Genomic DNA, 72,089 nt, shown 5'->3' with positions numbered 1-72,089 from the left:
GGATCGAGACGTGGCTGCACGATCCGTTACAGCCATGCGGATAAGATGCCTGTCATCTCGACTGCTAGTGATATGAGGCCGTTGGGATCCAGCACGGCGTATCGTATTACGCTCCTGAACCCACCGATTCCATATTCTGCTAACAGTCATTCGATCTCGACCAACTGGAGCAGCAATGTCGCGACCGCAATCGCGATAGGCTACAATCCGAGCTTTATCAAAGTCGGAAACGTGATGGTACGCATTTCTCCTCCTTACACGAGGCATCAGAACAACATTTCACCAGGCAACGCCGGCCAACTGCTGTTTGTGTGTGAGAAATCGGTTGGAAACTTTCATCATGTCAGCACGTTGTAGGTGTCGCCAGCGGCGCCAACCTCGTGTGAATGCTCTGAAAAGCTAATCGTTTGCATATCACAGCGTCTTCTTCCTGTCGGTTAAATTTCGCTTCTGTAGCACGTTATCCTCGTGGTGTAGCAATTTTAATGGCCAGTACTGTATTTATTACATACCGTAACTCTAAAGAAAATCGGTGATGACGAGTAGGCGGGGCGTCCTTGTTAGCAGAAGTACCGACGAACGGGGAGGAGTACGTGGCGCAGTATTAACGACCCTGTTGAAGTTCCGATGAACGTACACTCGGTGGTTGTGGCGGTTTATCCGAGGACACGCTGTGGCGGGCGAGGCTAGGACGCAGCGCACAGCTGCGCCGCTACCGCCGCAGCCTGCGGTGTCGGCGTCTGCCGACGCGGGGAATCCCCACAAGCGCGCTGCACGCACCCAGAGCCGGCCAGGCACCTGCACCCGCGCCTGTGACGCCGCCGCCCCCGCCGCCCACGCCTGCACTTACAGAGCTGCGCCACTTTTACGCGCCGCTGCCCGCTGCGTGCCGGAAGGGGCAGGAAAGGCAGGGAGGGGGATGTGAGCCGTTTCCGGCCGTGCTACTGTTCCCAGCACAAATATGCACCGCGACAAACGGCTTCCACTGAATATACGAGGGTTGCTTAGAAAGTAATGTCTTTGTCAGCCGAAAACAATGCTGCGAATGCGAAACGTTTATGTATGTATTATCTGAAGTCTCCTGAGTGAGCGAGCCAAGTTTCCGTCACTTCCGACATATAGCGTAGCTACAGGACAGTTTCAAAATGGCGTCTGTAGGTGATGCACGTTACAAGCAACGTGCCGGCATTGAATTTCTCACTGTATAGAAAGAAATTGTGGGAAATATTCACGAACGCTTGTTCAAAGCCTATAGACCATCTGCTGACGACAGAAGTACAGTTGGTCCATGGGCACGGAGGGTGCGGTCATCAAAAGGCGTTTCCGCGGAGCTCCACGATTTGCACCGAGCCGCGCGGGATTAGCCGAGCGGTCCGAGGCGCTGCAGTCATGGACTGTGCGGCTGGTCCCGGCGGAGGTTCGAGTCCTCCCTCGGGCATGGGTGTGTGTGTTTGTCCTTAGGATAATTTAGGTTAAGTAGTGTGTAAGCTCAGGGACTGATGACCTTAGCGGTTAAGTCCCATAAGTTTTCACATACATTTCAACATTTGCAGCGATTGTGGAGACAATCCGCGGCTGATCAAATGGTTCAAATGGCTCTGAGCACTATGGGACTTAGCATCTGAGGTCGTCAGTCTCCTAGAACTCAGAACTACTTAAACTTAACTAACCTAAGGACATCACACACATCCATGCCCGAGGCAGGATTCGAACCTGTGACCGTAGCGGTCGCGTGGTTCCGGACTGAAGCGCCCAGAACCACTCGGTCACACCGGCCGGCAATCCACGGCCGTCACGTCTGACATGTTGCAGCAAGCTGATATTGTCACTCGTGAGGACATTCGCATTACGACTCGGCAGTTGGAGCTGTATCTGTCAATCAGCAAAGGAAGTGTGGATGCAACCATCCGCACTCTTGGGTGTTCAAAAGTGTCTGCAAGATAAGTACCTGGACGCAGTTATCCGCACTCTTGGGTATTCAAAAGTGTCTGGAAGGTAGGTCCCGCGGTGTCTAACGGTGGATCACAAAAAAAAAAAAAAATGGTTCAAATGGCTCAGAGCACTATGGGACTTAACATCTGAGGTCACCAGTCCCCTAGGACTTAGAACTACTTAAACCTAACTAAACTAAGGACATCACACACATCCATGCCCGAGGCAGGATTCGAACCTGCGACCGTAGCGGTCCGCGGTTCCAGACTGAAGCGCCTAGAACCACTCGGCCACTCCGGCCGGCGGTGGATCACAAATCGCACGGAAAAAACATCTGTCTTGACTTGTTGCAACGTTTTGAAGCTGAGTGGCAGGCCTTCTTCTCCCGGATTGCGACAGGTGATGAAACGTGGGTTCACCATTTTGAGCCCGAAACAAAACGACAGTCGATGGAATGGCGCCATTCCCACTTCCCACAAAAGAAAAAAAATCAAAGCAACTGCTTCCGCCGGTAAGGTAATGATCACCGTGTTCTGGGACTGTGAAGGTGTGATTCTCACTGATGTGGTGTCAAAGAGGCGATACCATTCATTCAGAAGCCTATGTCAAAACATTAACAAAACTCAGGACGCGCTTCCGGCGACTTCGGTGCAACAGCAACCCAGGAGATATTTTGCTGCAACATGATAACGCGCGGCCCCACGCAAGTCTGAGGATAGCCGAACACATCGCAAAATAGGGTTGGACAGTGTTATCCCATCTACCCTACAGCCTTGACCTAGCACCCTCGGACTTCCACTTGGGCCATTAAAGGATGCCATTCGTGGAAGACATTTTGAGGACAATGAGGAGAAGCCAGCCGGAGTGACCGAGCGGTTCTAGGCGCTTCAGTCTGGACCGCGCGACCGCTACTGTCGCAGGTTCGAATCCTGCCTCGGGCATGGATGTGTGTGATGTCCTTAGGTTAGTTAGGGTTAAGTAGTTCTAAGTTCTAGTGGACTGATGACTTTAGAAGTTAAGTCCCATAGTGCTCAGAACCATTTGAACGATGACGAGGTGATTAAAAGAGTGAAGCAATGGCTCCGCCACCAAGACAAGGAATGGTACGGACAGGGCATACACGCCTTGTTTCGTGCTGGAAGGAGGCCATAGAACGGGATGAAGATTACGTGGAAGAGTAGGGTGTGTGGATCAAACACCATTCTTTCGTATGTGTAATTCTCATTACGTTCAATAAAGAATCGTTGAAGAAAAAAATGCGGTGCGTTAGTTTCTGGACAATCCTCGTAGCATGATGTGCGACAGTAAACTGGATCGTAGTTCATTAAAGTAGTAGTAGTAGTAGTAGTTAGTGTTTAACGTCTCTTCGACAATGAGGTCATTAGAGACGGAGCGCAAGCTCGGGTTAGGGAAGGATTGGGAAGGAAATCGGCCGTGCCCTTTCAAAGGAACCATCCCGGCATTTGCCTGAAACGATTTTAGGGAAATCACGGAAAACCTAAATCAGGATGGCCGGAGACGGGATTGAACCGTCGTCCTCCCGAAGGCGAGTCCAGTGTGCTAACCACGTAGTTCATTAAAGAGAACAGTGTAGAGATTCGTTTACACCATTACTTGTATACAGAGGATGAACAAAAATATTGGAACCCCAATAGCACATTACCATTTCTAATACGATGTTGGAAACCAGTTGGGCATTCAAAATAGCTACCAGTCGTCTCGGAATGGACCAGTACATCTACTGTGTGTTTTCAAGTAAAATACTGGCGAGTTCAGCTACTGATGATGCAGATGAACAGCGGTCACGTACATTGTCTCCAAAGTAGACCACAAAGGCCTAATAATATTGAGATCTGCAGACTCTAGTGGCCAGTGGAATGCGAGAATTCACCCTCGTGCTCACAGAACCAATTCTCCAAGCTGTGTGAACAGGGGCCCTATCGTCTTGGAACAAAACATTACGATTGGGGAACAAACATTGTACCTCGGATGGATCTGACAACGAAAATGGTCACGTAACCATTCGCAGTAAAGTGACCCTGCGAAGTACCCATGAGGCCCTTGGAATACCGATATGGCTGACCAAATCCCCACCATGTTTCACTCTTTGGACGTAAACTCGGCTCGAAGTTGGAAACGTGAAACAAGACTCGACGCACCATATGGCTTTCTTCCGTTCCTCCATAATCTGTCAGACACTGGACTCGCGTTCGGGAGGACGACGGTTCAATCCCATGTCCGGCCATCCTGATTTAAGTTTTCCGTGATTTTCCCTAAATCGCTCCAGGCAAATGCCGGGATGGTTCCTTTGAAAGGGCACGGCCGACTTCCTTCCCCGTCCTTCCCTAATCCTATGAGACCGATGACCTCGCTGTCTGGTCTCCTTCCCCAAAGAACCCAACCCAAACCATAAACACTTAAGACTTCGATACCACGATTTCTTATTACTGGCATTTGCATCACTGATGAGTGTTTTTTGAATTCCAGCTCTCCCTGCCAATTCCTTGCTTCTGGAATTTCCTTCGTATTATTCCTGACAGAATTCACGAGTGCGACGTTCAGTTCTGCAGTGATTTTTGCAGCCGTCGGCCTCTTATTTTTCGCCACAGTCCTCTTCAGCGACCGTCTGTCACGATCACTTAACACACAGTTTCATCCGCGTTGTGACTTAGCTTCCGCTTTCTCTGTATGCTGTATTAATCTTCGATGCGGTATCTCTTGAAACACCGAACACTTAGGCTACCTTGGCTACAGAAACGCTCACCACACGAACGCCAACAATTTTCCCACATTCAGATTCACTTAGCTGCGACATAATGCTCTCACAACTACACAGAACACTGTTGCTATCAGGACTGACACTTCCAAGGTATCGAGGACACTGCACAGGTGCCGCTCGTGGTCAAACACAACACCGCAACCAGCAGATTATCCTAGCAGCTGCACATATGTTCAAGCATGAATTTCACGCGGTGTTTCCACATTATTGTCGGACCCCTGTATTTTCCAAGAAGCAGAATTCATTCACTCTCTCCATTTTCTGGTCCTTTATTACAGTTTTTTTTGGGACCGGTTCTTGGCCTTTAAAAGTCACTTTTTTTGTTTTTCGGTCGACATTGTTGAGTTACAGTTCTTGTCACTTATATTTAATTTATGAATGGTTTTTAGAAGGGTTTTCTGTGTTAACAACGACAAGTTGGTCTTCAACACAGAATGCTGCTATTAGATAATTTTACGATTTAAAGTTTTGGATAGTTTTTCGACGGTATGGGAGGCAAACTTCATCCTTGTCGTAACCTAAAATTTATCGTTACTTAACCATACTTTTTCCGGCAATGGTAGTTTCGGCGATTGTACTTTGTTCGAACACGTTGTGAAGATGTCGCGAACGGAATGATTATGCTGCAGTTATCTTCGGTAAATAAACATTTAGTTTCCTTGTAACTGAGTACAGAATAGTATAGACTTCGAGCAGTGTCTTTCTCACATAAGCCAGAACGAGTGAGATAACGTATTTTGTTGCTCAGTCAGGCAGCGAGACACGAAATCTTGTTCCGGTGGTTGGTGGTTCAGATCCGCGTGATTTCCGTAAGTCGCTTAAGCTGAATGCCGGGATGGTTCCTTTGAAAAAGCATGGTCGATTACCTCCCCCATCCTTCCCCAACCTGAGCTTGAGCTTCAACCCTAATAAGTTCAGCGTCGACAGTACATTAAACCCTAAACTACCTTCTTCCTTTGGTAGTCGTGTCACGTGTGTATCATTTTTGTAAATGATTTATAACGAAGTTAGGTACATTTTACAATATTTACACCTTCAATACAGCATGTTCTTGTACTAATTTACCAGATGTGTCGTTCTATCTGCCTGAGCACCTTCAAAAATCTTTCCCAAAAATTTTGGCGTGCAAACATATTTGTACTTCTTTTTAAAAAGGGCAACTCTTCTCAGACTCCCACAAGTTACTAGTAACTACTTACTGCCCGACATCCATGTGGAGTACGTGTTGATATCACCGCGGACTAGACTGAGCTCCACACAACTGATTTCAGCGAAGTGTGCGGGCCTGAAGATGGCGTTGACGCAACGCCGAAACTAGTAACGAAGTAAAAAAAAATCTTAAGCTGGAGGAATTGCATTTCTAAAAAAAATTATACCAGCTGTGTCCCACCTTCATCCAGTTTAAATATGGATGTACGAACACATTGTCATTATGTTTCTGTGTCATTGTGTCTTATGTCACAGCCACAATTCCTTTCGTTCTGTCCTACTACTACAGTTGCTTCTAACTGTAAATGTCTCCCTCTTAATGCTAATATCTCATTTCTTTCTTCTCACTGCTGCTGTCACTCCTCACTGTCAGTATTTCTCTCTGGCGCGTTAGCCTTGCCATATACTCGGTCTCCAATTATCACTGGCGCTCACACACTTCCACTTTCTGCTTGTCTTTATTCCTCTCCCACTGGCACTGTTCTGTCAGTGTCAACTATGTTCCACCGCCACTGTGTCCCTCTCTTTCTCTCACATTGCCATTGTCTACTTGCTCTTTCTATAACATGACCACTGTCTACTATCTTCCAGTATTTATTACTTTTCCGTCTCTTCGCCACTGCCACTGTCTTCCTGTCTCTCAGCATAAAAAAGGAGGAAAATGTTCGCATGCAAAATTTTTGGGAAAAATTTCTAAGGTGCTGAGGAAGGTAGAATGAGGCAGCTGGTGCCACACTTCTCAATCAGAGTCTGTTGAATAAACAGGAACATATTCGCACTTTTTGTGATCCCATAGGAGCATTTTTCCGTTGGTTCCCTTCTTTTCTTTGCTGCAGCATGGCATGTAGCTCGTATGAAAACATGTATTGGAAGCAAAAATTTACATAGTTTATTTACGTGAAATTGAAACAGCGTAAAACTAATTTTAGTGCAAAAAAATTTGCATGTGCTTCAGTACAACAACACTTTGTAAACTACGTTTTCCGCTCACACTGGATTTTACATGCGTTTTTACGTGTACAATTAGGGTAACTTCGAACCGCGGTATATTGGAAATGGATAAATCTATTAAGAAAATTGTAGAGCTCGTTATAAACCGGGATCATAGGAATAATCGTAAACATTTCGGCCATATGCCGTGCGCAGCTGTCTTGGAATCCTCGGCTTAGTTTTTGTCGAGTGATGACGGTTTTTGTTTGGTTTTCCGAGGAACAGCCCATGAAATAAAGGTGTCTGCATAAGTCCCATCAAGCCCACCATAGACGACTTCAAAAGCAAAACGAATCAACTAATATGCTCCATTTACCTTAGCATTCATACTTTGACCCTGTACTGTAGGATAGTGACACTAAGGCGATCATTCTGTTGGGTATACAAATGGTTCCTATCACCAATAAAACCCGAGGTATGAGCACTGGAATATACCGTTTTTATTCGCAGCGTTATGGAACATAATAGGTACACATGATGTTGTTTGTATACCGATGTACGCTGCCCCTTCTTTTCGTTAGCGTTTGTCCCCTGTGGTACGAGCTGCACTGCACTTACGTTTTGGAATTTTTTTTTTTAACTTTGTGACCCGATGCCCTTCCTGTCACCCCTGCCGTCATTTACCTAAGGGAGACAAGGCGTGACTGCCATCTGTCTCTGATTTGTGCGAATTTCTGCTCAGTGAGTGGTCTCTTTGTAAATATTTGTATTTTGTATTTTACGAGGTGCGAATTGGGGACCAGTCCAGCATTTGCCTAAACGTACGTGGGAAACCGCTTAAAAACTACAGTCAGGCTGGCCGGTGGTCGGTAATCTGCCGCGCGGATATCGTCAGGATTGGCTCACCTTGTCTCGAAAGGTAGCACAATGAGCGTTACGATAAAAAAATTATTTAAATGTGTGTGAAATCTTATGGGACTTAACTGCTAAGGTCATCAGTCCCTAAGCTTACACACTACTCAACCTAAATTATCCTAAGGACAAACACACACACACACACACACACACACACACACACACACACACACACACGCCCGAGGGAGGACTCGAACCTCCGCCGGGACCAGCCGCACAGTCCATGACTGCAGCGCCTTCAGACCGCTCGGCTAATCCCGCGCGGCGAGCGTTACGATAGACGAGCGGTTGGTTGCATTATTATTCCTAAGTTGTTATAGTTATTCAGAAATTTTGATGAAATTTGTATTTACCGCTTATGCCAATACCCATAGCAGAAATTTTTACGTTCTTTTGATAATGCACTGTTGCGGAATTTGTCCAGTTTTTTTACGGCTGTTATGCCGATGGTATTCCGTGGCGTCTTCGGAATACACGAACAATTTACTAACGATCATCTACCAAAAACAATAGTGAGCGGAAAGTGGATGATGAAATAAAGAAGCACTCATCCTAATGTTCTTAACAACCGTAGTTGGTAAAATGGTATTTAACCCTCAAAACGTTTACTGTGTCTGCGGGCCAAAACACAAAGAAACTAATGAAAAGTACCCTCTGCCAAGCACTCTACCACATACTTTGAGACAATTGGCATATATCTGTTCATACTTGGGTGACAACGGTAAACTGCAGCGCCTAAACTAAGGATCATGAAGCTGCGTTCTCGCCGACGACTGCAGTGATAACAAAACAAATCGCCGGTGCACTCTGGAACAATAGGGGAGCGTCGTGTGGTGTGCAGGTTCGTATTACAGACGGTTCAGACAGATGCACGTGTCTGGGCTTGGAAAAGTGTCAGCGCTGTTTACTGCAAGCACTACGAAATACAGCTGAAGTGTCAAATCGTTTGCGCCTGTTTTTTCATTGCATTTTGTGGTGCTCCTGATTTTAAGAGGCAGCACTGTTCTTAGGTTCCGCTAGAGCGAAGTAAGATAAGTAAAAAGAATTAACCCTTCGTCTGTGTGTATTGTATGTAATGTGTGTATTAAAAATGTCTTCCTTTTTGTCGGTTTCGTGTCGAAGGAGGAAGTTCCTGGTAAGGTGATCCAGTGGTGTTCTACGGGTCACTGAACGAAGGGCGCTCAAGATTCGCGTCGGAGAGAACAGCTGGGTCTCATTGCCATGTGCTGCAATACTCTCTGTTAATAACAAAATGTTCGGAAAAAATTGAGTTATGTATAAATATTACTTCAGTCTTGAGGAAGGACTTCCATATGTAATGATATATGAACACGTATCAACGAATCATTAACAAAAGTGTGTCTTTGCGTCTACAATGGCAATAAAAGAAATTTCTTTTTGTTTTAAATTTACTGGAAGCTGTTTAATAGGCCACAAGTCTATTAGTGAGTAATTTTGAAAGCAATTTCTCCATTTAGAAACTTACTCTAAAAAGGCAATCAACATTCAAAAGCTATTAGTGAGAAAATATTAAGCTGGGAACTAATACGAACTTGAAATAATATTGATGAGTGTTTGTGCCTGTAATACTGAAACACTTGCATGCTTTCGCTCTAAAATCTAACCCAACTTCTGAACTTTTTTACTTCTTTCGTTGTTTCTTCAGTTTACATGACGAGCCCTTTCTGGCTAACAAACCATCTCGCTGCGCCTTGAGCTGCACGAGTAAGTGCGGGACCCAACATTATGGTACAGGGTGAACCCCTACTCTACTGACAAAATTTTATAGATTTTTCAGGATATTTTACTAGTATTTTACGAGGTGCATTCAAGTTCTAAGGCCTCCGATTTTTTTTCTAATTAACTACTCACCCGAAATCGATGAAACTGGCGTTACTTCCCGACGTAATCGCCCTGCAGACGTACACATTTTTCACAACGCTGATGCCATGATTCCATGGCAGCGGCGAAGGCTTCTTTAGGAGTCTGTTTTGACCACTGGAAAATCGCTGAGGCAGTAGCAGCACGGCTGGTAATATGAAATGTCGTGTGGCTAGGGCCTCCCGTCGGGTAGACCGTTCGCCTGGTGCAGGTCTTTCGATTTGACGCCACTTCGGCGACCTGCGCGTCGATGAGGATGAAATGATGATGATTAGGACAATACAACACCCAGTCCCTGAGCGGAGAAAATCTCCGACCCAGCCGGGAATCGAACCCGAGCCCTTTGGATTGACAGTCTGTCACGCTGACCACTCAGCTACCTGGGGCGGACAGCACGGCTGGTGAATGTGCGGCCACGGAGAGTGTCTTTCATTGTTGGAAAAAGCCAAAAGTCACTAGGAGCCAGGTCAGGTGAGTAGGGAGCATGAGGAATCACTTCAAAGTTGTTATCACGAAGAAACTGTTGCGTAACGTTAGCTCGATGTGCGGGTGCGTAGTCTTGGTGAAACAGCACACGCGCAGCCCTTCCCGGACGTTTTTGTTGCAGTGCAGGAAGGAATTTGTTCTTCAAAACATTTTCGTAGGATGCACCTGTTACCGTAGTGCCCTTTGGAACGCAATGGGTAAGGATTACGCCCTCGCTGTCCCAGTACATGGACACCATCAGTTTTTCAGCACTGGCGGTTACCCGAAATTTTTTTGGTCGCGGTGAATCTGTGTGCTTCCATTGAGCTGACTGACGCTTTGTTTCTGGATTGAAAAATGGCATCCACGTCTCATCCATTGTCACAACCGACGAAAAGAAAGTCCCATTCATGCTGTCGTTGCGCGTCAACATTGCTTGGCAACATTCCACACAGGCAGCCATGTGGTCGTCCGCCAACATTCGTGGCACCCACCTGGATGACACTTTTCGCATTTTCAGGTCGTCATGCAGGATTGTGTGCACAGAACCCACAGAAATGCCAACTCTGGAGGCGATCTGTTCAACAGTCATTCGGCGATCCCCCAAAACAATTCTTTCCACTTTCTCGATCATGTCGTCAGACTGGCTTGTGCGAGCCCGAGGTTGTTTCGGTTTGTTGTCACACTATGTTTTGCATTCATTAAACTGTCGCACCCACGAACGCACTTTCGACACATCCATAACTCCATCACCACATGTCTCCTTCAACTGTCGATGAATTTCAATTGGTTTCACACCACGCAAATTCAGAAAACGAATGATTGCACGCTCTTCAAGAAAGGAAAATGTCGCCATTTTAAGTATTTAAAACAGTTCTCATTCTCGCCGCTGGCGGTAAAATTCCATCTGCCGTACGGTGCTGCCATCTCTGGGACGTATTGACAATGAATGCAGACTCATTTTAAAACAATGCGCATGTTTCTATCTCTTTCCAGTCCGGAGAAAAAAAATCGGAGGCCTTAGAACTTGAAAGCACCTCGTAGTACAAGGGGTACGTGGTCTACAGGGTATTTCCTTTTCGTTTGATTTTTTAGCCCCCCCCCCCTTCGCCCCCTTTTATCATTGTATGTGTATTGCTGTAAAAGCATCTGCGCAAAAATAAAAATGTTGACTGTGTGTCTTGTCTGGAAACAAACCTGTTCCACTAAGTTCCATTATCTCAGTGTACTTGCTTTAATCTTTACACTCGAATTTGCGGTCAAGACTGCTCCTTTGTCTCTCAGGTTTGTTTCTCCTGCAGTACGAGCGGTATTGATTGCACGTTAAGTCACTGTGCACTCTGCTGTGGTCGTGGTAGTCGACATTTCGAACAATACCTGTGAGGGAACAGTTCTGTATTTGTTAAGAACTGTGCCGTTCACTGACTGAAAGGCGGAAGAAACTGTGACGAAGTGTTCACGTTTTGTCCGAGGCTTGTTTCATTAATCAATGTTTTGAATTGTACGTCTTAGCGAGTCCATATTACACAGAAAGAAAGACAATTAGGGTTAGAAACGGAATAAACCACAATTAAATTAGTAATCTATAGCGGTACATCGGAGATCATAGGTTCCTTTTGCCAAAATACTCAGAAATAATCGGAGAACAACCTCCGGAATTCCGTCAGTGGCGGTGTATACTCGACCACCAGCTACGTAAATGCATCACTAAGCAGAGTTGCGAACTCACAACTAGACATAGACATCAGGTAGGGATGAAGTTTGTGGAGTATATGCCTTGCGTATCGGTGACACACAAGCTGGTGGGTGCATCGGTGGAACGGGATCTGCGCCCCTGTGGGCAGGCAACCCACAACGTCACCCCCCGTGGCAGGTGTCATCTTGTGTCGTGCGCATCTTCTCTTTATGTCGCCTGCCAAACGTCAGTGTCAGCAGTGCCGCGTCAACAGCTCCATTCACAGTCAGGGAGATGCGGAAATCCCACACCGCCCAGACCAGCTCGGGACACCACACTTCTGCATCAACACCGTGCTGCCGGTGGTCGGGCTCGTCGTATCTTCCACAGGTCTCTGTGCAGCACCCTGATGGTAAAGGGAAAATAGGCCATATTTTTCTGGTGTGGAGTTAAGGTAAGATGATGGGAAATTTTGGAATACTAACGCTTATGGTGATGCTGCGCCTAGAGTGATCCGAGTGAATCCGAACTCGATGGATGTGTAGAGTGGAATATCACGAATAAGTGATTCTGGACAAAGAGTGAGGAAGATGGCCTACACGAAGACCCAGCAGCGCATCCTGTTATGTGACACGAGAAGCTCACTGAATAGCCGTGAAACGTGAAAGGAAGAACCAGTACACTTCGCACACAGCGAAGGGGCGAAACGCAACGAGGTGAAGACAGCTGGAAATTTACCCATCAATATGTGACTACATACATTAAAGATGATTACGTCCTATTTAGAAAAGGGCCATTACAGCATTGCAGATATCAGCACATCTAAAAAAAAAAAAAGTTCAAATATGTGTGAAATCTTATGGAACTTAACTGCTAAGGTCATCAGTCCCTAAGCTTACACACTACTTAACCTAAATTATCCTAAGGACAAACACACACACCCACGCCCGAGGGAGGACTCGAAACTCCGCCGGGACCAGCCGCACAGTCCATGATTGCAGCGCCTTAGACCGCTCGGCGAATCCCGCGCGGCAGCACATCTAATATGCGGTTGTTTTTAACATATGATTAAAATTAATTGTGTCGACAAAAATCTCATAATCATGAAAGAAACACAAATGTGATGTGGCCACAAACGTGTTTCAACACAGTTACCAACAACCGGTAGGCAATACCACTCCGCCTTCTTCAGTTCACCAAATCTACACGAGAAGACAAAGCCACCAGGTCACTGGCAGAAGTGCACTTTACCACGTCTCACTCGGAAGTGAGATAACCTTGGGTTAGATGGCACTTTCTGCTAGGGCAGCTCTTGTTCAGAAACGGCAGCCGATCACAGAGAGGCCATACCCACAATCCATCCTCTAGGTTTGCTATTGTTTTTAATATTTTCTTATATTAATTACGGATTTTATTGTCTCAGTCAGACTAGGATCTACCTTAAACTGCTATTTATCTCTTGCAAACGTTAAATCATTTGTACAAAGCTATTGTATCGTTACAGTTCAGTGGTGTACAAAACTTAAGAACGTAGGTAAGTTTCGCATGATGTGTCACCGGCAAGTAACATAGCACGATGAAACTTCGACCATACGTAGAAGGAACTACTATAGTACAGGAGGTAGCGAAAGAAAAACGTAATGCTACGGACCGAAATGACACTTTTGTTCAAAGACAATATTTCTGCACAGCGGATTGTTATATCACACACCCTACTAAGAACCAGCCTTTCCTAATGTCCAGGGAACTATCATAAATCGTGGTGACTTCAGTGTAATTATTTTCTTTGAAAAAACTGTCATTTCGGTCCGTCTCATTGCGTATTTCTTGCAATTAACTTGTATACTATGCTGTGGCAGTTCTTTCCATGTAGGTCCAAGTTTCATCAAGCCGTGTTACCTGGTGGCGACCCATCATGTAACAGTTACTTTCAACCTTAAGTTTTGCACGCCAGTGCACGTAAGTAGTTGATAGAAGTAACGAATTGTTGTTATAGGGTCACACAAATGACTACAGGATGTAGTCCTTGATGTATAGTGCGCACAACCGTAGCAGAAGGCACCTTTCACAATGTCGGATCGACGCTCTGGAACGGTTGTGGGCCCATTTGTGTCGAGAGTACTCCGGATAATGGTCTGGTGAGGCAAGTGACATTACATCGCTTTCCATCGCCCGGGAACAATTAATATGATAATCCGCAATTCAGACGGAACACCATTGCGGGCGTGGTGAGTGGTAAAATGATAATTTAACGTGGCCTCCTTTCTGCCCTTATTCCATGTCTCCAGGGGGTCGGCGTGTTATGTCGGGTTTGGTAGTGTGTGGTAGTGGGCAGTCGGATGCCCTCCCTGACGCCCCCTCTTCCCCCCCCCCCCTTCTCCTCGATTCGGAATTTTTGTCCCCATCTGTGTGTGTCTCATGTTATCTCATGTCCAAAATGTTAGAATGTTTTCTGAGTGTTCGGGAATCTTGTAACTAACGCGGGAAGTGAGTACCAGCCGGGCATTCATCTATTCGGATGTGACAAATCACCTAAAAGCCACATCAACACTGGCCGGTTCACTGCCCTAGCCGGGAGGATTAGATGGCTGTCAACCTGCCATCCTGGAGTGTTGAGTTGCATTCTGAACAGACGCCATGTGTGATGCTTTCAGACACGCGTGATTATGTAACGTGCAACCTCGACTGTTAGGTATTGACAGCGGTCTTACCAGCAACTGTTGCATCAGACAACTCCACATTCCATATTTGAGCGGCTCGGTGCCTAGCCACATGTGGCGAGGAGCGTGTATAGCTTCTTCAAAGTAAAGCTGCTTTCTTAGTCTGAACGTTGAACCGCCGCTCGCCCATTGAATATGTATGAGACGTGACTGGACGACAGCTTGTGCGACGCCTGAAATGATCGCTACAATGATTAAATATCCTGTCACGTCGTGCCACAGCTTTGGACGAAGGTGTGTCCTTCGTGGGGCAGCCAGAACGTTGACGACAATGTGGGCCGAGGTCTGCTAAACTGCCTTTAACAGAGTAAGATGGAGAAAGTCTCCTACGATGCTTAGAACAGGTGATTTTGGAATGGAGATGACAAGTTGTTGCCTTCGTAAGAAGTAACGAAGAGTGGAAATACGCAAGGATTCAGTTTACGAACAGTTTATTTCCAGTAGTTCAATCTTATACGGAGAGGCGTCTTAAAGCGGCGTTTTATCTACATCATACTCTGAAAACCACCTAATGGTGTGTGGGGGAGGGTACTTTCATACAACCAACTGATCCCCCTTACCTTGTTCCATTTACGAATGGCGCAGGGGAAGATTGATTGTAAGCCTATACATGGGCTCTTATTTCTCATCGTGGACACTACGCGATATGTATGTGGGAGAAAGTGATATGTTGTTAGACTCTGCCCGGAAAGTACTCTCGAAATTTCATTAGTAAACTTTCGGTGATGCGCAATAACTTGTAACTACCGCAGGACAACTGCCAATGGATTTCGTTGAGCATCTCTGATCCCAGATTGATGAACAATACTCGAGAACCGGCCGAACAAGCGCCTTGCAACGCATCCACAAATGGCTGTTTTCAGCTCAGCAATGGTTTTGGGGTTATTGCTGTACACCTTGTCTTATAGCCCCACAAAAAGGAGTCGCATGTGCTCACATCCGGAGAATATAGCGGCCAATTGAGGCCCGTGCCAGTGGCCTCTGGGTTCCCCAGAGCCAGAATGCCGTCCCCAGAGCTACTCAAGGACATCAAACAATCTTCTGCTTCTGTGGGGTCGACCTCCGTCACACAGTCACCCGTTGAGGGAGAAGAGACTTCTAGATCGCGAAATGCGGATTCTCAGTCTCCCAAATGTGCCAGTTTTGCTTACTGACGAATCCATCCGAACGAAAGTGGGCTTGGGTGCTAAACTAAACCATACGCATGCGAATACTAAATGCCATCATGCCCCACAGCCAACCGTGCAGTTTGTGAACGTCCTAATGCAAACCGTTCAGAAGTTATGACGATTTTATTTCACATAGTTATATACTGAATGTGCGATCTTACATGAATGAAACTAGTGTGTGTGAGAAAGCATACAGCGACGCACACAAAGAATAACGCATAAATAACGTGCCGACAGACTCTTTACACATTGATAAAAATTGTGAAAATGATCTATAGGATATCTAACTAGCGAACTAGCTAGGTAACTAGCTGATACGTAAGCGTAATTTATTTCTTTCCTGCTCCACTCGTCGTACAAGATCTTTCTCTCTATTTCAGAATTCACACAGAATGGTAGAGAACATCTAAAACGTGCCGTCATGCACTGTTTTTGAGACTATAGGTTGTTAGTAATGTCTATATTTAAGTGAAAAGCTGTAACGTCGACTGAAGATTCGTCTACTGATTTTAAAAATTTTACTAGTCATCGTTCAGACGTTGAGCGTGAGGAAGTTTAAGAAACGCTTGATATTGCCTTCCAACGCTTTTTCTGTTTTTATTATTCCGCCTGTTTTGTACCCATTTAGTCTAGCACCATGAAATTCTAGCACCATGAAATCAGCTTGTACATCAGAGCGGCGCACTACAAAGGCGTTTCGGATTGTGCAATTTGACGTGGTAGACGCGTGCTGCCCGAACTGTTTCGAATTTTTGATTATTTGCTCTGACATGTACTCTGCTATTCAGACGCAATGACTCATCTGTTTTTTACATTTTTTTCATCGTGACTAGGCGCTAGTAGGCCGACCTTCGACAAACTCGCACGAAAACCATGTCCTCTTCCATGAAGACGTATCGCGCAACTCGACGGCTCTAGAGTTCATCTCTTGATAATCCCAGACTGGGTCGCGTGTGTACAGTCGAACTCCAGAACGATGGGGTTATTGTCACACAGCGTATTTTCAACAAACTTCATTGTCACCCATGCGCCCTTTGATTTTATTAATTACGGTTCATTACGAATTTTAACTGTTTAAATTTTCCTGCCAAATTAAAGCAGCGCATGAAAAACTGGTATACGAACCGAGAACGGTATGTTCGCGGACAGTACTTCTATGGGAAATAAGTGGGTGAGAGAGAGAGGGGGGAGAGAGAGAGAGAGAGAGAGAGAGAGAGAGAGAGAGAGAGAGAGAGAGAGAGTTACCCTAAGAATAGCGTAGCCGTTAAAAGCACTACTCGCGAAACCTAAGATTCCGAGTTGAAGTTCATTTGCTGGATGTTCTGGTTGCACGGAGGAATGATGGTTTTCTGGGGCATTCAGTTTATGGTAAGCCCACTCAAGCAGGTTTATATTTACAGTCGTCGAGCAGCCATCATCTCTGCAAACTATGAGTGTGGCACACACGGTGTCAGATCCAGATATTTTGCCTAGAGAGTTCGCTCACCTGAAGGCAGTGTTGAGGAAATTGGACTTTCTACCTAGCAGATTAACAGAGCACCATCAGTTGAAAGAAAAAAAAACCAGGAGAGAACAAGATGCCGCCAAAATCTATAGCTTTCCGTTCTTGTATTGATGATATTCCGGTCTCGTAGGTGACATAGGCCGGGAGAGCGGTGTGCTGACCACATGCCCCTCCATATCCGCATCCAGTGATGCCTGCGGCTGAGATGACACGGCGGCCGGTCGGTACCGTTGCGCCTTCATAGCCTAATCTGGCGTTTAGTTTTTTTATTGTCAATATTTCGTTTAAAATAGCACGAATCCTCCGTAATTTTCAGGTAAAAATGGTTTTCCGCCCTCCATCTAAGACTGCAGACTTGCTGGAATCAGTGAGTGACAATTTATTATTGCGGAAGGCCGAAATTTACAAAATACCTTGCCATTGTGGTACCGCTTATACAGGCCAGGTCACGGGCGCCGTGGAAGAAAGCTGCAGTGAACGTCAAAAGTTGCACTCGCCTTTAGCATCCTAGCAGGTCCTTCGTGTCTCCACCAGGCATTCAGTGGAGTATGATAAAAAATTTGTTTCGTCGCAGCAACATCTTTTTGAGGCTCCATTATCAAAGAATCTGTGGACATACGACTGGTGGAAAACATGATGAGCCGTAAAAGCGGGAACCAATTCGATAATGCGTGAAACCCACGTCATTTCCTCCACGATCTTCTCTACTGAGGTACAGTTACCAGAATTCATTCACTTCGCTTGATCGTGGACTCCAGTTTCGTTGTGGAGCTTGTAGTTAATCTCATTTCTTAGGATGGCCCTTCTTTCGGGCACTCCTACCGATCGCTAGTTTATCTATTTCGGCCCGCTGTCTCTCCATACCACACCGTCACGTTCGCCTGGTCCAAGGTACAGTCTGCTGGTGTCTACAGCATGCGACCACTTCACAGCTGATTACCTGAGTTCCTCTTTCTGGTATTCGATTTTAGTGCTTTCGACTTTTGCTCGGTTCTTCATAGTTCGAGCCTCTGTCTGTTCATTTCCCATTCCGTGCTTCCTGTTTTCTAAAGTGACTAAACCGATCGCACTTTCTCGATGATTCTTATAGTGAATTACCATTTGCAGTTACTTTTTCACAATTCCATGTGTATTATACGGACTTTCCTCTCACGTTTCAATAAATTTGTGCATCTAAAGATCGGAGTATTATTTTCCCGAAACTGGTCGTTTTACAATAAAGAAAAGTCACCACTAAAGCGGATATTTTCAATCTCACAATCTCATTTCTGTTACTCATTATATTCGCTTTACTTCTCCCAAACAGGTCATCATCGTTATCATCTTGTTGAGCTTCCCACCAATGACAAGGTCTGCCTGAAACCAAGTCTCTTCCTCTTATCCGGACTTCCCTCCACTTCCCTGTCGCTACTCTAACCCAGCCTTCCCCTGTCTTCCTTAGGCATCCGACCACTCCTTTTAACTACTTGACCCCTTATTCTCTTGTCTTCCATTTCCATATTTCCATCTTTCTATGCGTCATCGTCTCATGCGTCCTCTTCATATGCCGTAACATTTTAATATTACTTCTTCAGTCATCTCTTGTAATATGTTGTCTCCGTAACACTTCAACCCCCCCCCCCCCCCCCCCCGGTCCAAGTCGTGGGATACTGCCTATATAGGGGCGACATACAGTGGAAACCTGTGACCGACGACCGCTGCGGCAGCTGTCAAGGCTCTACCAAAGCCTTGAGGAAATGTCGGAAAATAGACGGTCTGGACCAGCAAGCCAACAGTGGATAAATGAGGAATTTTCCCAAATGGAATATCATTTTGGAAAGAACGACGTTTGTGTCACAGTGTCTGTCTTTAGAATAATTTATCTATCCGATACAATCAAATTTGTTTCTAAAGAAATAACCGGTTTCAGCCGACGTCGGCCATCCTCAGTCCATAAAATACAGGCCTTGATTCAGTCCCACCGCGTTGTCTGCTTGCTTGTTGACAACGTAGTTTCTACGTTGGTAGGACTGGACGACAGAATGTATTTTATGAACTGAGGATGCCGATATCGGCCGAAACCGGTTATTTCGTTAGAAATAAATTTGATTATGCTGGATAATTAAAGATACAGGACTCGTACGTTCTTCCATACAATAATTCAGATACTGTCTCCCCCACGCCCCATCTCCTCGACCTCCCGTCTGCCTTTTCAAATAACAGCGTTATTAATTTTATTTGGAAGTGGGTTGGTACCACTGTTCCTTCGACATAATATGGCCTCCACTGACGTCAGACTTGGAGGTCATTGTCAAAAGCCGCTATAAGCTGTCTTTTATATGAGACAGGAAAAGTTCTCGCTGGTGATATATAGTGACCAGCAAGTGTAGAATGCCACACGCACTGGCGTCTGTGTGCGGAGCGTGTCCTTGGAGCGTTGCTACTTACCTCCTGGACCCCGGTGGCCTCGGTCAGGTGGCAGGCAGACTGCAGCCGTCGGCCATTGGCAGCATAGCGCAGCGCGGCGGGACAAAGAGGAAGCAGACCTAAACCCAGACCAGAGAGAGAGAGAGAGAGAGAGAGAGAGAGAGAGCGCCGTGGCTTTCTTGCTCGCGTCATACTGCAGCGAGCACGCGACGCACTTTGCCCATTGCGTAACCGACGCGCCGTCGGTGAAGTTCCTCGCGGGATAGTCGTTGTAGCTTGGCGGCTCACTTGTCTACTCGCGTGGTGTACTACTGCTGAAGTTCTCTTGCCCTGCATTTACGTTCGTCCTAATAATGCAATGCTTCCCAACCTTTCTAACACCATTGCCCCCGAATACAATCAGATATTAGGTGTAGCCCCCTCCCCAACATGTCTACCACTAGCGCCTAACTAAATTTCAGAATAAAAAAAAAGATCGTCTTTGAACACTTTCATGATACTTCCTGGCAGATTAAAACTGTGTACCGGACCGAGACGCGAACTCGGGACCTTTGCCGTTCGCAGGCAAGTGCTCTACCGTCTGAGCTACCCAAGCACGACTCACGCCTCGTCCCCACAGCTTTACTTCTCCCAGTACCCCGTCTCCTACCTTCCAAACTTTACAGAAGCTCTCCTGCGAACCTTGCAGAACTGGCACTCCTGAAAGAAAGGACTTTGCGGAAACATGGTTTTGCCACAGCCTGGGGTATGTTTCCAGAATGAGATTTTCACTCTGCAGCGGAGTGTGCGCTGGTATGAAACTTCCTGGCAGATTAAAACTGTGTGCCGGACCGAGACGCGAACTCGGGACCTTTGCCGTTCGCAGGCAAGTGCTCTACCGTCTGAGCTACCCAAGCACGACTCACGCCTCGTCCCCACAGCTTTACTTCTCCCAGTACCCCGTCTCCTACCTTCCAAACTTTACAGAAGCTCTCCTGCGAGTTCGAGTCTCGGTCCGGCACACAATTTTAATCTGCCAGGAAGTTTCATATCAGCGCACACTGCGCTGCAGAGTGAAAATCTCATTCTGGACTTTCATGATACCTGGTCTTTGTAGGTATTTTATCAAACGACGAGCTACTGAGTCAGTGAGACAATTGGCACTGCTTATTTCTAAACTTTTTTTAAATAGTGTGTTGAACCAATTCTCAGTGCACCATGAATACTACCTACAAATTCTCAGAAAAGAAAGCTAACTATCCACTTTGAGGGCAGACACTTGTTACAAAACATGCTTCCCCGACCACTCCTCTCCCTAGTGACACTTGCTTGAGCCACACCTTGGATACGTGTTTAAAATCAATTTAAAATGTTTGCTCTATACTTAGGCCTATTGTTTGTAAGTCACTTTATTGCTGGGCTCTTACTCAGAAGTGAGAGAATACTCAGAAGTGAGAGAAACTGGAAGACTTCAGACAGCCATTGCTTTTTGCCTCACCATTGCCACTAATAATGATGTGTCGACAGAAGTGCCGACACAGTGTGATTTGAGGGGACCGCAATGCACGCTATAAACACACTAAGGATGGCGTGAGGTCTGAAACAGGATACGTAATGAATGCTATAAAGAAAAGTACGTAGCTTTTGGAATACTTAACTTTAATCCATCCTTGTTGTATACATCGTTCTTGATGAGACATGCTTTATACGATTAGTATCAATTGCTATGTAAGGCTAATGGTGCCTTTCTAGGTCGTAGCCATGGACTTAGCTGAAGGCTATTCTAACTATCTGCTCGGCAAAGGAGCGAGGCTTCGTCAGTGTAGTCGCTAGCAAAGTCGTCCGTACAACTGGGGCGAGTGCTAGTCCGTCTCTCGAGACCTGCCGTGTGGTGGCGCTCGGTCTGCGATCACTAACAGTGGCGACATGCGGGTCCGACATGTACTAATGGACCGCGGCCGATTTAAAGCTACCACCTAGCAAGTGTGGTGTCTGGCGGTGACACCACAAATAATAATAATAATAATACAGTGTAGGCCATACAGCAGGGTAGGAACCATTACATAATTACTGTCATGCTGAACTGTCAGTTAGTTCTTCTATTGTTATGAAGTGATTACTGAAACAATTTGTGGTCTAATACAAGAACTGCCTTCAACTCCGAGGACGCATTTTTAAGAGATAATTAAGAATAAGTGATGTACATGTCTCATTGTTGCTATGATAGATGCGTGGTGCAAAGTGTGTGTGTGTGTGTGTGTGTGTGTGTGTGTGTGTGTGTGTGTAGTTGGTGGACTATGTGAGAATGGCGATCATACACTCGCTTGACAAGCTGTAATCTCCAACGCATTGTTTCTCTCTTTAATGGCAGTATCTGAAAAAAATTAACTATTGGTAGCTTATGTAATCAGTATAACTAAAACTAAACTCCGTTCGAACAGGTTTCGGAAGGCCCAGCGGGACCGACCGCCGCCGCGACGGCAAAATGACCACTTTAGGCGGCCAAAAATCGATTTTAACACTTATAGATTAGGTCTAAACGTCCTTGTATTCTTCACCTCAGGTAACTGGTCCATCGCACTGCCGTAAAATATCCTTAGTTATGTTGATAATAAAGGCGAGTGAGAGTCTGACAGGCAAGTTGCATTCGAAACTCTAAAGTATTATAACGTGAATTGTTTGATCATCTAATGCGAAAATCTCAATATTTATCGTGGAGGTGGAAGCCACAGATGGGTTCATTAAATAGACAACGTAACAATTCATTTTTTTTACCATTGTTAATACTAAATGACTTTCAAAAAAAGTTCCACTTAGTACCGCTTTCTGTCCTAAATATTTACACTTGTGTATTTGTTGGCTATTAGTATTGTGAATTCTAGGAACTCAAACCAACGCATTGTCACACCAGACTCTTTTTCTTTACAGGTAGCCGGAGTGGACCAAGTCACTCGTAATTAAATATGAGGAAAATGGATCTAGTTTTAGTGTTAAAAAAGGAGAACTTTTACAAACAATCACAGTCTAAGTGTATAGAACGATTAACGACGCACATATTGAATAAATTTAGTGAATATAAACAGTCAAAAGACAGTGTATGTAAAATTTAGTCAATTTTAAAAGCGTTTGTCTCAGTATTGCTACAAAAGTGGAAAAAACCCGAATGGAATATGGAAAGATGTATCAAATCCAATTCAGAATGGTTAAAAAACGACTTGGTCTTGCCAGCTCTAAGCACTACAACCACAAACGAAGATTTACACGTGAAAAAACCCAGAGGAAGACCTGCAAAATCTTTGTGGAAAAAAGAACAGCTGCACAAGTAGTCAACTTAGCCCTAACCACAAGCCCTCGCAGATACAAACGGATGAAACACATTCACGAAAAGCCATCATATTCTGTTATGAAGCCTTACTCACCCGAAGAAGCCTTAGCGCTCATTATTGACTCTGACATGGGAAAAGAAGATTATATTCATTGGCAAAAAGGGGCGAAATCTCTAGCCGCGAACATCTATCCACCTTATAATGTCATTGCACAAACAAAGAAGCAATGTTACCCGAATAACATAACACTCACGGCGACCGAAGTGCAAATTGCAGTTAAAGATATTTTGGACCACACAATCAAAAGACTTGCTCATGTACAGCAGGATGTACTTCTGTTACACTGCAAACTCAGCGATTGAAGTTATCTACAAGTGGTGCCTTGACGGTAGTGGTGGACGTTCTATTTACAAACAATGTGTTGCCAACAACTCACTGTATGGAGATACCAACATAATTCTGTGTACTATAGTTCCATTGCAAATGTCAGAGGTCAGAACGAATGGTAAACAGATTTTCTGGCAAAACCCGAGTCCTTTTTCGTCGAGATACAATCGCATCATTCGCCTGCTGATTGAAAAGGAGACAAAGGAATCAGTAAAACTCCATTACGAAGCAATTGAGGAACAAATATCAAGTTTGCAGCCTACTGAGGTGACCCTTGGGGATAAATCTTAGACATTTAAACATCGTGCTGTATGTACAATGATGCAGGGAAAAACGTGTAATGTGCTCACAGACACTTCGTCAAGACAAGCGTGTAATGTGTGCAAGGCAACACCCAAACAACTCAACAACCTTGACTTACTTTTGCAAAAACAATATTCTACGACTTGTTCATTTAATTTTTGGATATCTGTTTTACACTGTTACCTTAGATATTACAAGTATTTTTTACATATATCATATAAATTGGAACTGAAGCAGTGGCAAGCAAGAGGTAAAGAAGCCAAAGAAAATATAAAAAGAAGAAAAGAAGAAATAACCACTAAATTCTATCGTGAAATGGGATTAGTGGTTGACCAGCCCAGGCAAGGAGGAGGTAACTCCAATGACGGGAATACTGCAAGAAAATTTTTTGCAGAGACCACGAAATCTGCGACTATAACAGGTCTAGAGCCCGAAAGTTTACAAAGATTTGCAAACATCCTAAGCGTTTCGTCTTGCGAATTTAATGTTAATTACAGTAATTTTAAAAATTATTGCCTCTAAACAGCAAAAATCTGTTTAGAAACGTACAAGTGGTCCAAAAGAGTGCATCTGTGCCCAAGCTGCTAATGCATGGTGCAGACATAATAAAGGAACTACCTTTGCCTGTGGGGCTCTTTCAGAAAATGTCTTGGAATCTAGTCAGAAAGAATATAAAGGTTTAAGACCTTTCCATGCAAGGAAAACTTCAAGAATACATACCAATACGGATATTGCCCACTGGATGCTGTTAGCTTCAGATCCTATAATTGGGTCCAAGAGGAGGAGGCACATTAAAAAAAGAAATACATTTCCTAAGGAGGTACTTTTAATGTTAGAAGAACCTGTTGTGAACATGCTTGAAGATAATGGAGACGAAGAAACAATGGGTGGTGGTGGTGGTGGTGGTGATGGTGATGATGATGATGATGATGATGATGATGATGATGACGATGACGATGACGATGACGACGACGACGACGACGACGACGACGACGGAACAATGGATGATTATGATGAGGGATACTAACTGTCTTACTGTCTGTAAACTTTAAGCAAAATATACTAATTTGATTTTCATTCTACTTTTTCATTTTTAGCTACCTATAAATCACCTTTTAGGTTGGTAGGTACTTTGCGAATCTTGTCAAGTCTGAATACACATCAACTAAGGTCAGAAGCCTTTCTAAGTATAAATGCACATATTATTTAACATATTTGAATTTTGGCCGCCCAAAGTGGTCATTTTGCCGTGTGTGCGCCGTGTCATTCTCTGCCGATAGGCGTCACTGGATGCGGATATGGACGGCTATGCGGTCAGCACACCGCTTTCCCGGCCGTTGTCAGTTATCGTGATCGGAGCCACTATTTCTCAGTATGATAGCTCTTCAGTTGACCTCAGATGGGCTGAGTGCACCCGTATGCAAGAGCGTGCGTCAGACCCGGACGGTCAGCCATGCGATTGCTAACCAAGACCAACAGCACGTAACTTCGGTGATCTGACGGGAATCGGTGTCACCACTGCCGCGATATCATTGCCTAATTAGTATAACACTTTTAAGAAAGGGTATTAATAGTAACTATCAGTAAAAAACTATTTAGTTTAATGACCGAAACACAATTCAGCGTTTTTGTTTTTACCATTAGGAAATTACGCCCAGGTTGGAAACCCCTGTAATAATGAATCGTCTCTGTATTGGGGAACTTAGCAGGGCCATGCTGTCGGCTTCCCCGTAGTTTCTCTAAACAGTGTCCTCAGAATCCAACAGCCAGATGTATTTGTTCGTTGACGCAGAGTACTATAAAGTCCTAAAGGAAACTTTTTTTTTTCTCGGACGGGCCAACTAAGGAACATGTGCCAATTTAGTTCCAAGTTCGTTATTCTTTTCTTTTCTTTTCTTCCAGTGCGTCTCAACTGTTCACTGTGCAACTTCTCTCTTTCTTCTGACTACTTCAGAGCAGTTGCTTTCACTCTCCCTCCTTGGAATCCTTCGATATTCAGTATTTTTCCCCTAAATATTTCTTTGTTTCTTGGGTTTTCATTTTCATCTAAATCATCTTTCACTTCGTGGATCCAACTTCTTGTTAACTTTGTATCCCGCAAATCTTTGTGGTTAATCTACCGTCTTGCATTCGATGTAAATGTCCGAAAAATACCAGTTTTCATTTTTACATTTTGATGTGTGTTTGATCGTTCGATAAATATTGATATTACTTCGTATTTTCCTGTCTTCCATAATTGTTAGTAGGCCTAATATTTTCCTAATGGATCACCTTTCTAGTATTTGTAATTTATATAAATTATAGATCCGTGCTAGACATTCCTTGCATGTGCCTGTTAACTATAGTTACGTCTTACGTTTTCCGATGCAGCATCGACTACAACATTTAAAATACTACAGCCATCTTTAATTATTTCGTAAACATTTTTACATTTTAAAGCCTGCCTAGCGTGTCTTGATATAGCTGCAACTACGAGACTTTCCCACAGGACATGAAAGGGACTGGAGTAGGTGAGGTGCAACCGACCGAATAAATTCCTTGTTTTCTCCGATTCGTGTGTGGGAAAGGTTTTACATCTTGTCCGAAGTCCTGCCAAAATTACTGAGTAGGGTATATTTGTGTTTGTAATACTAGCTGGTACATTCTTTTCTAAATCAATCATCAAACTAACCACGATTATCTGAAAACGCAGATTTACAATGTTGGTAGCGTGTCCCTTTATCCTGCATGTATATCCACGCCCGCCAAACCACTGTGAAGCGCTTGGCAGTGGGTGCTTCCTAGTGTACCACATAACGATTTTTCCGTTTCATTCACGTTTGCGGCGCGGGAAGAGTGACTGATTATAAGTCTCTGTGCGCGCTGTACTTAGTCTAATTATGTCTTCGTGGCCCCAACGGGGTCTGTCGTACATGCGTAGATAATACTGGGTCTTGAAAGTTTGTAAATGAGTTTAAAGTGATAATTTATGTCTTCCTCTAAGCGCCTACCAGGTCAGATTTTCCGGTATTTTTCGTAGCGCTCTCCCGTGGATCAAACAAACCTCTGACAAAGTATATTTTTAAACTGAGATTGTGTTAATTACACAGCCGGCCGGTGTGGCCGTGCGGTTAAAGGCGCTTCAGTCTGGAACCGCGTGACCGCTACGGTCGCAGGTTCGAATCCTGCCACGGGCATGGATGTGTGTGATGTCCTTAGGTTAGTTAGGTTTAATTAGTTCTAAGTTCTAGGCGACTGATGACCTCAGAAGTTGAGTGGCATAGTGTTCAGAGCCATTTGAACCATTTGTGTTAATTACAGCGTGGTGCGTGAAATGTCATACACTGAAAATGTTTATATAACTTTTAGTAAACAAAATAGTCCTTGTTTTCTTTTTTACATTACACATCAGAATGTGTCTGCTCAGCTAGTGTGCAGTAAATGTTCGGTATTGCTCGCCCGGTTAGCCGAGCGGTCTAACGCACAGTGGGAAGTAGCGCCTGGTCCCCGGCACGAATCCGCCTGGAGGACTTGTGTCGGGGTCCGGTGATCCGGCCAGTCTGTGGATGGTTTTTAGGCGGTTTTCCATCCGCCTCGGCAAATGCTTGCTGCTTGCCCTTATTCCGCCTCAGCTACGCTGTGTCGGCGATTGCTGCGCAAACAAGTTCTCCACGTACGCGTACACCACCATCACTCTACCACGCAAACATAGGGGTTACACTCGTCTGGTGTGATACGTTCCCTGGAGGGGAGGGGGGGGGGGGGTCCACTGGGGACCGAACCGCACAATAACCCTGGGTTCCGTGTGGGGCGGCGGAGGGGTGAAGTGGACTGCGACAGTCGTCGTGGGGTTGTGGACCACTACGGCTGCGGCGGGGACGGAGCCTCTCCGTCGTTTCTAGGTCCCAGGTTAACATACAATACGTGTTCGGTATGTCCACTTTGTTGATGTAAAATTACCTCGTCTTCGAGACAAGCTTTACATTTCCGACCTTAGTACACTGGACTCCCATTCGGGAGGACGATGGTTCAAACCCGCGTCAGGCCGTCCTGATTTAGATTTTCCGTAATTTCCTTAAATCGCTTCAGGCATATGCTGGGATGGTTCCTTTGAAAGGTCACGGCCGACTTCCTTCCCTATTCCGATGGGACCGATGACCTCTCTGTTTGCTCCCTCAGCCAGCCAACCAATGTAACTGTGCCGTTGAGAAAGATTGGCCCATTGATTCCATGTGCGGCTGATCCCGGCAGAGGTTCGAGTCCTCCCTCGGGCATGTGTGTGTGTGTTTGTCCTTGGAATAATTTAGGTTAAGTGGTGTGTAAGCTTAGGGACTGATGACCTTAGCAATTAAGTCCCATAAGATTTCACACACATTTGAACATTTTTTTTGATTCCACGGCTGGAGATAGCACCCCATACACTCATCTTTTCTCCATAATTTCAATCTCGGGTACAACATCAGTAGTTTCTCATGCCCAAAATCCGATACTGTGCCTACTGACCCTGCCGTTCAGATGAAAGTACACCTACTCAAAGAACCATGTATTTTGAATCCTGGCACCATCATTTGCAAAAGCCAAATTCGCAAATTTTAATCTCCTTGCCTTGTCATTTTCCTTCAGTTTGTACTGGACTGTCCTTTTGCATGGGAATAATTTGACGCCAGCGAGATTCCCAGTTCGGCTGAAGCTCGCCTCTTGGATTTTCTGGGACTTTATGTCAAACTCATCCTCACAGCCTATATGATATCTAGAATACAAACTATGTTGGTACGCTTTTGCTCTAAAATGCTGCCGTCAATTTTATTTTGTCATTAGTCTGCACACTGTCTGTCTGCAGGGGACCAATTTCGTAGGAAAGTGAACTCGAAAACGTCTCTGCTACACACTTCGTTTCCGCGTGAAATAACACAGCCTTTACTCCTGTTCTGGCGTCAACCGGCCTTTGTCCAACATTTTACTCTGTCTTCTGGGGTACCAGGCACGAACTACAGCAACTCGTCACAATAATCCAACGTTGCCAACCTGAAAATGAAATATTTATTAGGCAGTATCATTTTATGACATTTCGTGCACCACCAAGTAGTTCAACCGTATGTATAAAACGGTTATCCAGTATCTGTCGGATCTCAATGTTACTCGAACTGTGTTTTTAAGTAGTGGTCAACCAGCACTACCTAGGTACCTGATTAAAATCTTTAGCACCTTTTTTTTCAGATAATTCTCTTTTTGTTGCTTTCATAAGCAGAATAGGTTTCGGATTGGAAGATCGTGTTGCCATACTGTTGAACACAAAGAATACAATCATCCCACATGGTACAAAGCCTTTATCTACTACGAGAAAGCCCTTGATAAAGTTATCACAGTTAGATGGTGGGATATATTACAAAATACTGGTGTATCTTAGCATCAAATAATTCAAAGTGTGTGCATAATCTACAAGATAACCTGGAGAAAGGAAGTCAGTTCGCGAGAACCATCTCGGAATGAGTGAGACAAGGGTGTCTTTTTATCACCCACAGCTTTTAATGTAATACATATGCGACGCCGTAAAGACACGGCAGAATAAAGGAGTACGACATTACTAGCTTAACAGTTAAGTTATGAAGTCAATCCTTTTTGCAGATGACCAAAAAATCTTAGCAGACTCAGAAGATAAACTACAGAAAGCAATTTGGTCCTCGAACAAGGTAGCAAATGATTAGAGTATGACAACATTTAAAGATAAAGCTGAGATAACGGTATTTCATGTTAACCATAATTTAAGAGCAAACAAAACAATTGATGCTGATACACTAGAACAAATAAATAAATAACTGGGTTATGAGGGCTCATATATTCCATTCAGTGATCAATAATTCAAATTGAAAAAAAAGAAGAAAAACGGTATTTGGCAGCTACTATAAATCGCAACCTCCTCAAAAAAGGGTTTGTTTATATTTGGTATCATACAGAAGACGTTTGTGGAACCTCTTCTCCTGACGGCGGGAGGGTTGTTAGCGTCCCTGTTATCTTCATACAGTGTGATCAAGTTCCGTACACGTTATGTCGTTGAAGTTACCTTAGAAGCCTCCTCTTTTAAAGGCCGCGGAAAAAGTATATACACTCCTGGAAATTGAAATAAGAACACCGTGAATTCATTGTCCCAGGAAAGGGAAACTTTATTGACACATTCCTGGGGTCAGATACATCACATGATCACACTGACAGAACCACAGGCACATAGACACAGGCAACAGAGCATGCACAATGTCGGCACTAGTACAGTGTATATCCACCTTTCGCAGCAATGCAGCCTGCTATTCTCCCATGGAGACGATCGTAGAGATGCTGGATGTAGTCCTGTGGAACGGCTTGCCATGCCATTTCCACCTGGCGCCTCAGTTGGACCAGCGTTCGTGCTGGACGTGCAGACCGCGTGAGACGACGCTTCATCCAGTCCCAAACATGCTCAATGGGGGACAGATCCGGAGATCTTGCTGGCCAGGGTAGTTGACTTACACCTTCTAGAGCACGTTGGGTGGCACGGGATACATGCGGACGTGCATTGTCCTGTTGGAACAGCAAGTTCCCTTGCCGGTCTAGGAATGGTAGAACGATGGGTTCGATGACGGTTTGGATGTACCGTGCACTATTCAGTGTCCCCTCGACGATCACCAGTGGTGTACGGCCAGTGTAGGAGATCGCTCCCCACACCATGATGCCGGGTGTTGGCCCCGTGTGCCTCGGTCGTATTCAGTCCTGATTGTGGCGCTCACCTGCACGGCGCCAAACACGCATACGACCATCATTGGCACCAAGGCAGAAGCGACTCTCATTGCTGAAGACGACACGTCTCCATTCGTCCCTCCGTTCACGCCTGTCGCGACACCACTGAAGGCGGGCTGCACGATGTTAGGGCGTGAGCGGAAGACGGCCTAACGGTGTGCGGGACCGTAGCCCAGCTTCATGGAGACGGTTGCGAATGGTCCTCGCCGATACCCCAGGAGCAACAGTGTCCCTAATTTGCTGGGAAGTGGCGGTGCGGTCCCCTACGGCACTGCGTAGGATCCTACGGTATTGGCGTGCATCCGTGCGTCGCTGCGGTCCGGTCCCAGGTCGACGGGCACGTGCACCTTCCGCCGACCACTGGCGACAACATCGATGTACTGTGGAGACCTCACGCCCCACGTGTTGAGCAATTCGGCGGTACGTCCACCCGGCCTCCCGCATGCCCACTATACGCCCTCGCTCAAAGTCCGTCAACTGCACATACGGTTCACGTCCACGCTGTCGCGGCATGCTACCAGTGTTAAAGACTGCGATGGAGCTCCGTATGCCACGGCAAACTGGCTGACACTGACGGCGGCGGTGCACAAATGCTGCGCAGCTAGCGCCATTCGACGGCCAACACCGCGGTTCCTGGTGTGTCCGCTGTGCCGTGCGTGTGATCATTGCTTGTACAGCCCTCTAGCAGTGTCCGGAGCAAGTATGGTGGGTCTGACACACCGGTGTCAATGTGTTCTTTTTTCCATTTCCAGGAGTGTATACCACTAAGTGGTCTACCGCCTGCAATGTAGACTAACCGTATTGCGTCCACGCATCCACACTTCAACACCTGACGTCCTTCCCAGGGGAAAATACGCATTAATGATTTGCTCTTGCCACCTGTACCTGGAGGTATTGAGCAACCTGGAAACATACTGATCTAATAGCTATAATTATTAGTCTGTAAATGAAGTAAGTAGTTGTTCAGTGCATTTATCTTAGTCACCAATAAAAATCTGCTCTTATACCAGCTTCGCCCTGTATATGCATATTGTTCCAAAGTCTGTGAGAGAAACGTCTAAGGAAAGTGGATCATCTCATGGATAGCAAAATTTGTTAAATAAAATGTTCTGGACTCTTCCCAGCGCCGTTAAGCGCCCTTTAGTATTCAACGACCCTGGGACGATGAGATTTTATCGAAGTAGCAGGGTCTACTAACCAGACGTGCGGCATATTATTTACACCAGTAAACTGACAGTGACTTTCAGTAAGAAAACTTAAGTTCAGTAGATAAGAAGCAAACTTACGACAGTATGGTACTGCTACTTGATCATCAGTGGATAATGTGCTGCGGTTGAAAAGTTGTTGCACTACTGGCAGATTTACGTTCTTGTTTCGGAACATACTGCTGTTTTCTCAGGTTTTGTGGAAGCTGAGAGATGAAAACCACTACGGTCTCAAGGAATGGCCCAGGAGACAAATGTGTGTTGATTTATAACATTTGAAAGAAGTTTTTACAAGATCAGTGCGGTCAAATTGAAGGAACGTGCTTTTTATCGGGCCACAAGTCAGAAAATTATTCTACGATGAGACCTTTGAAGCTAAACTCATGAACGTCTAGTAACACGTTTGGACTTCTTTCGGAGCCCTGATTCCTGGACCTTCGAGCAACAGAATAGAACAGAATTATGTTTCTGTAATGTTAAGTACAAAAAAGGAGTGCAGACAATCATTAGAAGTACTTACACATTTTCTGTTGGCACCTTGTTTTTCTAGTGCAGTGCTTGGCTGCTGTTAGCGCCGAACAGCGTGAACTCTCCCATCAAGATATTCTTACCATACGACGTCGCTATCAAGAACACCGTAACCCTTCAATGATGAGCGATTATTGTTGGCTTTCGTTCAGAAAGACTGATGAGACATCTCGCAAAAGAAAAGCATCCTCATCCAATTTCCCCAAATAAACTGACATTAACATTTCTAATTATGATTAATATTTTGACTGTATACATAATGTTTCACATATTATACAGGGTGTTACAAAAAGGTACGGCCAAACTTTCAGGAAACATTCCTCACACACAAATAAAGAAAAGATGTTATGTGGACCTATGTCCGGAAACGCTTAATTTCCATGTTAGAGCTCATTTTAGTTTCGTCAGTACGTACTGTACTTCCTCGATTCACCGCCAGTTGGCCCAATTGAAGGAAGGTAATGTTGACTTCGGTGCTTGTGTTGACATGCGACTCATTGCTCTACAGTACTAGCATCAAGCACATCAGTACGTAGCATCAACAGGTTTGTGTTCATCACGAACGTGGTTTTGCAGTCAGTGCAATGTTTACAAATGCGGAGTTGGCAGATGCCCATTTGATGTATGGATTAGCACGGGGCAATAGCCGTGGCGCGGTACGTTTGTATCGAGACAGATTTCCAGAACGAAGGTGTCCCGATAGGAAGACGTTCGAAGCAATTGATCGGCGTCTTAGGGAGCACGGAACATTCCAGCCTATGACTCGCGACTGGGGAGGACCTAGAACGACGAGGACACCTGCAATGGACGAGGCAATTCTTCGTGCAGTTGACGATAACACTAATGTCAGCGTCAGAGAACTTACTGCTGTACAAGGTAACGTTGACCACGTCACTGTATGGAGAGTGCTACGGGAGAACCAGTTGTTTCCGTACCATGTACAGCGTGTGCAGGCACTATCAGCAGCTGATTGGCCTCCACAGGTACACTTCTGCGAATGGTTCATCCAACAATGTATCAATCCTCATTTCAGTACAAATATTCTCTTTACGGTTGAGGCTTCATTCCAACGTGATAAAATTGTAAATTTTCACAATCAACATGTGTGGGTTGACGAGAATCCGCACGAAATTGCGCAATCACGTCATCAAGACAGATTTTCTGTGAACGTTTGGGCAGGCATTGTTGGTGATGTCTTGATTGGGCCCCATGTTCTTCCACCTACGCTCAATGGAGCACGTTATCATGATTTCATACGGGATACTCTACCTGTGGTGCTAGAACATGTGCCTTTACAAGTCCGACGCAACATGTGGTTCATGCACGGTGGAGCTCCTGCACATTTCAGTCGAAGTGTTCGTACGCTTCTCAACAACAGATTCGGTGACCGATGGATTGGCCTCCACGCTCTCCTGACGTCAGCTCTCTTGACTTTCATTTATGGGGGCATTTGAAAGCTCTTGTCGACGCAACTCCGGTACCAAATGTAGACACTCTTCGTGCTTGTATTGTGGACGGCTGTGATACAATACGCCATTCTCCCGGGCTGCATCAGCGCATCAGGGATTCCATGCGACGGAGGGTGGATGCATGTATCCTCGCTAACGGAGGACATTTTGAACATTTCCTGTAACGAAGTGTTCGAAGTCACGCTGGTACGTTCTGTTGCTGTGTGTTTCCATTCCATGATTAATGTGATTTGAAGAGAAGTAATAAAATGAGCTCTAACATGGAAAGTAAGCGTTTCCGGACACATGTTCACATAACATATTTTCTTTCTTTGTGTGTGAGGAATGTTTCCTGAAAGTTTGGTTCAAATGGCTCTGAGCACTATGCGACTTAACGTCTGAGGTCATCAGTTGCCTAGAACTTAGAACTAATTAAACCTAACTAACCTAAGGACATCACACACATCCATGCCCGGGGCAGGATTCGAACCTGCGACCGTAGCGGTCGCTCGGCTCCAGACTGTAGCGCCTAGAACCGCATGGCCACTCCGGCCGGCTGAAAGTTTGGCCGTACCTTTTTGCAACACCCTGTATAATGCACATTTTGATGTTTTCACGTGTTTGAATGATTTTCGGGTTATGTGACGATTTTATCATTATCTTTTTGTCGCAGAAATATGAGGTGATAGAGAAAATCTGGTAGTACCTCTGAATTCAGCATCTTAAAATTACATGGATCCACTCGCTTATAAAGCAGATGCAGGATTTTTTTTTAATTTGTTGACGAGTTTAATCTATTAGTGATATTGTTATGACGTTCACCTTTAGAGAAGACAAATGTTTTTCATGCTTAACGTATTGTAATCCGTGATTGACTGTTTTTGTGTTGTTGCAGGTAAGTTGAACTCTGTCTGCGTGAACACCAAGGGAGATACGTAAGTAAGAGACAGCTTTCAATTTCTTGAGACCGGCAGCATGTAAGAGCCTATGGGCAGTTTAGTGTCTAGTCGGTTAATTACATACAATAAATGTACATAAAACACGGGAGAACTGCCGGATATCAGTAACGTTCTGCCACGATATTTCGGCGCAGAGTTTTCTGGCCATCTTCAGGTAAGTGCCACTGTAGTAGTGCAGGACGTTACTGATATCCGGCAGTTCTCCCGTGTTTTTATGGAACAATCAGTACGCCGGGAAAGCTTTAAACATCACGATAAATGTACAGTTTGGAAATGTAATATTTAGCTTGTTAAAACGGCGCTGCTGCCCCAGAGTCGACTGAATTTTTACGGTTTGAGGGCACCCAACCAGCAGTTTTTCTAAATCTGCAATCGCTGTTAATATACGTCTGTCTTTCTTCAGTCTATCTTTAAAATAAGCTGCCATTAGCATTTGCTCGAGTGTTCCTGCAATTGTCTGGACGTAGAATTGGTGTTCCAACAAATCGGCTTTTACAGGCCGTGCTGTTCTTCTCTTTGTAATTCGTGTTAGTGTTTTGGAAACATGACTGCTAGATCAGTTGTTTCAATAGTATCCACGCTTGTCAGCACCTGACATTTTGAGTACTAGCGTTGCCACATTTTTCTTCGAGGTACGTCGCCTGTCTTAAATATCCCGAAAATCAGGCGGAACGTGTATTTATTGGCTCTGACAAGGATCTTAATCATTCTCACCGAATATCGTGTACTCAGAGTTTATTGTTTAGCCGTACGTCTTTCGATGCTTTTTCAAATGTGTCAGTCTGTTGTAGGTTTTGTGGCCGTTGTGTCATTGAAGGTAAAAATCTACTAGGTTTTTGGCCCCACGTCATATTTCTCTTCTGTACCTTATTTTAATCTCATCCCCATATCAACTTCATCCAGTTCCTGTATCATTTACATAACTCTGTCGAGCTTATTTAGGAATTCTATAGTGCCTCTTTAGAAACTCTAGCTTCATACCGGACTCCTTGAGAACTTTGATGTTAAAGTGGCGGAGTGTCGTCGTCTTTGAGAGCTGCTTCCACAGGTGCGGCGGCGATGCGAAGAACCTTACGCGTTCGGGGTCACCTTTCGCAAAAGGTCAGACGTAATTGCACGATTCCATCGAGCGTGCGTGATAGCTGTCCAGTCGGCCATTAGCGATGCCTGGAGCTTGCTGGACGAGTTGTCTTTCATGTCACGCCAATTAACGAGTTTTCCGTGCAGCATCCTCACTAATTGTGATAGCAATTACGCTACTTCACTGATCCCTCCGTGTGTATTAACTTACTAATATTGAAAGGGTGACACGAGGTCGCTGTATTCCCGTTTGGCCACCGTGTTATCAAACGACTTCTACCTGTTTCGTGCAGCGAACGTGTTGCGACACACAGCCGCTGTAGCGAAAAATTAGCTTGAATACTTGATCAACAGGTATAGAATGAAGCTGAGAAGGAAGCTACGTTGTTTAGCGCCAAAAATAACTATTACGCAACCGCAACTGTGTATTTAACAAAAGTTTTTTTTAGGATTTCTTACATCAGTGGTCTAAATCGGAAGTCTTTTGAATCACTTAAAACTGTTCCCGAGTTCGAGTCTCAGTCCTGCACACAGTTTTAATCTGCCAGGAAGTTTCAAGTGATAGACTCCCTACGTCATAATGTGTCATATTACACTCTTGATCGGAGAAAAGCAGCAGCCATATTAAGAAATTCCCGACAAATGTGTAGGTTGTCGTTAACACCACAACACAAACGGCTGCATTTGGCATGGTGCCTTGATGTGGAAGCATGGACTGCTGATATATGGCATCTTACTGTGCTCAACGATGATGATGATTGGTTTGTGGGGCGCTCAACTTCGCGGTCATCAGCGCCCGTACAAAGTTCCATGTTTACACAGGCCAATTTTTACACAATCCAATTTAGCCACTGTCACGAATGATGATGATGCTGAGAACTCAAATACGCAGTCTCCGGGCAGAGAAAATCGCCAACACGGCCGGGAATCGAACCCGAAACTTCGTGATCCAGAGACAGCAACACTAGTCACTAGACCAAGAGCTGCGGACATGTGTCCAACAATGAATCGCGATCCTGCATTTCCCCGGACGACAATCTTCGGCGAATATGGTAGCAACCTGTGGAGAGTAGTGCTGGTGATGGAATATAGATATATCGATACCTTTCACAAAAATATCGATATGTTCCGTCGATATTTTTTTGAGGATATACCGATATGAAAATGGTAATGTCAGGTGCCGATATTCTTATTTTATATTTCATCTTTTTCGCAATTTTCGGTAAATGTTTCTAGCTGTCCTTTTGCAACTGTAGTAGAACATAATTTTACTTTCACTGTGTGAATGAGTCCAGCTACTTTCTCTCTTTCATCACGTTCAGTCTTTCTCTTTGACTGTGTGAAGCAACTATATGTGATACATAGAAGTCCGTTTGCACTGGGAGGTGGCGGTGTGACTGGAACAATGAGACTTCCGATGTGAAGAAACAGCACTCCACTTGCATTAAAAACCAATTTTTAACGCAACTAGTGTGCTATTTCTTCCCATCGGCATTCCTCAAAAACAGATGCTGAAAATGATGAACAAAAATCTAAATGACAAGATTGGTCTTTACGCTGGGCGGAGACGTGTGAGCGGAAATTACGACGTAATCGGCGCTACCAACAGAAACTGCAAAATGTAGTTTCACCACGCAGTTTTGACCCAACAGCTGCTAGGTCGATGGTGTTGACAGACGTGCAAAAACAGGGGAGTCGACGTGAAGTGTTACGGACAAATGCGATATGTGAGAGAACGGAACGGCAGACCCGTCGGACACGTCTTACTGTGCCACTTACATACAAGTGATTATCGGCAAGCGTGAACGTGCATCGGTTTCCTTTCAAATCTTGCTCGAAGGGGGACAGTCAGGCTGATGGCTTGTTGATGCACAGAGTATCAAATAATGACTCAATCCTTAAATGTACAGGCAACGGCATGGCCGCAGTGGATAACCCTGTTTCCGTCGGATCACCGAAGTTAAGCGCTGTCGGGCGTGGTCGGCACTTGGATGGGTGACCATCCGGGCCGCCATGCGCTGTTGCCATTTTTCGGGGTGCACTCAGCCTCGTGATGCCAATTGAGGAGCTACTCGACCGAATAGTAGCGGCTCCGGTCAAAGAAAACCATCGTAACGACCGGGAGAGCGGTGTGCTGACCACACGCCCCCCCCTCCCCCCTATCCACATCTTCAGCTGAGGATGACACGGCGGTCGGATGGTTCCAATGGGCCAGGTCGATATTTTTTCCATAGATATATACAGGGCGATCAAAAAGTCAATATAAACTTGAAAACTTAATAAACCACGGGATAATGTAGATAGAGAGGTAAAAATTGACACACATGCTTGAAATGAGATGGGGTTTTATTAGAAGCAAAAAAAAAAAAAAAAGTTCACAAAATGTCCGACAGATGGCGCTGGACAGCAAAACTGCTACCGTGACGGGTGAGAGGTACGCCGATATGTTACAGAATCGCATCATCCCCAGCCTGGCTGATAAACACCTGCTGGAACGTACGATGTTTATGCAGGATGGCGCTGCACCCCATATTGCTAGACGCGTGAAAGATCTCTTGCGCGCGTCGTTTGGTGATGATCGTGTGCTCAGCTGCCACTTTCGTCATGCTTGGCCTCCCAGGTCTCCAGACCTCAGTCCGTGCGATTGTGGGCTTTGGGGTTACCTGAAGTCGCAAGTGTATCGTGATCGACCGACATCTCTAGGGATGCTGAAAGACAACATCCTACGCCAGTGCCTCACCATAACTCCAGACATGCTTTACAGTGCTGTTCACAACATTATTCCTCGACTACAGCTATTGGTGACGAATGATGGTGGACATATTGAGCATTTCCTGTAAAGAACATCATCTTTGCTTTATATTACTTTGTTCTGCTAATTATTGCTATTCTGATCAGATGAAGCGCCATATTTCGGACATTTTTTGAACTTTTTTTGTTTCTAATAAAACCCCATGTCATTCCAAGCATGTGTGTCAATTTGTACCTCTCTATCTACATTACTTCGTGACTTATTGAGTTTTCAAATTTATACTGACTTTTGATCACCTGGTAGATACTTTTTCTCGGTATATCGAAATCCGACAGTGATACCTTGTTAAATATCGATGTATCGGGTTCCCCTAAGTTTTAAAACCTATGAACAGTCCTAGTGGAGGCCGAGCGGTTCTGTCTGGAACCGTCAGTCTGGAACCGCGCGACCGCTACGGTCGCAGGTTCGAATCCTGCCTCGGGCTTGAATATGTGTGATGTCCTTAGGTTAGTTAGGTTTAAGTAGTTCTAAGTTCTAATGCTCAGTGCCATTTGAACCATTTTTAGTCCTAGTGGAGAGGTCCATTCTTACAGTGCTTTGGAGAGGCACAGCGGTGTTACTCCTTGCGTCATTGTGTGGAGGACCCATAGAGTACGACTTAGTCACGGATCCGCAGCTTGTGGTCTAGAGGCAAGCGTTGCTGCCTCTGGATCACGGGGTCCCCGGTTCGATTGCCTGCCGAGTTGGGGATTTTCTCTGCCCGGGTGTTTGTGTTGTCTTATTATTTGTGACAGTGGCTAGACTGGACTGTGAAAAAAAAATTGGACTGTGAAAAAAAATTGGACTGTGAAAAAAAATTGGACTGTGAAAAAAAATTGGACTGTGAAAAAAAATTGGACTGTGAAAAAAAATTGGACTGTGAAAAAAAAATTGGACTGTGAAAAAAAATTGGACTTTGTACGGACGCTGATGACTGCGCAGTTGCCCAACAAACCAATCATCATCATCTTCATCATCATCATCATCAATAAGGTCATGGCTGGTAGTGACTGAGGGAAACATGAGAGCACAACGGTTTGTCGAGGACATGCTGCGTCCTCATGTGTTACATCTCATGTGATGTTCTGGTGTAGCCATATTTCAACAGGACAATGGTCGTCCAAACATGGCACGCGACTTTATGAGCTGTCTGCGTAGTGTTGACGCACATTGTGGCCAGCAAGGTCTCCAGATCCGTCCCCGCTAGAGCACGTGTGGGACCTCCTCGGACGTTAACTCCTCCTCAGTGCCAGTATCAAGGATGCGAACGATCAGTTACAACAGCTGTGGGCCAGCTTACCTTGGAAGAGGATAGAACGGCTGTGTAACACCATTGCCAACCGAATCATTCATGCATCTAGGCCGCAGCAGGTGCAACGTCATACTGATAAGCGCGGTCACACTGCCAACTTCTTCGTTGTGAATTTGACTTGATTTTGTAAACAATGAAACAACATGACATGCTTTTTCAATCCCTGAAGTTCCATTTACTTTCCTCCTACCCTACTCGGTGCTTCGCTTTTTTCCTGGCAGTGCATTAAATATGGACCCACAATTTAAATAGTGGTGATATCAAACACGAAATTGCGAATACGATTCTACAACGGCTATACGATTTACTAGTAACATTCGAAAATTTGTGCTGTACCGGGGCTTGAACCTGGATTTCCCGCTTAACGCGAGCGGTCGCCTAAACTGCTTTGACTCCCTGTGCACTACTCACTGCCAGATCCAATGTCCTGTCCTAGTATCTACGCTGGCCGCTGTGGTCGAGCGGTTATAGGCGCTTCAAAAAATGGTTCAAATGGCTCTAAGCACTATGGGACTTAACATCTGAGGTCATCAGTCCCCTAGACTTAGAACTACTTAAACGTAACTAACCAAAGGACATTACACACATCCATGACCGAGGCAGGATTCGAACCTGCGACCGTAGCAGCAGCGCGGTTCCGGACTGAAGCGCCTACAACCACTCGGCCACAGCGGCCGGCTCTAGACTCTTTAGTCCGGAACCATGCGGCAGCTACGGTCGCAGGTTCGAATCCTGCCTCGGGCATGGATGTGTGCGATGTCCTCAGCTTAGTTAGGTTTAAGTAGTTCTAAATCTAGGTGACTGATGATCTCAGATGTTAAGTCCCATAGTGATTAGAGCTATTTGAACCATTCGAACCTAGTGAGCCGGCCGGAGTGGCCGAGCGGTTCTAGGCGCTGCAGTCAGGAACCGCGTGACCGCTACGGTCGCAGGTTCGAATCCTGCTTCGGGCATGGATGTGTGTGATGTCCTTAGGTTAGTTACGTTTAAGTAGTTCTAAGTTCTAGGGGACTGATGACCTAACAAATTACGTCCCATAGTGCTCAGAGCCATTTGAACCATTTGAACCTAGTGTCTACGGCCCTTAGTGCTCGCATACAAATCGTATGAGTCTCGCACAGGGAGAGATGTTTTTGATCGTCAGATTGCCTTGCTTTGGCTTGAAATTTAGTAGGGCAGTGCCCTAATAACTGTACGAACGCTATAGAATAGAGACACTGGTCTACTGTGTGAAACTGTAAATTGTTTCATGAGCTTATAACATTATTTCTACAATTCGCGTGGTATTTTAAGTAACTCCTCTTGTGTTAAGTAAAAGATTGAAAATGCGTAATCAATCAATATCCTGCAATTCTGTTGCCATCGATGCTTTTGTTCCCAATGTCTCGACGTATCGATAATAGTTTTTGGTACTGTTTTGGATATGAATTTTATAAATTAATGAGGTATTCATATGCCCCTAATTGTATATAAGTAAAGAGTGATGCATCGAAGATCCGGAGACGAAAACGGGAGCCATTTAAAACGTGGGACCATCGGAGACTGTTTAACATTAAATGGACAGATGACATGCGAAATACAGAATAATGGGATATGAAAGGAGTCGATGGAAGACACTTTGCCAGTAGAAGGGACAGGTTAATGGAGTATCCGTAACTGCTTCCGGAAATAGTTAATTTGGCATTGTAAAGAGTAGTTGGGCAGGGGCGGCAGAGATTGCAATATGCAAAGCAGATTGTACACTGAAGAGCCAAAGAAAGTGCTACATCTGCCTAAGATCGTGTAGGGCTCCGACGAGCACACAGAAGTGCCGTAACACGACATGGCAAGGACTCCAAAATGTCTGAAGTGCTGCTGGAGGGAACTGACACCATGAATCCTGCAGGGCTGTTCATAAATCCGTAAGAGCTTCTCGGCCAGTGGAAGTGTTTAAACTCAGAAGAGTCTTCCTGGAGCAATTCTAGACGTGTGGGGTGTCGCATTGTCCTGCTGGAATTGCCCAAGTCCGTCGGAATGGACATGAACGGATGCAGGTGATCGACAGGATGCTTTCGTACGTCCCACCTATCAGAATCGTATCTAGACGTATCAGGGATTCCATATCACTACAATAGCACACGCCCTCACACCAATACAGAGCCTCCATCACCTTGATCAGTCCCCTGCTGACATGCAGGGTCCATGGATTCATTAGGTTGTCTGTATAATTGTACACGCCCATCCGCTCGGTACAATTTGAAGCGAGACTCGTCCGACCAGGCAACCTGTTTCCAGTCGTCAACGGTCCAGTATCGGTGTTGACGGGCTCAGGCGAGGCGTAAAGCTTTGTGTCGTGCTGTCATCAAGGGTGCACGACTGAGCCTTCGGCTTCGAAAGCCCATATTGACGATGTTTCGTTGAATGGTTCGCACGCTACTTGTTGATGGCCCAGCACTGAAACCTGTAGCAATTCGCGGAAGGTTTTCACTTCTGTCACTTTGAACGATTTTCTTCAGTCGTCGTTGGTCCCGTTCTTTTTCTGACCGCAGCGATGTCAGAGATTTGAGGTTTTATCGGTTTCCTGACATTTACGGTACACGAAATTGTAGTACGGGAAAATCTCCACTTCATCGCTACTTCGGAGATGCTGTGTCCCATCGTTCGTGCGGCGGCTATAACACCAGAAAGAGATTTTCACTCTGCAGCGGAGTGTGCGCTGATATGAAACTTCCTGGCAGATTAAAACTGTGTGCCGGACCGAGACTCGAACTCGGGACCTTTGCCTTTCGCGGGCAAGTGCTCTACCATCTGAGGCTATAACACCACTTTGGGACTCACCTAAATCTTGACAACCTGCCATTGCAGCGCTTCAGTGTAGAAGACAATGGATGTAACAGCTTCGTGGAGATGGAAACATTAGCAAACAGTAGATGATGGCATACAGCACCACATCATTCAAGATCAAAAAGTTTCCGTTTGAGCGAGTTGCTGCAGCGAATATGCAACGTAGCGCGATTCCGACGCGGGTATATAAGCATCGACATGTAGGCGAGGCATTAGTGCGCCATTCGTGTCTTTTTGACTGCGTGCGGTAAATGCGGGAACGTGAACTATTGTGCCATTATTACGAAAAGCGTCCGAACAGGATCAACGTACTATTGCTCTTTCCTTGGTTCCCGAAGGACAAACCCAGGTAATCATCCATCACAGAGTGAAGAGTATGTGTGGAGCAGCATGCCTGTCGAAAACCCCCCATTGTGGAATGGTGCGACAGGGGGTGCTGCTGCTTCATGATAATTCAGTTCCCCCTATAGCAAATTTCGAAACGCTGAAGTTAGGCCAATTCAAGTGGGAGACACAGAAAAGGTTCAAATGGCTCTGAGCACTATGGGACTTAACTTCTGAGGTCATCAGTCCCCTAGAACTTAGAACTACTTAAACCTAACTAACCTAAGGACATCACACACATCCATGCCCGAGGCAGGATCCGAACCTGCGACCGTAGCGGTCGCGCGGCTCCAGACTGTAGCGCCTAGAACCGCTCGGCCACCCCGGCCGGCAAGTGGGAGACACTCGAGCATCCACTATGTAGTCGTGCTCTCCTCGTGCATTTGTGACGACTTCTGTCCCTCAAAAAAGGTCTTGAAGGGTCGACGTTCCTGTTGGACGGGGATGTGAAGCAGGCAGTTACGGACTTCTTCACACAGCAGGAGACGGTGTTTATCAAACGTGTTCCGCCGATGCGGTGATAGGCTCATTGTTCAGGTGATTTTGCCTGATTCGCATACCGATTCTGGACTGTACGGCTTGCGAACGGAAATTTTTCATCGATCTTTCTACAAACCGGTTTCCATCAACACATACTTCTACTCACAGGCGCGAGACGCACTGCGCATTCTTAGAGGAGTAGGCCGTTAATGATAATAGCTTCAACGTATTGGAACTAATCCGCTGTAATGGTTTCCACAGTGTTTCCTATCAGACGTTAATTAGCGTCGAGCTAACCACAGCCTTCACATGCCTGCATGCGTAGTCTTTACAACCTAAGGCCGTGATCCGCAGTGCATCTCCAGAGTGCAGTATAATTAATGAGTATTATATTGCTCACGTTTATGTGAGTGCGTGATTCACAACCAGACGAGACTCCGACTAGCTAAACATATGAATGGAGAGAGTTAAGACGTTCTCTGCTGGTACGCCACGAGGGTAGTTTCAGCTGCCTGATCGGACAGAATATTCTTCTTCCACCCTCTTTCGAGCCGGTGTATGGATGTTGGGTCTGAAGCGTATATGGCGTGTGTGTGCGCGTGCGTGTGCGTGCAGAGTCATTTTAGTGTTGTTTTATGATGAATTTCGATGTCTGCTTCACAGCTTACTGCTCTCGAATAGCACCGAAGTGTGTGCCGAGCTTAACGTCTCCATCCGACGCACCATCACCATCAAAATACATCCCGTCACTTAAAGGGACTCCGAGTCAAGTTTTGAAATTTAATCCAGGACATTGATGAAACGTCCGGTGGTTAGGAACCTCATAATAGCACCCCTCTGAATCACTATACAGGTGTGCGTTCGCGGCCTTGTCTTACGGAGGCGGAACCCTTCTGTATTAGTATTTCTGTTAGGGTGGTAGCGGCTGAATGTAAAGTAATACTCTTACGTGTAAAATGTGCGTTATTTTTAGGAGTAGGGGTAGGTTAGGACAAAGTTAATGGCTTCTTAAAACTGCATATGAGAAACGTTTCCTTTCACTCAGTGCAGGAGCTTTTCCCGAGAAAGACAAGGTTTTCAGTTCGAGTCGCGAACCGGCACACAGGCTTAATCAGTACGGAGGAAAACTGCAAGCAGTCACAGTATGACTCATTCATTTTTCCTTAACTAGTAGCCGGCCGGTGTGGCCGAGCGGTTCTAGGCGCTTCAGTCTGGAACCGCGCGACCACTACGGTCGCAGGTTCGAATCCTCCCTCGGGCATGGATGTGTGTGATGTCCTTAGGTTGGTTAGGTTTAAGTAGTTCTAAGTTCTAGGGGACTGATGACCTCAGAAGTTAAGTCCCATAGTGCTCAGAGCCATTTGAACCATAACTAGTTTCAAGTCTAGACCCATCATCAGACGCTAGCGAATATTTAGCGTAGAATTTTTTTTTATCGTGTCATGTAGAAGAATATAAGTGATTTTGTAGGTTTACAAAAGCTTTTACGTCATATACAACGTCCATACATTCTACTTTCTTCAGGAAAAGATATTTATGTATGAATTACATCGCAGATGGCAGCTTCCTTGATATGTGACGCTCTGAACCACGATCTAGACTGAGGACAACATGACGGAAACTTGTATACATCTGACGTCCTGTGTGGTAAGTGATTTGATTGGTTGTAACAAAAATACATGGCAAAGTAGTAGAGGGTAACGTTATCTTTATGATGTTTGTTGTATATAGCAGTTACGACTGTAGTCATTGCTCGTTCTTTCTCAGCTGATATATTTCTTGTACTGTAGGTGGAAAAAATCAAATGTGTTGTGGTCTTTACTTGAAAAATGGTTAGAAATGAAACTAAGATGGGAACTTAAAGTGACGAAATACTTATGCATTTCATTGTAACTTAACACTGCAAAAATTCTTATTCTGTTCAAATTGAGTGCTTGTGGGGTATCATCGCAGTTGTGCGAATGGATTTGTGATTTCGTCTCAGAAAGGTCACAATTCGTAGTAGCTGACGCTGTCATCGAGTAAGGACAGAGCTAATATCTAGTTTTCCCCAAGCAAGTTGTGTAAGTCCTGTGCTGTTCATAATCTATGTAGGTTGGTCAGAAATGCTCTGAAAAGCTTGTAAGGGTGTTGCAGTGAGGTTGTGCTGGGGAACATTGTTAGGAACATAATACGGATGCTACTTCATCTGGTATAATTTTCATTAAAAATGAAACTCCTCCAGCTGTACTTCAGATTTGATATTTATTAGTTTTATATATGTAACTAAACTATTAATGAATTGCTTATGCATGTTGGTGAAGGCGGATCGCTCTCCAATTGTACCGCCTCCATTTTTCCGTTTGTTTAACAGGGTGTACCAAAGCTCTCACGTCCGCACTGATTTTCGACGATGTTATAACTTGCGCTAGGGACCGCATCTACCTTCTTTCGAAGTTAGCAGGCAACTACGCTGTTATGGGGCGGCTCGTTTCGGCCCATTCAACATCTGTCCTTCAAGTGTAACGAGCGAGTAACGGAGTTTATATTTCATACCTGCCACAGCAAATTTGCGTTCGTGGGGTTTCTATTCGAATTCGAACGTTTGACTTACGCTATACGTATTCGTTTCGGAATATCGTTTCTACGTCTTCCGTTAACTATACGTGGTTAACATTATGAAGACAATTAATAACATTTGTGAAATACAACTTTGTTTGCGGAAAACATAGTGATGTTCGAAGTCGCCAGTTTTTCCACGACAAACGACTTTCAACAACTTATTATATGCATAATTGTTGCAACTGATTGCCGGGAATTATATATATATATTTATTATGTGCGATTGGACCCATACGGATCACGCAAAGCTTTTCCGATTCAATTTTTTAATTCTCCAAACTTCTCACATTCTTTCCCCATGAATTCTCTTTCTTTCCTCTGTCCATTTTGTCCCCTGTCTCTTGCAAGCTTCATTCTCGGGTTGTACTTTCCAACTATTGATTTTTTGCCTGTATACATTTCTGTTTATAACTTCTGAAGAATTTATTTGTGCATTTGCTAGATCTGTTTTGGTTTCTTGTATCCAGGGTATGGTTTTCAATTTTTCAATGTATATTAAAATTTTGTGGGAGAGTCTGGGTGTTGGGAGTCTGTGGATATGACCGTAAAATTTTAGTCTTCTTTTCCGGATGTCTGCGGCGAGGTTAGATATTTTTTCTGTAGTTTTCCGAGACTGTAACCTGTATCCATCTTCCGTTCTTTTTGGGCCAAGAATCTTTCTGATAATTTTGCGTTCCTCTTTCAGGATGCCTTCCAGGTCACCTTTTCTATGGAGTGTGAGTGTTTCGCTGGCATATAGTGCTTCGGGCTTGATTACTGTATTGTAGTGTCGTATTTTTGAGTGAATGGAGAGACACTTTTTATTGTAGATGTTGTGGGTTTTCCAGTATGCTCTTTTCAGTTTTTGCAGTCGAACTTTTTGTGCAGTTTTCTCTCCCCCTGTGGGTACTAGGACCTCGCCTAAGTATTTAAAGAATGGAACTCTCTCAATTTGTCCGTATTTTGTAGTCAGTTTTTGAGTTTCAAATTTTGAGCAGATGAATTTGGTTTTTTGGAAGGAAATTTGTAGCCCAACTTTTTCGGCGCATTATTTGAGAATGTCTATCTGTTTAATTGCTGTGGTCTCGTTTTCTGCTAGAATGGCCACGTCATCTGCAAATGCCAAGCATGAAATTTTAATACCATCTTTAGATCTTCCTAGTTGTATAGGCTTCCAGTAATTTTGATTCTTCAGTTCTTTTTCCCATTCTCGGATGACTTTGTCTAAGTCAAGGTTGAAGAGGAGTGGAGACAAGCCGTCACCTTGTCTGACGCCGGTTTTGATCAGGAAGGGCTCTGATATTTCACCCAGGAATTTTATCTTAGAAGTTGTGTTTGTGAGCGTTTCTTTGATAAGGTTTAGGGTTTTCGGATCGAGTCCTAGCTCCTCAAGGATAATAAAGAGAGATTGCCTATCGACTGAATCATAAGCCTTTGCGAAATCAACAAAGGAACAAATGATCGGGCTGTTTCTGACTGCTTTGTATTTTAGTGTTGTCTTCAAATTGAAAATTTGTTCTGCACAGGATCGGTGAGGGCGAAAGCCAGCTTGGTATTCACCAATACTGTGTTCGAGTTGTTCTTGTGTTCGTTGAAGAAGACAAACTGAGAGGATTTTATAAGTGACTTGGAGAAGGGAGATTCCTCGATAGTTGTTTATATCTGCCATGTCTCCCTTTTTATGCAGTGGATGAGTTAGGGCGCATTTCCAATCTTCTGGTAGTTTTTCTGTCTGCCAAATGTCTGTGATGATTTGAGTGAGTTCTTTGAGGGAATTTGGTCCAATATTTTTAAGTAGTTCTGCAGTGATATTATCTTCTCCTGATGCCTTGTTGTTTTTCAGTCTATGAATATGTCTTTGGATCTCCTCTAGTGTAGGTGGTGGGGATTCTGGATTTGTGTAGATAGCAGTTTCTTGAGGGAATCTTGAAGAAGGTTCAGGGCAATTGAGGAGTCCGGAAAAGTATCTTGCCAGCTCCTCACAATTTTCCCGATTTGTGAGCGCTAGTTTTCCATCTGGTTTTCTGAAACATAGATTTCGTGAGCCGTATCCATTGATTCTCCCAGCAAAGGTCTTATAGAAGTCTCGTACATTATAGTTACGGAAATTTTCTTCAATAGACTCACACTGTTCCTTGAGGTACTTCCTCTTGACTTGTCTGATTGTTTTTGCCACTTGTCTTCTGGTGTTGTGGAAGTGATCTAGATTTTCTGGGGATTTTTTACTGTTATACTTCAGAAAGGCTTTCTTTCTTTCTTCCAGCGCTTTTTCACATCCAGAGTCCCACCAGGGGTGTTTTGTGTTCTTTTTCAATGGGATCAGTTCTTTTGCCTTCTTTGTAATTTTTGTTCGAAATTTTTCCCAAGAGTCAGCTGGTTCCTTTTCCCACTCCTCCTTCAGATTGGTCTCTTTGATTGTTCGTGTGTCAAATTTCATCATGTGTGTTTTCTTCGGATAGAATTTTTTTGGGGTGAATTTCACTTTAATGTGTGTTAAGTAGTGGTCTGAGTCAATGTTCGCCCCTCTGCGGACTTGGACATCATGGATCTCTTTCTGTACGAAATAGGAGATGGCAATGTGGTCAATCTGATATTCGCCGATCTCTTGTATGGGGGACCTCCAGGTCTTTTGTTTTCTAGGTTTTTTTCTCAAAGATGTAGACATTATTTTTAGATTATTTTGTTGGCATAGTTCAATAAATCTCAGTCCGTTTCTGTTGGTGAATTTGTGTGCTGGATATTTTCCTACAGTTTTTTGGTGTTCTTTCTCTCTGCCAATTTGTGCATTGAAATCTCCCATTAAGATTTTGATATCATCCCGGGGAATTTTGGCCATGACATCTTCAAGTTTAGTCCAGAATTTTTCAGTTTGTAGTTGGCGTTTTTTGTTGTCTATGTTTGTGGGTGCATGAACATTTATCAATGTGTATTTCTTGTTGGCGCACTGGATACGCATGGTCATGAGGCGATTATTTATGGAAGAGACCTCTCTAATTGAGCCTAATATATTTCTGTGCACCGCAAATGCCATGCCCAGGAGTGGCGTACCATTGGCAATTCGTTTGTCAGTCTTGCTCTTGAAGATGCGATAGTTTCCATAGTCTATTGTATTTTCATCCGTGAATCTAGTTTCTTGTAACGCTAAGATCTTAATTTTTTGTTGGTCTAGCTCTGTTACTAAGTGGTGTAATTTTCCAGGTTGAATTAGGGTCTGAATGTTAAAGGTACCAATGTACATGGGAACCTTGGGACGAAGTTTGCTTGAGAACTCTGATCGTGATGGCCCGGGTTCCCCAGAATCCGAAAACCCAGTTGTCGTCTGTCGACGAGTGGATTGGTTACCACCTGGGGTAATTCTGTCATTACTCTCACGAATCATGATAGCTTGTAAGTTTTGGTCCAGTGTTTCCACTGGGTGTTTAGAACCAGGGATTGTCAGTTCCTGGAGCATATAATACAGCCGCACCTACTAGATGGACAGACGCTGACCTCGCTGCCGCTCGACTCGAGTACAGACGCATTGAGGATTTGGAATGTGAGATTTTTTTTCCAAGGTTTTCTCCTATAGGTCCGCCGTGTTCTGCGTTAACAGGGTCACCTCGTGTAGGATGTGGCTCTTCACCACGCACGGACGGTCTTGGACGTAGCTTCCTCGGAGGCAAAGGTCTTGCATACCTCCTCAGCTCATCCCTGGGGTGGTGAGGACCAGTACTGAGTCAACCCCAAGAAAAAGGTGCTACCTCTATATATATATATATATATATATATATATATATATATATATATATATATATGTGTGTGTGTGTGTGTGTATACACACATTTGAATTACAAAAAACAAATACAAAGAAAAAAAAGGTTGCATGGCGGGAGATTCGATCCGGTGAAATGTACATTTACTGTACTGTGTAAAATGTTGAATAATTAATTTCTAGAACGACTAATAATAATAGTCACGTGAGAATAGGAACTGGACGTAATAATTTGGCTTTTGGCATATTCGGATGAATTCATCTCGAGATTGCAGAGAATGACAACTTAAAGAACACAAATAGATGTCTGCCGAGTTAAGAGATTTGCTTTTCTCCCAGTGCAAATCAGAAAGTGATTCTCGCTGATAACGATTATCACGCAAGCAATTAATGCGACTACGATTTCGACTGAAAAACGTGAAATATGGAATAAACCATTTGAGAGCGATAATTTGGACTTTTAATAAATTATCAGCGACTCAAAATACCTTAATCTCTAAGTTTTACCCGAATCCACTAAATTTATAAGTTTCGATTCCCCACAGTGGAGTCGCCATTTTGAATTTTAATCAGTGATCCCAAAAATATGGAAACACACTTCTCTAGAATTTTGTATTCATTTTTATTCTTACGAACGTCAGTCAGTAAAAACGGAACCCTTGTAAGGATAACTGTTGTCTGTCTGCCCGACTGCTAAGGCCACTATTTCTCAGGATCGGGTAGACGAATGAAGTTGAAATTTGTCACATACACTATGTGATCAAAAGTATTCGGACACCCCCAAAAACATACATTTCATATTAGGTGCGTTGTGCTGCCACCTACTGCCAGGTACTCCATATCAGCGACCTCAGTACTCATTAGACATCGTGACAGAGCAGAATGGGGCGCTCCGCGGAACTCACGGGCTTTGAACGTGGTCATATGATTGGGTGTCTCCTGTGTCATACGTCTGTACGCGAGATTTCCACACTCCTGAACATCCCTAGGTTCACTGTTTCCTATGTGATAGTAAAGTGGAAACGGGGAAGGGACACGTACAGCACAAAAGCGTACAGGCCGACCTCGTCTGCTGGCTGACAGAGACCGCCGACAGGTGAAGAGGGTCGTAATGTGTAATAGGTAGACACCTATCCAGACCATCGCACAGGAATTACAAGCTGCATCAGGACCAACTGCAAGTACTAGGACGGTTAGGCGGGAGGTGAGAAAACTTGGATGTAATGGTCGAGCGGCTACTCATAAGCCACACATCACGCCGGTAAATGCCAAACGACGTCTCGCTTGGTATAAGGAGCATAAACATTGGACAATTGAACAGTGGAAAAAAGTTGTGTGGAATGACGAATCACGGCACGCAATCTGGCGATCCGATGACAGGGTGTGGGTATGGAGAATGCCCGGTGAACGTAATCTACCGGCGTGTGTAGTGGCAACAGTAAAATTGCGGAGGAGGTGGTGTTATGGTGTGGTCATGTTTTTCATGGAGGGGGCTTGCACCGCTTGTTGTTTTGCCTGGCACTATCACAGCACAGACCTACATTGATGTTTTAAGCACCTTCTTGCTTCCCATTGTTGAAGAGCAATTCGGGGATGGCGACTGCATCTTTCAAGATGACCGAGCACCTGTTCATAATGCACGGCCTGTGGCGGAGTGGTTACACGACAGTAACATCCCTGTAATGGACTGGCCTGCACAGAGTCCTGGCCTGAATCCTAGAGAACACCTTCGGGATGTTTTGGAACCCCGACTTCGTGCCAGGCCACACCGACCGACATCGATACCTCTCCTCAGTGCAGCATTCCGTGAGGAATGGGCTGCCATTCCCCAAGAAATCATCCAGCACCTGATTGAATGTATGCCTGCGAGAGTGCAAGCTGTCATCAAGGCTGAGGGTGGGCCAACACCATATTGAATACCAGCATTACCGATAGGGGCCGCCACGAACTTGTAAGTCATTTTCAGCCAGCTATTCGGGTACTTTTGATCGCATAGTATACTAAGCACTTCGGTCCCTTCGCGGTGTAAGGAAGTTTGAACTTCAGCGTCAATTCGAATAAATGATACAGTCATTTATGTCACGTATTTTGATATCTTGCAAGTATCGCTGTCGATAGCAGGCAAAAATCGTCGGAATTCTCGATTCCCGGTTTGGATGAACTATTTATATACGTAGCTAAGTTTGTGCGAAACCATCGGTGTGCGAGTACTACTCGCACTTCTTCCGATTTTTCTATTACGTCTGGGTTTTGAAGCGAGTTGACCCACTGTGAGCGTCTTACCTCTGGGTAAGCTACGACAACGACTCCAGTAACAGCTTTGTTATTGGAAGGTTAAACACTAATCTTTCTTCCTGTGGCAGGTGAGAGAGAACATACAAGATGTCCTTCGACAGAGTGGACACTACATTATGCAAGCATCGCTGCCAACATCGTGGCACTACTTCACAGTAAAAAAGAGAAAGTGTGTTGACAGGAAACGCTGTGGGAGGTAGCTGAGCGAGGGCAGATGAGAGGCGATACGAACGCCGGCCACTTAAGTGGGCGAACCTCGGCACATCGGCCGGATGCGACAGCACGCTGGCGCTGTTCCCGTCATTGGAGTCAATTAATGAACTATTAAGAAGCGTGGCTGCGCGCTGGGCTTCCGTCACGCGCGCTTTGTGGGAGTCCGCCCCTGCCGCCGCACGTGCGCTCTCACTGCGACGTGTTTACCGAAAGCATCTGCTGGTGGCTCGGACACGCATCTCGATAAACGCTTGCTTCATTAGCTGCGTCTGCTGAGGCGCATATTAGCGGGTGAATCTCAAAATTTCAACCAAAAAGAATGGCAAGCTGATTTGCAGAACCATTCACCGCGTCTTGACTCGTTAGGCGTGGAAAACTGGTGTTACGCAGAGAGAATATTGGAAACATTTCAACGTCACCTACATCTATACTCCTGTTACCACTATCGTTCCTCTCCCCCCTACCGCCACGCTTCACTTTGTGATTCATCTTGCCGGCCGCTGTGGCCGAGCGGTTCTAGGCGCTTCAGTCCGGAACCGCGCTGCTGCTGATAACCTCAAAATGGTTCAAATGGCTCTGAGCACTATGGGACTGAACATCTGAGGTCATCAGTCCCGTAGAACTTAGAACTACTTAAACCTAACTGACCTATGGACATCACACACATCCATGCCCGAGGCAGGATTCGAACCTGCGACCGCAGCAGTCACGCGGTTCCGGACTGAAATGCCTAGAACCGACTGATGACCTCAGACGTTAAGTCCCATAGTGCTTAGAGCCATTTGAACCATTTTTAATGATGTGTTGTAGCAGTGACGGTCGATAAATATTTATGTGAGTTCTAAGTAAGGTGAGAAGCGGCTTTCAGGGCGGGAAGGAGCGCCTGGTTCCCGGCACGAATCCGCCCGGCGGACTTGTGTCGAGATCCGGTCAGCCGGCCAGTCTATGGATGTTTTTTAGGTGGTTTTCCATCTGCCACGACGAATGCGGGCTGGTTCCCCTTATTCCGCCTCAGCTAAATTATGTCGGCGATTGATGCGCAAACAAGTTCTCACGTACGTGTACACCTTCATTACTCTACCACGCAAACATAGGGGTTACACTCGTCTGGTGTGAGATGTTCCCTGGGGGGTCCACCGGGGGCCGAACCGCAGAATAACCCTGGGTTCGGTGTGGGGTGCCGGGGGGGGGGGGGGGGGGGGGGAGTGGACTGCAGTAGTCATCGTGAGGTTGTGGACCACTGCGGGTGCGACGGGGACGGAGCCTCTCCGTCGTTTCTAGGCCCCCGGTTAACATACAATACAAGTTGGGAAGGGGTAAACGTACTAACATTAGCAGGATTAGAAGAAACTCTAAAAACGATAAACACAGAAAGGCACCAGTAACAGGTGGCGTTAAAATCGTTTTATTAAAATACTTCCGTTCCTGCCTAAACTAAGATTTTTACATTTCTTAACCTTTTTCCTGAGAGAAGGCGGTAATACTGGAAATCAGGGCGACAGCTGTTGTGGTACTCAGTTTTTGGAAAGGAAATTGAGAAGACTGAAATAATTATAGAGGAATAACCCTGAGGTTAAGACCAATAGCCCAAACAATTTTAACTAAAGATAAGTGTGGAGTTCGATTAGGACGAATAACAACGGATAATATATTCACTTCGGAGAATAGGATATACATTGAAGAGGCAAATAAACTGGTACACCTTCCTAATATCGTGCAGGACCCCCGCGATCACGCAGAAGTGCCGCAACACGACGTGGCATGGACTCTACTAATGTCTGAAGTAGTGCTGGAGGGAACTGACACTATGAATCCTGCAGGGCTGTCCATCAATCCGTAAGAGTACGAGGTGGTGGAGGTCTCTTCTGAACAGCACGCTGCAAGACATCCCAGATGTGCTCAATAATGTTCATTTCTGGGGAGTCTGGTGGCCAGCGGAAGTGTTTAAACTCAGAAGAGTGTTCCTTCAGCCACTCTTTAACAATTCTGGACGTGTGCGGTGTCGCATTCTCCTGCTGGAATTGCCCAAGCCCGTCGGAATGCACATTGGGCATGAATGGATGTAGGCAGTGCTTTTTTTTCTAAAAAAGTTTTTCTAAAAAAGTTTTCTAAAAAAGTTTGAGGGTGTTCTGACATCGGATATAATGCAGCGAAAATTACTTGTAACTGAAGCATGGGACATCACCCGTCTGCTTTTAGCCATGACGTCATCAACATCATCATGGTAGCGGGACCGTAGAGACATCTATCGGTAGCTCGGCGTTTGAGCGTGCGCATATCCGTTTAGCACTACCATCGCCCACTATTAGCAGGCGAGGGCACTACATGCTTGTCGAACTGGCTGCCAGCGATTCAGTTGTCGAGAACGGCTGCCGCAGCTTCAAAATGCTTGAAACAGTCAATGACATCGCTTTTCCCACCAAAAACTGCACTGGTATCGTTCGTATTGCAATTACCAACACGAAGAAATGAAATAAAAAAATTATGTCCGTGAAATAATTCTTTGGCACTCTTCCAAGTTCTCAACATCGTAAAAAAATTACTTTGTCGACGAAAAAGTTTAGAGGTACGCATCCCCTAGCGTTCCCCCAGAAAAACAGTACTGGATTTAGGTGATCAGCTTACGCATGTGTCACCTGTCAGAGTCGTATCTAGAGTTATCAGGGGTCCCATATCACTCCAACTGCAGAGCCCCACATCATTACGGAGCCTCCACGAGCTTGAACAGTTCCCCGCTGATACGCAGGGTCCATGGATTCACGAGGTTGTCTCCATACCCGTACACGCCCATCCGCTCGATTCAATTTGAAACGAGACTCGTCCGACCAGGCAACATGTTTCCTGTCACCATCAGTCCAACGTTGGTGTTTACGGACCCAAGCGACGCGTAAAGCTGTGTGTCGTGCAGTCATCAGGCATAGACGAATGGGCTTGCGGCTCCGAAAGCTCATGTCGATGATGTTTCGTTGAATGGTTCGCACGCTGACACTTGTTGGTGACCCAGCATTGAAATCTGCAGCAATTTGCGGAAGGGTTGCACTTCTGCCACACTGAACGATTTTCTTCAGTCTTTGTTGGTCCCGCTCTTGCCGGATCTGTTTTCGGCCGCAACGATGTCGGAGATTTGATGTTTTACCGGATTCCTGATATTCACTGTACCCTCGTGAAATGGTCGTACGGGAAAATTCCCATCTCATTACTACTTCGGAGATGCTGTGACCCTTCGCTCGTGCGCCGAGTATAACACCACGTTCAGACTCACTTAAATCTCGATAACCTGCCATTGTAGCAGCAGTAACCCCGATCTAACAACTGCGCAACACACTTGGTGCCTTATATAGGCGTTGCCGACCGCAGCGCCGTTATCTGTTTGTTTACATATCTATGTATTTAAATACTCATGTCTATACCAGTTTCTTTGGCGCTTCAGTGTATAAAACAGAATTTAATCCGATGTGTCAAGGCGTTTGACGCATTAAACAGGACTAAACTCTTGTCAGTATTACAAGAAAATGGAATTCCGCGAAACTTGATATGGACAATAGAAAGCTCTTGCAATAAAAGTAAATTTGTAATAAAAACAGGGAACAAAATAAGTAAGAATAGCACTATAACTAATCAAGGAATTAGACAAGGGTTGCCCTCTTTGCTCAGTTTTATTCATTTTATTTATAGAAGGTTATGTAAACTGGCGCCTAGACTACAGTGTAATAGCCATTTCAGGAGACGGATTACAATGAAATGTTGTTAAATTAAACAAAATTGCTCATTATCATCATTTAAAATATCTGCAGAAGAGAGAAAAATAATGGCGTTCCGAGAAAAACAATAGGTGCGTTCAAAAATAGTGCCAGAAAACAAAATAACTAAGCATGTACATCATTTTAACTACCTGTCCTGCGCCATTTCTTTTAATTGTTATAAAGATGTAAAGAATAAGACCACAAAACTTCAGGGTGTCTATGGAACACTAAAAAGAACATTTAAAAAACGGACAACTAAATGAACGCAACTGATTTTATAAAACACTAGCTGTTCCATTGCTTCTTTGCGGACCTGAGGCTTGGATTGCAAACAGTAGAATAGTGATGTCAGAAATGAGTCCTCAGATGAGTTAAAGGATGTAAACAAGAGGATATATTGTGAAACAAAAATATTAGAAATGAGCTTAAAATATTTGCAGTAACAGAAAAAGTCGACACATATGTACGGAAATTAAAGGGACATGTAAACAGAAGACAGTTTCCTAAAAAAGCTTTGAAATGAGTAGCCAAAGGTGTAAAAGATGTATGTCAGCCCAGGAAGCGACGGAGCTAAGAAACTGAAGCCGGAACCGCTTCCACGAATCTAATCTGTGAATGTAGATGGCGATGGCTGTGACGATGACCCTTAAGTTGTCTGGTTTCCTCACCACGGCATTCTCGCGAGACGTATGTCTGTTATTGGAAAGTACGGTTTCGGAATTTTGACGGTAAACCTCTCAGTGATACATTACGCCTCTCTTGTAGCGATAGTCTGTTTTAACCCTCGTCCCACCTGCTGTAGTAGCATACGACCTCGTTTACCTAACCAATAAGCCACCCCCAAACGGCAATCACTTTGGAAAACTTGATTCCTGCCTGAGCCAAGCAATGTTTGTAGAAGGCGGACTGTAATCAGGTACAGAAATACCGAAACGAAAATATTGTCGCATGTACGTACACACACACACACACACACACACACACACACACACACATTCATTTTACATTATAAGTGCAGTCGACATCAAAGATTCCCTTCTGGGGACAAAGATGTGTATTTTTTTTTTTTTATGTCGCAAGTCTTCTGACAGGCTTGGTGCCACCCGCCAAGAATTCTACTCTTGTGCCAACTTCTTCACCTCTGAGCATCGCTTGCACCCTGCATCCTGTATTATTTGTTGGATGCATACCAATCTCTGTCTTTTCGTACAGTTTTTACCCTCTGTAACTCCCTGTAATATCATGGAAGTTGTTCCTTGATTATGTACAGTCCATGATTCACTACCATAGAATCCTGTGCATCAAACGTACATTTTCAGGAATTTTCTTCCTCAAATTAAGGCCAATGTTTGATACTCGAAGTATTCTTTTGGCCAGTCCCAAGGCAGCAGAATTTCTTAACTTTGTCTGCTTCGTGGTCAGCAACTCTGATGTTAAGTTTATCGCTAATATCATTTCTTGTACATCTCATTACATCTGTCTTACTTCGGTGTGCCTTCAGTTCAGTACTCTGTAATTCTGCATTTCTATTTCAGCTATATTCTGTAATTTTGCATTCTATTCGGGGTGTGTCAAAGAGAGGTGGCCCAGTGGTTAGCACACTGGACTCGCATTCGGAAGGGCGGCGGTTCAAACCCGCGTCCACCAATCCTGATTGAGGTTTTCCGTGATCTCCCTAAATCGCTTCAGGCGAATGCCGGGATGGTTCCTTTGAAAGGGCACGGCCGGCTTCTTTCCCCATCCTTCCCTAATCCGATGGGACCGATGACCTCACTGTTTGGTCGCCTCCCCCGAATCGGCCAACCAACCTATTCAGGCTGTGTGTCATATTGGCGGCACTACTTTGAATAAGCCAAACGCCACTTTGTCCTCTGACTATACGTTTCCATCAAGAACTGACCGAACATTCTTGCTTTTACTGGATGAGCGTTATATATTTCACATCGTACGAAACTATTAACGTCATCTCAAAGGTTGATTGACAGTTCTGTATTTCTAATTGTCGTCAGACTTATGTGCAATAAGAACTGCTATCCTTGTGCTGCCGTGACTCCTCTGGGAACGGTGTTGACTCACTGCTTCTGTGAACAGCCCAGACGTGAGTTGGTCCATCGTAATTGCTGTGTTCCGTAACGTTGCAAGAGTACTACGAGTGGCAGACTGTGAAAAAGGTTTCAAACCACGTCTGCGGTTGCCCGCAACGTGTGCACATCTTTTTTCTTCGGCTACTCCTGAGAATGCGTCTGACAGCAGTGGCGTCTGCTATAGTTTGATCCTTGTATCATATTCGCCACTGAACTATAGTTCCCTACGTGTTCAGCATTCGCGTGAAGCAGTTGTGGAAGCATAGCGGCTTTTATAGGGTGGATTCTTCTTCTTCATTTAATCTTTTTTGTAGAATATAGGCGTGTGTTAAATCGAGCAGGCTAGATGCAGTACCACTAATTTGTTCCTCCCGTGACGATCTTGTTCCCTCTAGTGTTACATCTGGAGTGATTATCTGTTTCGTCGAAACTAAAGGACGCCTTTTCCCATATTTTCTTTGCGCAGTTCGTCCAAACGCGTGCAAAAGCCGTAAGGACAATAATCCCGGCTTGCGAACTAAAACACCGTATTAAATTTGATTTCTGTATTCTACAACTAAAAATCAAAATGTTCTGATGTATTGTCAGGGGCTACTGGAAAGCGTCTCTCTCTCTCTCTCTCTCTCTCTCTCTCTCACACACACACTCACACACACACACACACACACACACACACACACAGTCTTAATTTCCAAGCCGCGTTTGTCTATTGGAAATCATTGTTCGACTTTATATCATCTGCGCCTCCCGCACGCTCCCCCTGTGCGAGATGGTACAGGGGTTGGACGAATGCGGGATGGTTCCTTTGAAGAGGACAAGGCTTAATTCGTTCTCTATTCTAGTTCGGTTTGAGTTCTGCGTCCCTTCTGAAGTCGTCATTGCCGAGAAATTCACCGTAGTCTTCCCTCCTTCCCTTTTGTGCGCTCTCGTACATTTTCCGTTTCTCAGAACAATGTAACTTTATTGTCATAGAATAACGTATCTTCCCCAGTTTTTCAGCATTAATGATATGATGAAACAATCTGAGGTCGTCGTCGACAGTACCCGAAACTTTTTATTTTTAACAATTTTTTACGTACTAAAAGTAGATCTCAACATAACACAGCAACATAAAATAGCAATATAGTGTGCCATCAGAATTTTAATTTCTCTTTAAGCTTTTAAACAGTTTTATGCTAGAACCCAGATAATGTTAACGTCGGTGGTAACATATGATTATAAATGAAAAGGATGCCGTATATGTTTAGGGGACCAGGTTGTGAGCGAATTTCTATGGTTAACCATACTAACTTTGGTACACTTTCTTCAAAAACTGTTTGTTCAAATCAAAGTAAACTTGAAAAATTTATAAGTTATCACATTTTCTTCCAAGTGTATTACTTATGACACTACCATTGTTACCATAGTAGAAATTTCAAAAAAGGTATGTGATGTAAAAAACTGGAATTTAAAGAAATAATATCTAAATACTCCTCAAATCTTTTATTTCATTGCCATAAATCCAGTACGTTTCAATCAGTGTCATGTAATTAGTATCTGAACCAAGTTTCAATGACACAGGTGTATTAATTTCAGAGAAAATTGCATCTAAAACAAAAGATTTCGTGCTTTAGGGGACCTGGATTTAAAGTTGTTGATTCAATCTTTTCAACCTACTTTCAGAGATAAAACTCACCAGGTCCATAGCTGATATCGTTGTGAGTTTCTATACCCTCCAGCTTACGTTCGGAAGCCCCCCTTTTGACTAGTTGCCTCTTTTGTCACTGGTAGGGAATCTGCCGTACCCTCAACAGGTCAATCGGCAGAAGTGCATTCTTCATCTTCACCCCACGTTGTATGACCTTATCACTGAAAACTTGCAGCCTACTGACTGACCTACTACTGAAACACAACAAAACACTGCAACCATGACACCAGTTTTCAGGGGTTTGAGGCCCACAAATACTGTTGTAGGCAAGCGTTCCAACAGATAGTTACTGAAACTTTCGTAGGGATTTTAAGTTCTTCCGTGGATGCATTCAGCAAGTAAATTTTTGGTAGCTATGTCTCTATAGATAGGTTTTATAATATCTGCTATTGAAATTAGTAGGGGATGATTATGTCTATATTCATCACCAGCTACACTAGCTGTCTCATACTTACCCTATGACTTGGGACCCTTAGCCTGCCGCTGTGGCCGAGTGGTTCTAGGCGCTTCAGTCTGGAACAGCGCGACTGCTACGGTCGCAGGTTCGAATCCTGCCTCGGGCAAGGATGTGTGTGATGTCCTTAGTTTAGTTAGGTTTAAGTAGTTCTAAGTTCTAGGGGACTGATGACCTCAGATGTTAAGTCCCATAGTGTTGAGAGCCATTTGAACCATTTGAACTTGGGGCCCTTTGGACAGAGGGAATGCCTGGGTCCTATGTTACTTTAAACTTATTCCTACTGTTAAAATTGCTTATTCTGCACATATTTACAATCTGCAGTGATAAAATATAACTATAGGCACAATAAGATTGCTTCCTAAAATCAAGTACTATTTCAAATCACCATGACAAGTAAAACGAAAACAGAGCGCTGAACTGATGTTCAGCTGTTACCTACACTCACTTAGTGTTAGCACAAGACTGACCAACCTGAAAAGCAGTGGCCAAAGAGTAAATAGAATAAAGACAAAGAAAGTCTGCTGCAGCTGGAATAAAAACAGCCCAACTGGCAGCAGACGGAAGGGGCCAGTGTTTTGAAACTGCTCTTTCTTTCCTATTAATATGCACCAAACGTACAGAAACCATGCATGTTAGGGTTCAGAAAAGACTGGTGTGTAACTTAACACAATATAAAAAGAAGCTATTTCGACGGGTTTTTAATTTTTAGTTCCCTTAAACATCTAAGATGGCAACTAGTGTAAAGAGCATAGCCAAAGAAATTTGCAGTTTCTACCTCCCATTTCAGTGTACAGTTAAGTCATACATATGAGATACGCTATTGTGCGCTGTATCTGGACTGCTGTTCAGTATTTTAGGTGTGTGTGTGTGTGTGTGTGTGTGTGTGTGTGTGTGAAGCCTTGGGGGTTTTAAGGCGCAGAACAGCTCTTATGAATATCTTATCGGAACGATAAAAGAGGTGATGTGTTGATTCCGAAATAGATTTACCACATTATCTTGCCGACCGTCGGCTCTTTTTCAGCGCTGGTGTCTGATCGGACGTGTCAGAAAGGCTCCGTTCACGAAAACTGAATATATCCAACATGTTAGAGTCGACACAGGTGAATAAGTAATAGTGAGTAAAACACATTTAGTTACAGTAACTATATTTGCACTTCCAGGTAAAATACGTCGAACACAACCACCAAGGAACATTTAATTCAAATGGTTCAAAAAATGGTTCAAATGGCTCTGGGCACTATGGGACTCAACTGCTGAGGTCATTAGTCCCCTAGAACTTAGAACTAGTTAAACCTAACTAACCTAAGGACATCACAAACATCCATGCCCGAGGCAGGATTCCAACCTGCGACCGTAGCGGTCTTGCGGTTCCATACTGCAGCGCCTTTAACCGCACGGCCACTTCGGCCGCCAATTCAAATGGTTCAAATGGCTCTGAGCACTATGGGACTTACATCTACATCTACATTTATACTCCGCAAGCCACCCAACGGTGTGTGGCGGAGGGCACTTTACGTGCCACTGTCATTACCTCCCTTTCCTGTTCCAGTCGCGTATGGTTCGCGGGAAGAACGACTGTCTGAAAGCCTCCGTGCGCGCTCGAATCTCTCTAATTTTACATTCGTGATCTCCTCGGGAGGTATAAGTAGGGGGAAGCAATATATTCGATACCTCATCCAGAAACGCACCCTCTCGAAACCTGGCGAGCAAGCTACACCGCGATGCAGAGCGCCTCTCTTGCAGAGTCTGCCACTTGAGTTTATTAAACATCTCCGTAACGCTATCACGGTTACCAAATAACCCTGTGACGAAACGCGCCGCTCTTCTTTGGATCTTCTCTATCTCCTCCGTCAAACCGATCTGGTACGGATCCCACACTGATGAGCAATACTCAAGTATAGGTCGAACGAGTGTTTTGTAAGCCACCTCCTTTGTTGATGGACTACATTTTCTAAGCACTCTCCCAATGAATCTCAACCTGGTACCCGCCTTACCAACAATTAATTTTATATGATCATTCCACTTCAAATCGTTCCGCACGCATACTCCCAGATTTTTTACAGAAGTAACTGCTACCAGTGTTTGTTCCGCTATCATATAATCATACAATAAAGGATCTTTCTTTCTATGTATTCGCAATACATTACATTTATCTATGTTAAGGGACAGTTGCCACTCCCTGCACCAAGCGCCTATCCGCTGCAGATCTTCTTGCATTTCGCTACAATTTTCTAATGCTGCAACTTCCCTGTATACTACAGCATCATCCGCGAAAAGCCGCATGGGACTTCCGACACTATCTACTAGGTCATTTATATATATTGTGAAAAGCAATGGTTCCATAACACTCCCCTGTGGCACGCCAGAGGTTACTTTAACGTCTGTAGACGTCTCTCCATTGATAACAACGTGCTGTGTTCTGTTTGCTAAAAACTTTTCAATCCAGCCACACAGCTGGTCTGATATTCCGTAGGCTCTTACTTTCTTTATCAGGCGACAGTGCGGAACTGTATCGAACGCCTTCCGGAAGTCAAGAAAAATAGCATCTACCTGGAAGCCTGTATCTAATATTTTCTGGGTCTCATGAACAAATAAAGCGAGTTGGGTCTCACACGATCGCTGTTTCCGGAATCCATGTTGATTCCTACATAGTAGATTCTGGGCTTCCAAAAACGACATGATACTCGAGCAAAAAACATGTTCTAAAATTCTACAACAGATCGACGTCAGAGATATAGGTCTATAGTTTTGCGCATCTGCTCGACGACCCTTCTTGAAGACTGGGACTACCTGTGCTCTTTTCCACTCATTTGGAACCCTCCGTTCCTCTAGAGACTTGCGGTACACGGCTGTTAGAAGGGGGGCAAGTTCTTTCGCGTACTCTGTGTAGAATCGAATTGGTATCCCGTCAAGTCCAGTGGACTTTCCTCTATTGAGTGATTCCAGTTGCTTTTCTATTCCTTGGACACTTATTTCGATGTCAGCCATTTTTTCGTTTGTGCGAGGATTTAGAGAAGGAACTGCAGTGCGGTCTTCCTCTGTGACACAGCTTTGGAAAAAGGTGTTTAGTATTTCAGCTTTACGCGTGTCATCCTCCGTTTCAATGCCATCATCATCCCGGAGTGTCTGGATATGCTGTTTCGAGCCACTCACTGATTTAACGTAAGACCAGAACTTCCTAGGATTTTCTGTCAAGTCGGTACATAGAATTTTACTTTCGAATTCACTGAACGCTTCACGCATAGCCCTCCTTACGCTAAGTTTGACATCGTTTAGCTTCTGTTTGTCTGAGAGGTTTTGGCTGCGTTTAAACTTGGAGTGAAGCTCTCTTTGCTTTCGCAGTAGTTTCCTAACTTTGTTGTTGTACCACGGTGGGTTTTTCCCGTCCCTCACAGTTTTACTCGGCATGTACCTGTCTAAAACGCATTTTACGATTGCCTTGAACTTTTTCCATAAACACTCAACATTGTCAGTGTCGGAACAGAAATTTTCGTTTTGATCTGTTATGTAGTCTGAAATCTGCCTTCTATTACCCTTGCTAAACAGATAAACCTTCCTCCCTTTTTTATATTCCTATTAACTTCCATATTCAGGGATGCTGGAACGACCTTATGATCACTGATTCCCTGTTCTGTACATACAGAGTCGAAAAGTTCGGGTCTGTTTGTTATCAGTAGGTCCAAGATGTTATCTCCACGAGTCGGTTCTCTGTTTAATTGCTCGAGGTAATTTTCGGATAGTGCACTCAGTATAATGTCACTCGATGCTCTGTCCCTACCACCCGTCCTAAACATCTGAGTGTCCCAGTCTGTATCTGGTAAATTGAAATCTCCACCTAAGACTATAACATGCTGAGAAAATTTATGTGAAATGTATTCCAAATTTTCTCTCAGTTGTTCTGCCACTAATGCTGCTGAGTCGGGAGGTCGGTAAAAGGAGCCAATTATTAACCTAGCTCGGTTGTTGAGTGTAACCTCCACCCATAATAATTCACAGGAACTATCCACTTCTACTTCACTACAGGATAAACTACTAGTAACAGCGACGAACACTCCACCACCGGTTGCATGCAATCTATCCTTTCTGAACACCGTCTGTACCTTTGTAAAAATTTCGGCAGAATTTATCTCTCGCTTAAGCCAGCTTTCTGTACCTGTAACGATTTCAGCTTCGGCGCTTTCTATCAGCGCTTGAAGTTCTGGTACTTTACCAACGCAGCTTCGACAGTTGACAATTACAATACCGATTGCTGCTTGGTCCCCGCATGTCCTGACTTTGCCCCGCACCCGTTGAGGCTGTTGCCCTTTCTGTACTTGCCCAAGGCCATCTAACCTAAAAAACCGCCCAGCCCACGCCACACAACTCCTGCTACCCGTGTAGCCGCTTGTTGCGTGTAGTGGACTCCTGACCTATCCAGCGGAACCCGAAACCCCACCACCCTATGGCGCAAGTCGAGGAATCTGCAGCCCACACGGTTGCAGAACCGTCTCAGCCTCTGATTCAAACCCTCCACTCGGCTCTGTACCAAAGGTCCGCAGTCAGTCCTGTCGACGATGCTGCAGATGGTGAGCTCTGCTTTCATCCCGCTAGCAAGACTGGCAGTCTTCACCAAATCAGATAGCCGCCGGAAGCCAGAGAGGATTTCCTCCGATCCATAGCGACACACATCATTGGTGCCGACATGAGCGACCACCTGCAGATGGGTGTACCCTGTACGCTTCATGGCATCCGGAAGGACCCTTTCCACATCTGGAATGACTCCCCCCGGTATGCACACGGAGTGCACATTGGTTTTCTTCCCCTCTCTTGCTGCCATTTCCCTAGGGGGCCCCATTACGCGCCTGACGTTGGAGCTCCCTACTACCAGTAAGCCCACCCTCTGCGACCGCCCGGATCTTGTAGACTGAGGGGCAACCTCTGGAACAGGACAAGCAGCCATGTCAGGCCGAAGATCAGTATCAGCCCGAGACAGAGCCTGAAACCGGTTCGTCAGACAAACTGGAGAGGCCTTCCGTTCAGCCCTCCGGAATGTCTTTCGCCCCCTGCCACACCTTGAGACGACCTCCCACTCTACCACAGGTGAGGGATCAGCCTCAATGCGGGCAGTATCCCGGGCAACCACAGTCGTAGTCCGATCAGGGGATGCGTGGGACAAGCTGACCGTCCCCGACAAACCCCCATCCGGACCCCCACAGTGATGCCCATTGGTAACAGCCTCAAGCTGTGTGACCGAAGCCAACACTGCCTGAAGCTGGGAGCGAAGGGATGCCAACTCAGCCTGCATCTGAACACAGCAGTTGCAGTCCCTATCCATGCTAAAAACTGTTTTGCAAAGAACGTCTGAACTAATCTACAGAGAGCGCAAACAAATCGACAACATTTAAACGGTTATTAAAATACAAGATTGCCTAGTAAATGCAGTAATGCTGCTACTTGCGCACTGCTGACACTGCTCGGCGGCGGAAGGAGACTACGCGAATTTACACTATTCAGGTACTAAAACGCGATGCTACACTCTCAAATACTATAATACGACCGAAATTTATGAATTAAACAATGCAAGTACCAAAAACACGCAAAGAAATTAAGAATTAAACTATGTAACAAATGAGTGAGCTAGGAGTATACGACTTGCTGCTGCAGCTGCTTATCCAACGGCGGCAGGGAGCACACTGACTGTGACCAACCGACACTGGCCGTTCAAAACAAAAACAGAAGACAAACGACTACGCGAATTTACACTATTCAGGTACTAAAACGCGATGCTACAACTCTCAAATACTATAATACGCCCGAAATTTATGAATTAAACAATGCAAGTACCAAAAACACGCACATCAGTGGTCATCAGTCCCCTAGAACTTAGAACTACTTAAACCTAACTAACCTAAGCGCATCACACACATCCATGCCCGAGGCAGGATTCGAACCTGCGACCGTAGCAGTCACGCGGTTCCGGACTGAAGCGCCTAGAACCGCACGGCCACCGCGGCCGGCTGAACATTTAATTACACTCGTAAAACTGAGATCGTAGAATAGTACCAGAGAGGTCTAATATATTTCACATGATGCACTTTGTTGCCGTTTCACACGAAATATATTGTTCACACAATTCCAGCACAACAGCTTCTCATCCTCGCCTGTAGAAAACATTCAATACCGAAGAGCTGATCCTTTTTTTCTGCGACATGCATACAATTGGAAGCTACATAGCTTCAAATTAAACCGTTAATTAAGCGATTTTCCGAATAAAAATAAATTGTGTTATATTGCTGGGTTATTTTATATTACTCTCTTTTGCCATTTGATGATGATTCTGTGGTCTTGTGAGTTACTTGAATGGATGGATATAGCCCCTCATTATCTTTAGAAAATGAAAACCAAATAACGAAGATCACGAACAACGCCGAGGAAGTCTACGTTCTCATTATACTAGCAAACCTTTCGTAATATTGACGTGATCAGGTGAAAAGATCACACATTTTTCGCATCCGTTACGTATTGGACCGTCGCACATGACTTGTCTTCGAGTAATGAATCATTGTTGTCGATATAAAATCTCTCGTGCAAGAATATGATTTTGTTTTTACGTCACATCGATAACTAGGTCATTTGAGATGGAACAACGTAGAAGGAATTGCATCCGACGATCACCTGTAGAGAAATGGCGGCTATACTACGATGAAATGTTCTCGGGCTATTGCCGAGTAACGGCGACTATTGAAGCAGCCTTTGAACAAGTTTTCCACTAGTCATCTGAAAGTGACCCTAATATTCAGCTGATAACACAAGAATAAATTCGGTGGGAAATGCTGTATTGTCATTTGACGCTTCACAAACTATGGTTGTGCCTCGTTCTCCAAATCCATGTTTTCATCGTAACTTAACGACCTTTCTTTCCGACAAGTACAAATGTGCGCGGTACACTACTTAAAATGTAGGAGACGAGCTGTGGTTTGATGACTCTCTGACTTCGACGTTGGGGAGTGGACCGCAGATGAACAAGGGAAGGCGTTCACTTCCGCCATTTGTATGAAGCGAATCAGGAAAATCATTGAACGCTAGACAGCAATGTGTGGATTTGACTCGATCTCCTTGCGAAATAAATCCCGTCACGTAGCATGGTTTGGCCAGTACTGAAGACGTGGTAATATTACTTAATAAGTAAACTGCGGTGATGTCATAACTAAGTTTTTAGTATCTCACTTTGTTGTTGTTTGTTAACGTGGAATTTTTTTTTCCGCAGTAGAGCGCTGCTTGTTTGGCATCAGAGCTTAACAGTCATTACTCTCCATGCGTAGGATGTTGCAGGCGCTGGAACAGTCCCAGTGCATACTGATCACGTGCGAATAGTTTTGTACATTGCACGCCTTACACGAATTTCCACGTAACTTTTTGTGTATGCTCGTCCTGCAAGAACATTAGGCGGAAAGACCCTATATACTACCCGATCGACAATCAATCACTGGAATTTCGGTAATCAGGCACTGGAACCACGACCGTCATGTGCAAGTTGAGGTGGTATCCGTCTAGCCATGATGAGCGGTTTGCGGATGTACGCAGAGGGTGGTGGGGGGGGGGGGGGGGGGTGGGGGGGAGCTGGGCGTCCGGGGGCAGATGCCAAACTCGAACTGAGAAATTAAGATCATATGGAATGTAAATATTCACCAATGAATTAGGTCTGTTCCAAAACCTTCGTTTGATTATTGACAAGTTCTTACGTAGTTTTCATCATAGTGCGACGCTTACCAAGATGGTTTAACCAAGGAGGGAGTGTGTGTGTGTGTGTGTGTGTGTGTGTGTGTGTGTGTGTGTGTGTGTGTGTGTGTGCGTGTGTGTGTGAGAGACAGAGAGAATACCTGCACGACTCTTCACAGATTTTCTCAGTGTGAGAATGTTTCACAAAATACTTGTACATGTCAGTTGAGCATATGATTACAGAGACGATCAATGCACACGTGCGCACACACACAAGCGCGCGCACGCATCACTGAATATGGTAACATGCCGGTCTTTTACTGGCTTGTAATTGACTAATTATTTAAAATTCCTCAATGGTACAAAGGAGTTTCTAAGGAAAAACAACTCTAACTTAAAACTTCCTGGGAGATTAAAACTGTGTGCCGCACCGAGACTCGAACTCTGGACCTTTGACTTTCCTGGGCAAGTGCTCTACCAGAGCTAACCAAGCACGACTCACGACTCGTCCTCACAGCTTTAATTCTTCCAGTACCTCGTCTCCTACCTTCCAAACTTCATAGAAGCTCTTCCGGCACACAGTTTTAAATTACCAGGAAGTTTCATATCAGCGCACACTCCGCTAATAGTACTATTCTGAACTCTAACTTAAATTTGAAAACACTCCTGCTGTCTGTCAGTCATTTTATTTCAGTGGGTTGATTATCAAGAGACTTTAATAGCTGTGTATTTTACTCCATTCTCTGCCGAAGTTTGATTCGCTAGGAGCAAGTGAAGATCATCTTTCCTTCTAGTAATGCATTGTTGAATATCTCTGTTACTCTCAGACTGTAATCGTTTGCGTATCACTTAGAGTAAAGATGTTCTACACGACATGGACTTATTTCACTGCATTAGGAGTAAGAATTTTTATTGATTTTCTGTGTCCACTATGATGGGGCGCTGGTCAGCAGCTGAAAAATGTTTGTAGAAATTTCCTTTCTGGAGGCAGCTACTTCGATCTTTTATTAGAGCGTGAAATCTTAATTTCATTTTGAAATGCTACCCATCGTATGTTCACTTTAGTCAAGAGTGACGAACATTGCAACAGGAAACTGGAAGAGAAGGGGCAAAATGACTGTACGTTAGGGGGCCTTTACTTTTCATACATATTTATTTTAAAAGACAAAGGCACTCCAAAAATCAATAAAATTCAACATGCAGCAGTGTCTTAAATGAGCCGTTAACAAAAAGTACTCATAATTTTAGAAAAACACATCAGTAAACACATATCTATTAAACAATACACTTGGAGGCCTCAGGCTCCTGAACATACGCAAGTGTTAAGTTAGAAAATAGTCGAACTGTTGAATATAAACTGGTATTTCATGAAACATCGCCAGATGGCAATAAGAAAATTTACGCAAAATCCTTCCTGAAATGGTTTGGCGACTTCTATATAATCAAGCGCAATAACAGCACAAAACGTGACAGAACTACAGCTCTCGTATGTAGAGTCACCCACTCTGTATGTCCGTTCAATTATACCATTAACAGCACTGCGTAAAAGACAGAATATCATTTAATTATGGTGCGTTAAAATGAGTTCTTCAAGAGAAACAGTATCATTAGCATTAAACAAAAGAAATGTTGCAAATAGGCATATACAGAAAAACAGTGTACTAAAATTATTAATAAAATACAGCAACGTGTCTGCCCTTGTATCGGTGCGTTGCTGCGGTGCCAAATACTTTCATACGACGTCAGTCTTTCCTCTTGTTTCTTACTCCTCCCGCCAATAACAACACTCACACATCTGCTTTAGTGCTTGCGGGACAACACAGGGTAGTAAAATGTCACCTGTAACAAAGTTGAGTTAATAACCTACAAGGACAATGTTGAAAGGTAGTTCCACAGTAATCCACAAGGCCACTTCGTTTAAAGCACCATAAGTACTATACATGGTTTTCCATGACGCCGCAATTATTGCCGATCTCCGATATCAGAAACATTTAGCATCCTCTGCGGCTTTACCTATCCCCTTGTACACAATCTCAGCTTAGGCACGTAATCCACAATGGCTGCCGTAATTCATAGATGCCTGCCGGAGGTGAAGTCGCGAGCCGCAAGCGGCACAATTGCCGACACGTTACTAATTCGAGCACAAACGAAGTTTCAGGACACCTGTATTGGAAATCAGTACAAATCATTTACGCGCACAGATTACATCACAGATTACACGGACCTATGAGGGCCGGCCGGGGGCCCCGAGCGGTTGTAGGCACAACAGTCTGGAACCGCGCGACCGCTACGATCGCAGTTTCGAATGCTGCCTCGGGCATGGATGTGTGTGTGATGTCCTTAGGTTAGTTAGGTTTAAATAGTTCTAAGTTCTAGGGGACCGATGGCCTCAGAAGTTAAGTCCCACAGTGCTCAGAGCCATTTGAACCGTTTTTTTTTTTTTTTTTTTTTTTGGACCTATGAGGACAGTAGCTTCAAAGGCAGTATTTCGCTTAGTTTAAATCTAAGAACGAGTAGAATTACAAAGTTTCGTGTTTCCATAGTAGTATTCTGCTCGTAAGCCATAAATACAAGTGTCCTATTTTCTGTTAAAATCGACTGCGGGTTAGAACACAATACATTATGTTGTTGCGCCTACAATTTTTATTTACGATTATATGTAAGAAACGTTGTAGTTTCCACGTCTATTGTGAAAACATCTACGGAAACCAGTGGTTCCTTTACTAAGGACAAAAAACTGGATGGCTGACCTAGTTTCGTGTATAGGGACTCGAAGATAGTGCCAACAACGCACCGAAACTGGTAGCGCAATAAAATTATTTCAGAAATTTACGGCTGTTGGATATATATTTTGTGCAAGTCATCGACCACCCGCAGTCCCGTTCTGTCATTTGTTCAAAATAGGATTACAGAAATTTGTTTATTGGTTTACATACCCTCGTGTAATACAAACAATCCTGTTGGGGGGAGGAACATCCGCAACTGAGCATTGTGTCAGAGGTTGAAAATACCGTGTCAGTTGTGAAGTTGTTTTACTATCACACGACCGGTTTCGGATTCTTATAAGCCCATCTTCAGGTGTCGTAACTTGGTGCCGTGGTCCCAGAGCGCCGCGGTGGACGTGTACTAGGTGCGGTTTGCTACCCATGAGCGCAGAACAACTGAGCCGGTATTTTCAACCTCTGGTCTCAAATAATAGTTGAAACTGACAGCAGATCACAGCACAGCATTTTCTTTTTCGTAATCGGTTTTAGCAGAGAAGCTGTCTATGTCCATCTGACTGGTAATTAGAGTACCCTGTAAAAATTTGAAGTAAATCGATTGAGAACTTTTCAAAATATTTGGAGACAACAAACTACTTCTTGTCTTTATTTAGTAATATAGAATGGTAACAGAATAGTTGGGCTAGTTTTCAGACTTAAGATATGTTTGATGAAGCTCTCTACGCTAGTCTATCCTGTATCTGTGGGCCTCTTCATCTCTGACTATTGCATCATACATCCATTTCAACCTGCTTATTGAATTTAAACCCAGGTATCTCTCAAATATTTTCATCGTTATCTGGTCGCCCACTTAGAAACGCGTTGCAGTAGATGAGGCATTAACATACGAAATGAGTTGCCACTTTGACTACACCCGAGAAATCGCGGAAAATCTGAAAGTCTGCGTTCAGTATTTAGTTGAGCGTTGGTTGTTTTCATTCAGGCGATCATCTTCTTAATTACAGCATCCTTGAATGAGGTGTTCACTACTTTGCAATGCAGAGGTCTTGAACGGTTATATGGTATTCATGTGTCAGTTTCCATACAAATGGATGCTGGCAGCATTTCAAAACTTGTTTACGCGGTATTCATACGAACAAGGCCAATAAATCGTTAAATGTGTCTCTAGTGAGAAAAAAAATAACTTAGCTACACAGTAATTACTTCAGCATCACATCGTGTAACTTTGCTGGGTATTTCATTTGGCCTATGTGCATGCTCGCGCACTTTGTGTGTGTGGAGACGTAGTCTGTAACTACCTTGTCTTTTCTTCATTAAATTTTTTCTTCCTTAGCGATGACAGTCCGTTGCTCCGGTAATCGTCGTGTTAGAACATTTTTGGCGCATTTTAAACAATTGGTCGTTGATGATGGAACTGAAGCGGAACATAAAACTGACAAATGAAGTACTGAATTGCTTCACCGAAGGTCCAGACACAGTTGGAGGTGAAAGGGAAGGCCATTGGACATGATGGGGTAACCG

This window comes from Schistocerca piceifrons, chromosome 4, assembly GCF_021461385.2.
Source record: "Schistocerca piceifrons isolate TAMUIC-IGC-003096 chromosome 4, iqSchPice1.1, whole genome shotgun sequence".
NCBI classification, from domain to species: Eukaryota; Metazoa; Arthropoda; class Insecta; order Orthoptera; family Acrididae; genus Schistocerca; species Schistocerca piceifrons.
The sequence above is the reverse complement of the archived record's forward strand: the minus strand, read 5'-3'. Positions refer to the sequence as shown.